Here is a 60,948-nt window from a genome sequence, read left to right on the forward strand (position 1 = left end):
CTATCAACAGCCTAATGAAACCCTGTCTCAAAATTTAAAAAAATAAAATAAAAATGAAAGGCTGGGATGTGGCTCAAAGGTAGAACAACCCTGGGTTCAATCCCTGGTACCAAAAAAAAAAGTTCTAGCAGGAGAGCAGGGGCCAGAGAATCAGGAGCTTCTGGTTCTCACCCTTGTCCTGCTGCTCACTAGCTGCTCCACATTGAACACATCAGGGCTCTTTAGTCTTGATTCCCTCTTCTACAACACTGGAATCCTCTGCTCTGGTTACCACCCAATTATTTTGAGAGTTCAATATGATGATAATTCTAAAAGTATTTATTCAAGTGGCATCCACTGGGCAAATATAAAGTTTGGTAGGTAAAAGTCTCATGTAGACCCTGTCTCATAGTCCTCTGTCTACAATCAGTACAATCAGAAGCAGTAGAATTTATCTTGTGGCAGTTTCAATCTCAGGTTTAGGAGTGTCAAAGGGGACTTTTCCCTGTTTCATATTATTTTTCATTTGAAATAAATGAAATTTATTTGGGCTCTTCTGTGTGTATGTATATGTGTGTGTGTGTGTGTGTGTGTGTGTGTGTGTGTTTAATTCAGTCACTGTCTAGTGTTCCACATAGTAATAATGCTAAATAAAATATTTCCATTTGATTACCATTCTGCACTACCAAACTAGAAAGATTAATAACCCCATCCAGCAACATGGATGGGGTTTAATATTAGTACAAAGGCAAATCATCCTATTAGACATATTAAGAATCAATTTTAGTTAAAAACCAAAGATTCCAAAAGGGTCTTACTCAAACCAATATTCAAAATATTGGTTTCCATCAATACAGACTGTAAAGTCAAAATGCAGGTTTTATGTACTTTTTTCTCCAAAGAGAATTTCATATTGACTTTCTCCAAGAGCAAGACAACTATGTTGCCAACAATTCTCTTTAAATTTTTTCAAGCTAACCATTTTCTCTTCAATGTTCTATGGCACAGAACTTGGAGAGACTCAAATCCTTTTTCCTAAAGAACTGTGGAGCTCTCCTGCAGTTACTCATTGTACATAGCGTGTCCAGATTTGACAGCCACTCTCCCAGTGGTAACACCAACTTGTTATTTCAAATCTTTGTGGTGTGCCACTCCCTGTGCCTAATGTCGACATTAGATAGGCTTCTTGCAGTTTACCTTAAGGAAAGTGGAGACAGCTTGAGTAGGCTGTCAGCTCGCCATGATCATCTTCACTGACCTCCTCACTCACAGGGATGAGCCCTAGGACCTTTGCCCAGTGTGACCCAAGTTGATTGACAAAACATAGATTGCCCTCCAAACAAAGACAACCTGAGTTTTTCTCCTGAATGTGGAATTGGGGCAAAGAGACTCTACTTGTCAAAAAGGAACTCTTGAAAGAAAGCGATATAATATATAGAAATGGAAGGGAGTCATACTCTTCCACCAGGGGGCCCAAGCAACAGACAAAGCAGGTCGGCAAGAAAAATGAACCTACCCGCCCCAGAAGCACGGAGAAGCTCATCTGACTAGTAATCCAGACCTTATCAAGGCCCATTGCCTTCCCTCCTTTTCTGTAATACCCCGTCATCACTGAAAATTCTCCAGCTGCCTGATGGTAATTTGAGTTAGTTTCTTATATCTAAAGATTATAACTAGAGCCTGTAATCCCAGCGGCTCAGGAGGCTGAGGCAGGAGGATCGCAAGTTCAAAGCCAGCCTCAGCAACTTACCCTAAACAACTCAGTGAGACCCTGTCTCTAAATAAATATTAAAAAAGGCTGGGGATAAGTACCTCTGGATTCAATCCCTGTATCAAAAAAAGAAAAAAAAAAAAAGATTATAGCTAGAGAATACCTAAGATACTCATATGCAACTTCAAAGCAATGTTAATGTTCAGCAGCAGAATCATTATCAGTGCTGGCAGTATGCACACGCTTAAAACACACATGCCACAGGCCATGTAGGTACAGAGTTAAAGGTTTGTTAACTGATAATGAGGCACAGTGCAAAATTTCTTAAAAGCACCAAGATTACAACTATATAAAAATATACTAAAGACTTGGAGAAGTGGAAACATGAGGTGGTAAATACCTGAACTTGAGCATGGCAATGGGAGGAAATAAAAGTGGGGTTATGGATGATCAATTGAACAAAGCATTGATGAGGAGGCAGAGAGTCAAATATGACTGAGTTTTATGTTTGGGTGATTGTGTTTTGATGCTATTAATACAGAAAAGGAGGGAAGGTAGGGGGAAAGATAGGAAAACGAAACGATAAGAAAGGAAAGTACTATTCTTAGAGCAAGTGTTCTGCTATTATGGGAGAATTAACACTGTTTTGTCAGACATGGAGTCACGTCCAAACACAAACCTACAGATCGTCTGTGTTCACTCTACCTGTGGGAAACATGAAGTTCCCAGAGGTGAAAGGCCCCCCACCAAGTCACATAACTAAGACTTGGCAGGCCCAGGACCTTAAAATCAAGTTCAGTGTACTTTATATACATTGTACTGGTGTAGAATAAAGAACACTGTTCATTTTTCCATAAGAAAAAACAAAAAATATTAAGGTGATATGATTTGAAAAATGTTTTCCACTGACATATATTGATAAATTGAGTTCTCATTTCATGGCCAAATTCTTTTCTGGGAAGCATTGTTATTAAAGGAGATTAAAAATAATCTATATATTATATTAATAATAATAACTGAAGGATTTGATAGGTGATTATGAAGGTTTACAAGTTGTTCAGGTAACTGACCAAATGGCATTTTGAAATGGTTTCCTTTCTAAGAAAGACAGATCAAGAGCTGGAGATGAGGGCAAGACATACACATGAAAGTTCCTTCTAGCAAGAGGCATCAGAGTGTAGTGGAGACAGGTGCAACTTTGCCTTTGCAGTTCACCAACTGTGTAGTCTTGGGTGGCATATAGTAGGTGCTTGATAAATGTAGGTATTTATTATTGGTCAACCAAAGTGCAGGACTATGTGCCATGACTACCAGTTTCAGGACAAAGCATTAGGGGTGACTTGGGGGACATTTGGGACAAGGAATCTACTTGGATACACTAAACTGTAACAGGCCCTCAAGTGTTGGGTGGGTGAGTAGGCAGAACACCTGAAATTTGAATAACAGGTCACACTGGTTTCCAATAGAGTTTCAGGGTTCCATTTAGGGGATAGGACTTCAGCCCAGGAAATAATTGGAAAATACTCAGCTTGAACCTAGAGAAGGTGGTGCTGATTGGTGGGAAGAGGAAGAAATGGGGTTGCCATGAAAAAAGTAATGCTCACATGCCTCTTAGGGCCAAAAGGCAACCTGGTTGCCTAGCAATACGAATGGACTGTTTAACTTAGAGACCTAGAGGTGACACTTGCTAAGAATGGTGCGGAGTCTCAAATTTTACACTTCTTATAAGTTTACAACTTTTAAAGTAAATGAAAATGGAAATTGACCTGAAGAATACCTAAGCAGAAAAAAAAAAAAAAAAAACAGTTAAGCCTCATAAATAACTTAATCTTGATTGATTTGTAAACAGGGGTTAAACTTAATTTGAGCTTATTTCTTATAAATACTAATATCAAAGAAAAACAGAATTTAAGTTCGATCATTCAGAAGCAGCCAACAAACTTATAATTCTCTAACTAGAGACTTTCCAGTGGCATAGACCAAATAAGGCAACTGTATCACTCTAACCCATTGAGAGTTTTCTTGGCTTTCCTTCTCTGTTCCCCCTATAAAAGCTTCCCCCTGGCATTTCCCTGGTGGAGCTTCCAAACCACTTCCAGTTGGGGTGCTGTTCAATACATGAACTCCTATTTGCTCAGCTAAACCCTTTAAACATTTTATTGTGTCTTAAGTTACCATGGTTGTGTGTGTGTGTGTGTGTGTGTGTGTGTGTGTGTGTGTGTGAACCCAGGGCCTTGCACATGTTAGGCAAGCACTCTACCACTGAGCTACATCTTCAGTTGTTTTAATTTACCTTTTTAAACACAAGTTATTCTTTCAAAAGACAAGAGACTCGTGGACCAGAGACCAAGAGCTTTATTATATCTGGTGAAATATCCAGAATTTTGTGTTGATTTGCCTTGCCTTCCCATGTTTACCAAATTCCATGATGGTAAAACAAGGAGCCATCCAGGATGACTCTTCATGCAGGGCACTGTGCTAGGACAGAGGAACCCTGAGATGGGGGAGCCACTGCTGTTACAGTGAACAGAAGCAAATCTGCTCTTTGGCTAAGAGGAGACATCACCTCCCAGGGTTGTTAGCTATAAACTTAACCCCGAATAATGACCTGGCAAAGAACAATCAGGGACTCACATTCCCAGTGTGCTTAGGAAAAACATGTGGGGACACTCAGTGCCCAGGGCAGATTGTTTCTCCCCATGCACTCTTAAATCAGGATGGGAAATCTAGTCAGGGTTGATTTTTAAAAAGAGGCTGAAAAGGAAAGAGACTCCAGATGCCCAAAAGTGAGGAACTAGAAGGGCAGGCAAGTCAGGGTCTGACTCTGAAGGCAAGAACAGACTGGAGACAGGGATGGGGGCATATGCAGGGCAGAAGCCATAAGAAAGGACAAGACCAAAAAAAAAAGGTGGGGTTGGATCTCATGAAAATCCAAGGGAGATCAGTAGAGGAAGGGGACCAAGAGGTGGGGTGGTGGGGCAGGGGGATGCTGGGGAGTGATTTATATATGGGGTCGAATTATGTTGCTATATTATGTGCATGTACAAATATTTAACAATTCCCATTGTTACGTACAACTATAATGCATCAATAAAAAAAAAAAAAAGTGGGAGAAAGAAAAGGACAAGACCTTCAAGGGAGAGAAGACAGAGGAGAGACATGCCAGAGGAAGCATATGAAATGTCCTAGCAAGAGGGGGCAGGACAAGAAGACTGAGCAATGAAGGTGAGCAGAAGGTACAGGCAGAGTAGACTCAGGCTGTATAAAATTAGTCGAAGCCTGCTCAGAGGTTAAGGGAAAGCTTCCCTGACACATCACCAGCCAGGTGAGGTGCCCTCCTATGCACTCCTTCAGCACCCCCTGCCTGCTCAGCTCCTACGGGACTGTGGTTCCTCCCAGAAAAGGATTGTGTGTGTGTGTGTGTGTGTGTGTGTGTGTGTGCGCGCGCGCGCGCGCGCATTTAATCTCGATACCCAGAATTTGCATCAGTACCTCTCATGGTTGGTCATCATTATTTGCACTTTGAATTAATGAGTAGTTAGTGGTGTAAGGCAGGTAGTTTCTGGAAGCATTATGTGGTCCATGGTACCTGATTCTGCAGGTAAGTCCTTTAAGATGAGGACTGGGAAACAAAGTCATTGCTTTTAGAAACTGAAAAGTCATAGGTCACAATTCCAGAAGACAATGTTGTGGAATTGAAGGTGTACAAACCAGAGCTCCAGAGCCTAGGGAAGGGGTGGTGGTAAACAGGCAAGGCAGTAAGCTCAGGTTCTTTCTGTACCCCCATGCCTTATCCATGATGGCAGCAAGGCATCTGCTTTGCCTCAAAGAAAAGCAGAATTTTTATAACTGAAATGGAAAGAGTCAGTTTCAGCTTTTTATTAAAAAAAAAAAAAAAATTTACGGGTGGTTTTGTGAATTAAAATATCAGGCCCGGGGAGGAGGAGGAGAACAGAGAACAGAGCTAACACCAAAGCAATTGAGTCTTGGAGAGAAAATCAGAGGAAGAGGTTTGCAGGCCCTTGACCCCAGGATACTTGGGAATGGAAAGGGGTTGGGGAAAGGTCAGAGATGGAGGCCGGAAGCCCTGATCTGGACATAACAGGGCCTGTTTAGGGCATCAACCTGGGGGACTGTATCAAGAGACCACCACATTGGTACCTCCCTGGCGATCCCCAAATGTGACAATCGCATTCCTCCTCAGAGTCTGCATTTATGTTCCCTCTGCCTGAAATGTTCTCCCCATGGCTCAGTCCCTCATTTCCTTCTGCTCTCTTCATAAATATCAAAGAGGCATCCTCTGATCACCCTGTCTAACTTAGGAGCCCCTCCCCCATCACTTGAATTTCCCTATTCTACTCATCTTCCTACACATACAATACATGACACATTGCCACCAGAGTTCCTGTCTGATTTCCTCTCTCTAACAAAAAATCTAAAGAGTAAGGAAGAAACATACAAGGTTCTGTAATACCACTTACACATAGCTCTCTGTTCTAAACAAAGCTGTGTGCTGGCTACAGGGAAACACTTCTGTGGAAGGTAGAAATTCTCTTTTCAGGACCTCAAAGAAGAAAAGAAAACTTAAACTTGGAGATATTATCACAGACAGTAATTTTGGGTTTAAAAGAAGTTGGGTCCTTTCATCCCTTGGGAAGCAGTGGCCAGGTCCAATGCAGAGAGTTTCACTCTGAGGGGCCCTCTGTTCACCCCCCTAAGACTGGGCAGATTGACAGCAGGGATTTCCCCCATTCAGATTTCTGAAACAAAAATGACCTCTAGCAAAGGGCTAAGAAACCATGGTGGTTAATGTTTTATTAAATGACCAACACTCTGTCTTCTAATAGGAATACCACATGGTAGTAAGCATGCATTCCTCCTCAGAAGAAAAAAGAGAAAAATGTTTTTTAAATTGCAGACAATTCTATATACCTTTGCCCTAGAGAGATTCTCTCTCTCTCTCTCTCTCTCTCTCTCTCTCTCTCTCTCTCTCTCTCTCTCTCTCTCTCTCTCTTTCTCTGTCTTATAAAAAGAATCAATTAATTAATAATGTAAAGGCCCATCAGGGGGATGAGGGACTCTCCCCGTCTCTGGCTAAAGCCCACATTTGCAGCACAGCCTAAGCCATTAGGAACATGTGGGTGGAGGAGCTGCTTTTGCTTCTTGGCTGTGAGCTCAGGGTCTTCTATCAAGAAGGGCTTGCGTGTGTGATACCTATGGCTTTTCTAGCAGAAGAAAACTCGCCTGTGATCCAAGGCTTTGAGTTCTTCTAAATTATCATAGGTGAACCCATCTTAGGTTACCAAGCCACCCCCTGACCAGACTCAGGACCTCAATGCCCCGAGGGATGGAGCCCTAATTCCTTACTTGGGTGGGACTAGATAGTACTCAAATGTTCTGCTGCTACCAATGGGGCTTGCCTCTTTGCCCCATGGCTTATTACAACCCCCTAGATTAAAATTAAATAACTGAGTCATCTGGAATCCAATCCTGCAAGGGGCGAGCTATGCCGAGGTGGAGGAAAGTCAGGAGAAAGACTGAAATGTGCCAGGTGTGACTGTGCACACCTGTTATCCCAGCAACTCACCAGGCTGAAGCAGGAGAATGACAGATTCAAGATCAGTCTCAGCAACTTGATGAGACTCTTACTTCAAAATAAATGAATAAATAAAAAGGACTGGGGACATAGTTCAATGGTAGAGGGCTCCTGGGTTTGATCCCTAGTGCTGAAAAACAAAAACAAAAAGTCAGACTAAAGGGGAAGTCAGGTGGGAAAAATGGCTGCCTGCAGGCAGTGAGACCTGCTCACAGTCACATACGCCTGCACACACACATATGAAACTTAACTTGACTGCTCCCGGTCCCCTCCTCCCTAACTGAAGATGTCCCCACTGTTTTAGTCAGCTTTTTCACTGCTGTGACTAAAAGGACCCAACCAGAACAACAGTACAGGGAGGAAAAGTTTATTTAAGGACTCACGGTTTCAGCGGTCTCAGTCCATAAAGGGCTGACTCCATTCCTCAGGGTGAGGCAGAACATCATGGTGGAAGAATGTGGCAAAGGGAAACAGCTCACATGACAATCAGGAGGCACAGAGTGAGACTCCACTTGCCAGATACAAATATATACCCCCAAAACATGCCCCTATTCCCACCTCCTCCAGCCACACCCTAATACTTCAGTTACCACTCAGTTAATCCCATCAGGTGATTAATTCACTGATTGGGTTAAGAGTCTCACAACCCAATTATTTCTCCTCTGCACCTTCTTGCATTGTCTCACACATGAGCTTTTGGGGGACACCTCACATCCAAACTGTAACACCCACCCACCACCCACATACCAGGTTCTCAGAGTTGGAAACTCTAGTGTTATCCTCTGTGTTGGGAAGTATCCAAGATTCTGTGAGAAAAAAGCAGGAACTCCTGAGAGGTAAGAGCCAAGACTTTCCCACGACCAGGTCACCCAACAGGCTTGGGGACCCAGAGGTAGGATAGACGGGATTAGAAAAACCCATTGAAGTAAGACCTGGTTCTACTTCTCTAGAGGTTGGGACAGCCCCAAACAGGAGCAAGTCACCCTTGAGAAGGACATAGACCTTTACCAGGGGTGGTATGAAAGGTGAGAATTTTTTTGAAGTGTATCGGATTCTTCCCTCTTTTTTCTCAATACATTCATTTATTCATACATACAACAAATAGTTATTTAAGCCCTGCTCTGTGTCAGGCATTGTTTAAGCACCAGGAGATGCAGCATAATGTGGATTTTATCTTCCATAGGGAAAGTAGACAATAATAACAATGGCAGCAAATATTCACACAGGATTTTCCACGTGCTGGGTCCTCAACACTTTCTATGTATTAATTCACTTTATCATAACTTATCCAGTAGGTACTATTATTATCCTCATTTTACAAACAAGGGAACTGAGGCACAGGCGGGCTAACTAACTTGCTCTCAAGTATGCACAGCTAATGTGGCAGAGCAGAGATTTGAAGGAAGTTTAATTTTGGAGTCTATGCATTTAACTGATGTAGCTAAGTATAGGTGCACGTTATGGGGATGGGTGTGGGTGTGGGTGCTGAGGTGCAGATAGAGATTAGAGATACCTAAGGATATAGCTATCCACCGCCCTAGAAGATAAGAGACTGAAGTGAATAAGGTCACAGGGGACTTGAAGTTTTATTGGAGGAAGCCAGTTGAGAGATAGATAGAGAGAGATAAGTGCAATAAAGAAGCAGGGTAAAGAAGAGAAAGCAAAGGAGGAAAGGAGATTTTCAAGATAGAGTGGCCAGGACAGGTGACACTGGAGTCATCCAGGGCAGATAAGCAAAGTCTGCTCAAGCATGTGATCATGAGTGAGCAGGTTCCAGGATTCAGCAGCTAACTCCAGAGAAGGCCTAGGCTGGGAACAGTGGCTTCTCAGCAGTCATTATCCTAAGGGCAGCTCAAATGGCAGCAGAGGCTACTGTGCATGCAGAGGACTTGTAGACCACTGCCCCCCAGCTCTGTGAGCCCCTGCCCCACCCCCGCCAAACACACACATGCAGCAGATGTATCTGGAAAGGACAAGGGAAGCAGGAGCAGAAACCCAAAGGACTGAGCCTTTGATGAAAATAGACTCAACATTTACCTCCAAATCCCGTTTAAATCACTGAGTCTGAAGAAATTTATTTGACTGAACTAAAACATAAGGCCTCCCCAGGCATCCAGTGACCCTCTCTGACAGCATGCTTCCTCATAAAGGAGGACGGGTGGACAACGGGCAAATGACTCTGCTCTCCATACTACATTCATGATCTGCTGCCCCAACTGTCAAACTACATGTGGCCAGGAAAGGACACAGGATGTAGCAAAAGGAATCCAGGTAGGCCTTGTGCTTTTCTCTAAGGCAGAAAGTCACACTGGCACAGGGGCTTAAGCACATCAGGGGGTAGAAACTAAATATACCTGATGTGCTTCTCAGGGAAGAACAAAAGCATTATTCATTTTTTTCATTATAATTTTTCTAAAGCTAAAAGCATGATTTAGGAGAAGCCATTTGTGACATTGCTGCATTCAATTACCCAGCACAAATTTGGATAGGCCTGGCAGTTATTTCCAGGCTTCCTAACGTGGGTCATACATATGCATTAATCAGAAAGGACAATGCAATCAAGTGGCTTCACATCATCTGTCATTCCTGTGAAGGGCGTTTATTAGCAACTGCCTGTTCTGGCAGATTGGGTTTTTATATACGGAAATTAAGCAGACACAATCCCTACCCTCTTGAAATGTAAACTTGATAATGTTGATTTGAACAGTCACTCACGTACAGGACAGAACAAAGCTTCCTCTGCCATTGGTCTCTATCCTCACACTCACTCTGGGATCCAGCCCCAGGTGAGCTCTTTCTCATGGACACTGAACATGGAATTCTGTACATACTATGCTCCTTACCTGGACAGATTAAAGTACAAGCATGGAACATGCTATGGGGGTTCCATTCTTTCAAGAACTTAAAAGTTGGAAGTTGTTTTTCTTATACAACAGGGAGAGGCCCACAATGTTGGACACATAGCCAATTCCCATTTCTCCATCACTTCTTTTCTACAAAAACACCTCTGTATTAATCGGGGGTTTCCACTGCTGTGACCAAAATACTTGACAACAAACAACTTGGAAGAGCTGGGCAAGGTGGTGCATGCCTGTAATCCCAGCATCTCAAGAGGCTGAGGCAGGAGGATCGTGAGTTCAAAATCAGCCTCAGCAACTTAATGAGGCCCTAAGCAAATCAGTGAGACCCTGTGTCTAAATAAAATAGAAAAAGGGCTGGGGATGCAGCTCAGTGGTTAAGTACCCCAGGGTTAAATCCCTGGCACCAAAAAAGAAAAGAAAAAAAGAAAAAATTTGGAAGAGGAAAGGTTTATTTTGGCTCATGGTTTCAGAAGTCTCCACCATGGTCAGCTGGCTACATTGCTTTGGGTCTGAGGTGAGTCAGAAAACCATGGCAGAAGGGTATAGCAGAGGAAAGCTGCTCAGTTCATTGCAATCAGGAAACAGAGACAGAAAACAAGGAGCTAGGGACAAGATATAGTCCCCAAGGGCACACCCCCATAACCTACTTCCTGCAACCATGCCCCATTTGCCAATAATTTCTACTACCTCTCAGTAGTCCATTTAAATTATTAATCCATTAAATGGATTAATTGACCAGTGAGGTTAGACTCCTTGAATTCAATCATTACCTAAAAGCCTCACTTCTGAACATTGCTGCATTGGGGACAAAGCCTTCAATGCATGAGATTTTGGAGGACTTTCTAGAATTCAAAACATTAAAAAAAAATGTATGGTTTTGTAATGTACTTAGCATTTTTTAAAAGGCATTTCTCAGTATTACCTGCACGTAGAGGAGGGATATAACACAATTTTGACCAATGAGATGTAAGTGAAATCACCAAACGAGTCTTCTGAGAAAGGAATTTTTAAAAGGGCTACCTCAGTTGTTGTTTAACTTTGCCATTTGGATCTTCTGGCTTAGAATGCAGATGAGATGCTGGATGTGCAGCAGCCATATTGTGACCATGAGTAGTCAATTAGAAAAACTGAAGCTATATTTTAGGAATGGCTGACCAGAAAGATAGAAAGACAGACGGTTCATTTGCATCAGTTCTGAAATATTAAGTAAGGAAAACAAACAGCTATTTGGAAGGAAAAAGAAAGAAAAGGAGGTTAAAGTGATGATGCAAAGAAAAAAACAGATTAAGATAAGGAAGGGTGGTGCATGCCTGTAATCCCAGTGGCTCAGGAGACTGAGGCAGGAGTTCAAAGCCAGCCTCAGCAATGATGAGGCACTAAGCAACTCAGTAAGACCCTGTGTGTAAAAATAAAATAAAAAATAGGGTTGGGATGTGGCTTAGTGGTAGAGTGCCCCTGAGTTCAATCCTTGTAACCACCACCCTCCCACACCAAAACAAAGCAGATTAAGGTGGCTAGACATGCAGGAGAGATGAGAGGTGCTGGCAGATCACACTAAGTGTTCACGTAAGACCTCACTTCTACTGTGCATTAGTCCACTTGGGCTACTAAAACACAATGCCGCAGGTTGGATGCCTTAAAAACAGAAATTTATTTTCCATGGTTCCAGAGGCTTGAAGTCGAAGATCAAGGCACCAGTCAGTTTCTGGTGAGGTCTGCTTTCCTAACTTGTAGCTGCCTCCTTCTTACTGGGCCTCACCTGAGCTTCCCTCTGTTCCATCTGCATTCCAAGCCAGAAAACCGAAATGGCCAAGTTAAACAACTGGGAAGAGAAAAGGTCTCTGGAATCGCTCATTATTAAAAGGACTCTAGTGCTATAGGATTAGGGCCCCATTATCATAGCCTTAACTAACCTCCTAAAGGGCCTATCTCCAAATATCATTACAGTAAGGGTTAGGGCTTCAACATATGAATTTGGGGAAACACAATCCAGCCACAAGAGGTGGTTTATGGATGGAAACCTGCAGGAGGAGGCAGTGTGAGCCAAAATGAAGCCGGAGGGAAGAGCATTCCGGGCACAGGAACAGCAAGTGCTAAGGTCCTGAGGCAGGAGCATGTTTGACAAGTTTGAGGGACAGCAAAGAGGCCAGTGTAGCAGGAGTAAATGAGCAAGGAAGAGAATGGTAGGAGGCAGGACAGAGAGGAAATGGAGGACAGATCACATACAGTCATATAAGCCACAGAAAAGATTGTGGCTTTTTGTTTTTCCAATGTTGGGAATTGAACCCAGGGCCTAGGCGAGTGGTCTACCACTGAGCTGTATCCCCTCCCAGGGCTTTGGCTTTACATTGGGAAGAAAAAAAAAAAAAAAAAAAAATGAGAAGTTACTCAAGAGTTTCGAGCAGAGAACATGATCTTATTCCTGTTCTAAACAGCTTACTCTGGGACTGGGGGTATAGTTCATGCATGAGGCATTTATCTAGCATGCACAAGGTCCTGGGCTTGATTCCTGGCACTGAAAGAATAGATAGATAGATAATAGATGATTGATAGATAGATAGATAGATAGATAGATAGATAGATAGATAGATAGATAGATAGATAGCTGTAGTGTGGAGAATTGGGTGCAAACAAAGAAGCAAAGCACCAATTAAAGGCTGTTAAAATAGTCAGGAGAGACTGGAGTGCCTTGGCGAAGCTGGGAAGTGGTCAGATCTGGGTTTTAGAGGCAGAACTGATGGAATCTGCTGTTAATGCAAGAGGAGGAGAAGAGTCTGGGACACCCACTAGGTCTTGCCTTGAGACATTGGAAGAATGAAATTGCATTGGTGGGAAGATCAGTTTTTGAGGGGGAAAATCAAGAGTTTCCTTTTACATAAGCTAAATTTGAGATGCCTTTAAAAAAAAAAACCTAAGTGCAAATGCTGAGTGAACTGTTGGGTATATGAGTATGCAAGTCAGGTAAGAGTCTAGGCTTATAAGAAAATATAAGGACCATCAGGTAAACATGGCATTAGAAACTGTATGACAGGACTCAGTCATTGCCTAGATACGAGTCTATCAAGGAGAGTTGAGATGTGAGTTCTGAGCCCTGGAGAACGCCATACTATAAAGCTGGACAAAATGCAAAGGCTCCAGTAACAGAGACTGAGAAGCAGCATGAGGCTGGAGAAAAACTGAGAAAGTGGATGAACAAGAGCCCCAAAAGAGAAGTGTTTCAAGGAGAGAGTGATCACAGGCCTGAGAAGGTCAACAAAGGCAAAAGACTGGAACCCTGCCGACCTTGAGCTCCCTCTAGGGAGCAATAAACAGGTGCATTGTCATCTATAGCTGCACATTTAGCAGCTTAAAGCAATGAACACTTATTACCTCAAGGATCTTGTGGGTCTGGAATCTGGCTGCTGCAACTCAGCTCAGAGTCTCTGGCTCAGGGTCTCACTTAGCTCCATTCAAGGGTCCTCGAGGGCTGGAGTCACCTCAGGGTTTGATGAAGGAGAATCCCCTTCCAAGTTTGTTCAGGTGGCTTCTGGTGGGGACTCAGATCACTGTTGGCTGTTGGCCTGAGACATCTACGCGGAACAGGAAAGAGTGCACACAGGAGAGATGGTGGCCAAGATAGAAGCTGCCATCTTTTGTAACCTATTCTGAGGCCTGACATCACATCACTTTTTCTTAAGACTTTATTTTGTGGAGCTGTTTTAGATTCACAGCAAAATTGAGCAGAAAATAGGGGCATTCTCATCTCCCCCCTCCCCCTATGCACAATCAATATCCCACACTGGAGCGGTGCATTTGTTACAATTGGTGAGAAATAGAAAGTTGGGGGTCCGTTTTCAGAGCATAATATTTAGCCACCTCAGGGTTTGGAATTTAAAATCCAATCATATCCATTTTAACTATGGATTTTCCTTTTACCACCCCTTTTTTTTTTTTCTTTTCTTTTCCTTTTTTTTTTTTTTTTTTTTCTTTTTTTTAACCAGGGATTGAAGCCAGGACCACTTAACCACTGAGCCACACCCCCAGCCCTTTGTTGTATTTTATTTTGAGAAAGAGTCTCACTGAATTGCTTAGGGCCTCACTAAATTGCTGAGGCTGGCTTTGAACTCATTATCTTCCTGTCTCAGCCTCCCAAGCTGCTGAGATTACAGGCACGTGCCACAGTGCCCGCATTGCCCAAATCTTAAAATTAGCCAATCACGGTAAATTATAACTCCAAGCTCCTCCTATCAGAGCAAGGGGCAGCGCTGTGTAAGGCATAAAAACGGGCAGACTGCCTGCCCAAGTGTGCTTGCTTGGCAGACGGTTCAGTAGCATGCCCTTCTGCAGAAGTGCTTTGCCTTGCCGAGTAACTTTTGAGCTTGTGCCTGATTTCTTGTGGCGCCTCGATATTTCTAACACAACATGGACACATCATTACAAACCAGAACCACAGTTTATATCAGGGTTCACTCTGTGTTATATGCTTTATGGGTTTTGACATGTATAATGATATGTATCCACACTTACAATACATAATTTCTATTTTTATTTAAAAACCACTTTATTCTAATTAACAGCTGGTTTAAGGAAACTACACAACTATTTGCCCAGCCCCAAATTCTCTATCAATCTGGTGAACCTTTTTTTTTTTGTGTGTGGTGCTGGGAATTGAACCCAGAGCCTTATGCCTTTGAGGCAAGCACTGTACCAACTGAGCTATCTCCCCAGCCCTAAATGTCTAGATAGTTAGAAAACTTTGGCATTGCCATTCAAAAACATTGGAGCTATTAAGAGAGGTTTGACTTCTGGGTTTACATTTCATACTTTCACTATCAATCACATTTTTATGCTAAAATTACTTGGTCATTAGAGTTGATTTTCTTCTTTGATTTGAACTTCTAGATTAGACTAATCCATTCATAATTTTGCACCATTCCAGTACCTCATTGAAACCCTCACAGAGCTTAACTCCACCCTGGTTCTGGATACACTCCAAAAATTGTTTTCACTCATAAAAGCAAGGGCCACTGTGCTGGCTGGGTTCTCTGGGGTGCCTGGTAAGTGATGTCAGCTTCACTTCCTCTACTGAAGCCCCAGTGATGTCACGGCCCAGCGTGTGCCCCACAGCGGAGCCCATGGCCACACCAGCTACAGGGGTTGCCATCTGAGCCATCAGACCTGGCTGCCAGGGTGCAGCAGCAGGTGAGCCAACTACAGATGGTGGAGCTGAGCCACTGGTGTTGGCCTGGGTGCAGCTGCCATCTGAGGGACCCACTAGCCTGGGGGCCATGCAGGACGTGTGACTCTGGCATTCTAAGTGCATGGTGGCTCAGCATCTGGAAATGCCTATAGTGCATTATTTCTGATCTCACTAGCCTAAAATGTACCCTGTTCCATTTATTCATTCCTCTCCCCAATCCTCAACCCCTGGCAACCACTGACCTTCTCACTCTCTCAGTGGGCCCTTTTGCAAATGTCATACAGTTGGAATCATACAGGACACAACCTTTTCATACCAGTTTCCTCTACTTAGTAATATATCATTAAGGCTGCTGCAGGTCCTTGTGTGACTCTCCTTAGTGCTGAATAATATTCCATTGGATTTGCCATAGTTTTCCATTCACCTGCTGAAGGAAAACTCGGTTGTTCCTGAGTTTGGGCAATTATGAATAAAGGTTTTTGTGTGAACATAAGTTTTCAACTCCCTTGGTAAATACCAAGAAGCATTACTGCTGGATTTTATGGTAAAATATATTTTGTTTTATAAAAAACTACCGATCTTCCAAGTTGCTTTCCCACCAGCCACAGGCAAGAGTTCCTGTTCCTCCACAGCCTCACCAACATTTGGAGTTGTCAGTGTTTGTGAGTTGAGCCATTCCAAGAGACACATGATGGCATGTTGTTTTAATTTGCATTTCTTTAATGACATATGATGCTTAGCTTCTTTTCAAATGTCATCTCGTCACTTCTGCTACCCAGTTCACATTTTCAAGGGTTATAATTTGGATATGGGTGTTTCCAAAAAAATCTATGTTAAACAATGCAGGAATATTAGAAATGAAATGATTGTGAGAACCAAAACTATATCAGTGGAGTAATCCATTTGATGGATCAATAATTTGAATGGATTACTTCCTCCAAGTGGAGCATGACTGGGCAAAGCAGTCACAGGGATGTGCCCTTAAGAATATATATCTTGTCCCTGGCTGCTCATGCTTTCTCTGTGTCCTGGCTGCCATGAGCTGAATGCTTTCCTCTGCCATGTCCTTCCACCATGATGCTCTGCCTTATCTCAGGCCCAGAGCCTCTGAAACCATGAGTCAAAACAAATTTTTCCTCCTCTGAGTTGTTCTTGTCTTGTATTTTGGTCACAAAGACAAAAGGCTGACTAATACACAAGGGGAGGGGATTAAATGAGAACACAAATAGCAAGATGTGGGGACTGTCATGAGCCATCTCAGTGGCTGTCCACCATAGTGCGGTTCAGGAGAGAATGGAAGAGAGGAAACGGAGGTAAATATAGACAACTCTTTTGAGGAGTTTGCTATAAAGACAAAGAAAGAAATGAGAAATCATTTATTTGTAAATAACAAAGTTAAGGGGATTTTTTTTTTTTAAGAGCACTATTTGGCACCCCATGTGGGGATCAGATACAAGAGTATTCATCTTCCAGGGCTTCCAGGGTCCTCACCTGTACACCCTCTGACTGCTGAGATGGGCCACACGGGCTTATTTAGGCAGATGAAGCAATGTGCTTCAGTGAGGGCAGACATCCTCTCTTGTCTTGCAAATAAGCCTACAGCTGCTTGGAACATGCAAACTGCCTGGCAGAGACCTGCGCATGGCAACTAGCCCAGTAACTCCAATTAAAATGCTAACCCCCAACTGGAGGAATCACTTACACCATAAATAATGTCTCCAGTTGGCTTTATATCCTGACTCTACACTGCAACAACATACTAAAATATGCACCAAACACAGACACAAGAGTAGATGGATGAGCTCATTAATTCATGAAAGCAAATTCCCCAATCTGCATCTGAGATTGTTAGTCCATTGAGAATATGTGAGTCTCAGATCCTCCTGGAGATAAGGGTCAGACAACTGTAAGATTTGAGGAGGGTGAAGAATAACAGGTTTTCTTCCCCTTCCACATTTAGTACTAACTCAGACATAAAACACAATGGACACTGAAATGTCAGCTTTATTCCTGTTCAGATTGTGTCTTTAGAGCTGAGCTGTTCCCATTCCCCATCCCAGAGTGGACCTTGGAGATCCCCTGCCTCACACTGGCCCTGGGCAGTGAGGGGGGAAAAGCGGGGGTGGGGCAAATCCTCACAGCTTCCAGCCTTTGGATAGATTTGCTCTTCTTAGAGAAAGATGAGACAGTGGAGGTCACCTGCCATAAGATGAGTGAGGACCAAAACTTTAAATTGAGTAAAATGCAAGATCATGTTATTGTAAAGTTAACAAGAAACTAGTTTCCATTTAGTTTGGACTATCTAAAAAGCACAACAATCTAAAGTAGCAACATTTATAATGTGCCCAGTTGGCTGCACACTGAACCAGAGAGCTCTTAATGACTTTCGAAGAGGTCATGTACCTCCTATTTCCCTCACCCCGCCACCATCAGAGTGGAATCTTAGCCAGTTTCCATTAAGAACAGGACTGCCTCCGTTTGCAGGCTGTTGGCATTCATATTAGAACAGGATTTTATTGAAATTCCTTCCTCCTCTGGAAAAGGAGGAAAGGATGGGCAAGAGGCCAGGGTATTATCTGGCAGAAGTTCCTCCACCAACAAACATGAGGCTGGAGGAAAAGAGTTTCCCCTGCACCAGCAGCAAAGCTGGCCAGAGAAGTGCCAAACACCACCCGATAGCTTAGATTATAGATTACACATAGATTATCCCCTGTGTGAAAGGCAGGATAAACCTGCACCAAGTAAAGAAATTCAAGGGATCGGATAGGGCTCCATGGTAGAGCACTTGCCTGTCATGTGCAAGGCCCTAGGTTTGATCCCCCAGAAGGAAAAAAAAAAAAAAAAAAAAAACCCAGAAAGTTTTACTGACCATTTACGGTGCATCATGATCCAGGCCCAGTTCTGGGAATATGGAGATAAATTCGTACTCTAGGTGACCCAAGGAAGCTACAGACTGAGATAAGGCCCCATTATGAACCCTAAAAAGTCTTCAAGTATGAATATTTAACTAATTTGGGAGCTAAATGTCAAATTTTATTCCCTGGAGTCATCTCCTCTTATTCAAATATATTCCAGGCACTATGCTATCTTCTTGGGATTCAGTAGAGAAGGAAATAGAATTCTCATGGAGCTCACTTCATACCCTCTTGACAACTCTGCTTTTGGAGAACACTCTAAGGCCAATTCTCCTTCATCAGAGAAAATCCTAGATGAATAAAGTCCTTTCTATTCTACTACCTTAAATTTTTTTTAAACTCTTGGCTGCTTTGATTCTTTGTTCTCCTAAATGTGATATACTACCAGCTTTCTGCATGCAATACCAGGCTCAGCTTAGGTACCCTCTCTTCCAGGAAACTTCCCCACATCCTTTGCAGGCTGGGCTTGGTGGCTGATGCTATTCCCTTGGCACAGTGATCAAGCTTCTGTCAACATCTCACTTTATATTCCTCACTTTAGGGCAGGGGCAGTTTCTCACCAAACTTCACAGTACCAACACCAATCACAGTACCTGACACACAAGAGGCACTCAAATATTTATTGTCCTGAGCAATCCTTCCAGCCAAAATGATCTCAAGTGCTGCAGTCCTTAGAAAGTCTCAAATCTCAAAATTCCGGGGACAGAGTAAGAATATGTAAGAGTAGTTAGTGATGGGGATGCTGTCCAGTGGTGCCTTGGTGGCGTGCAGACCACCCTGAGGAAGGAGATGGACACTTGGTTTCTAGGATTGCTGTCTCTGACTTCCTGCCTCCCGCTCCAAACCTCTCTACCCAGCTTTCCTTCCAGTGAATTTCTGCTTTGGCATAAAAGGTAAGCCCTTTGGGTGATGTGGGCATGAGGCCTTGATCATGCAGATTTATGCCTTTCAGGTTTACAAATGTCTAGAGAAAGAGTCCCTGCCTACAGGGAAAGCATGACTATGTGTTCACCTTTATATTCCCACTGCCTACTACAGGGAAAGGCACGAAGACAATCATTAATTCAGCAGTTATCTATGGAGAACTTAAGTGCCAGCAAGTGCCTTCAGCAGTAAACATGGGGAACAAGTTCCTCTCAACAGGGCTTATAGGAGATGTCAATCTTAACTACAGACACAGCTGGCGCCTTCCTTCCCACTCCTTCCCTCCCCACTCTGTCCCTCCCCACTCCTGTCATTGTATTAGTTTCCTAGGATACCTTAACAGACTATCTGGTGACCTGAAAGCACAGAAATGTATTACCTCAGCTTGGGCATCTATAAATCCAAAATCAAGGTGTCAGCCCAACAAGGGTCCCTCTGAAATCTGTTGGGGAGAATCCACCCTTTTCTCTTCCTGGTTTCCAGCTTCTGGTGGTGACTGCCAATACTGAGTCATTCCTGAGCCTGCCACGACATCTCTCGGATCTTTGCCTCTGTCCTCACATGTTCCCCTGTGTGTTTGTCTTCACATACATTTTTCTCTTTTTATAAGGACCCAGTCCTGTCGTATTAGGAAGTTCCACCCCAAGGACCTCATCCTAACTTGATTGCATCTGCAAAGACTATTTCCAAATAAGACCACACTCACGGGAGCTGGAGGTTAGGACTCCAACATATTTTTTGGAGAGGGGGCACACAATTCAATCCACGACACCCATATTCTGTTACCTAGGCAGCCAGACAATGGAACTGTTTAATTTTCTGCATTCAAAACACACCGCAGCTCCTCCAATCCAGACAGGTGCTTTGGGAGCCAGATAGTAAGACCTTGGTCATCCTTATAAGCCATTGGTGGGATTTCTAGGCACTTGGAGTCCCTCACTTGCCTCGTCCCCTGTCATGAGTGCTCCCCCCACCTCATATCACAGTTCCTTAACAGACGCCAAACTTCTGTTACATGAAAAGATGAGAATCTTAGGCACAAAGGGGTGTGGCTGAAGACTTTAAAAAGCACGAGGGGAGGAGCAGGCAGATACTATTGAGTGCCAGAGCTTCCTCTAACTTTCAACCAGGTAAGCGGGCATCACAGCCAGTGAGGTGTTTGGGGGCAGATGTCCCCGAAACCGCAGACTCCACAGTCTCAGGGATGCAGGGCAGAGAGACCAGGAGCCCCGGGTCCAGGGAGGCCGGGAAAGGGAGGCCAGGCCGCATCCCCGCCGCCTGGGTCTCCGCGTCCGGGCGGCCGGCAGGGGGCGCGCGAGGGCCTCCCGGCGGGGCTGGCTAGGCGGGGTGCCGGGGCGGGAGGGACGCTTTGGCAACTTTTTGGTTGGCTGCCGCCCGGGTGCTAATGATCGAGGGCCCTTTTAAACTTGGTCTAGCAGGCGCCCTCTCTTTTAGGTCGCTGCACGATGCGCGGTGAGTAGGTTCCGATCGGCCTGGCGTGGGAGCCCGCCACGTGGCTGCGGGCCTCGCCGGTGGCCCTTCCCTGAGCCCAGGACAGGGGTTCGGCTGCAGCTCGGCGCCGCGGGCGGGGGCCCCGCGGGTGCAGAAGTCCAAAAGCTGGGACCCGGGACCGAGGAGCAGATCCCGGGACTGCCTCCGGGTTCTTGGCTCCCCCGGGACTCCCGCCTGTTGGGTGGTTCAGGAGACCGGGTCTTAGCCCATTTAGGAAATGGATGAGATCAGAGGTCTGAGCGCTTTAAGTTTCCGAGCAGAGCAGTATAATTCCAGTGCTAGCAACAAGCGGAGGTAATTTCGCCCACACTGCCACTTCCCCGCCACAAATGCTTTTCAGTTGCCACTTTGCGCGGCGGTTGGGTTTTTAAAAAAGATTTGGGCGAATCTTCTGGGAGCTGCAGTGAGTCAAGCAGAGCGCTGAGAGGCTTGATGGGGGAGCCCGCAGGTTTCTCCCCCAGATCCACCTTTCTTAGAGAGGTTGGTGCATTATACTACATTGGGCCGCTTGCAACATGTGCTGGGGACCAGACCTGGCTTGCACAAGGTGTTAAGACACCTAACTTCTGTCCCCAAGATGTAGAAACATGCGAAACTGCCTTAGAGAAAGTCTGTTTGGAGGAAGAATTTCCAAGCCTTGGGGCCTGGACTATTCTAAATGTTCGTTATGGGTACAAATTGCTGTACAAAAGGGTGTTTTCTGAATTTGGCAAAAACTAGGAAGATCTAAATTTAGACTTGAGTGAATGAAGTATTTTTTGTGACAGTTATAGGTACCCTTTAGTAATCTTATACTGAAAGCTCAGCGGTGTGTTTGACATGTGTTCCTCAGTTGGTGAGAGTCTTATCACCCTTTTAACATAAGAAAGCTGAATGGGACATGGATTTTGCTGGTTTGAAAGAGAAAAGAAAGGTAGTGATGTAACCTGTGTTCTAGGCACCTTGTGTTCAGCCACATATCTGGACCCAAAGCACTCAAACAGCTTTTCCTGTGCTACATCCTTAATCTGTCAAATAGCCCAGTAACACAGGAACGTCTAATGGGCGAACTTTTCTTTTTTTTTTAACTACTGCTTTAGGTGTTGGGATTCCTATTGAACCAAATGGGTTAACTATTCGGTTTGAAACAGGCTGAGAACCTGGCATGTCAAGGCAGCAGCCCTGAGCCAGTGTCTATTTAAGGATTATGGAAACTGAACAAGTGCCCAGGACTAGAAACTGTTGTCAACCCTGGGCTCTCAGCCTCAGGGTAAACAAGTTTCATGCTTCCTTTAATTTTAAATCTGTGAAAGGTTTGTTTCAGTTTTTTAGGAAAATACTGTATCCAAGTAATGTTTCTTTTCTAAACTTGATACTATTCCATGCTAATGTAGCAAAGAGATAAAGTTGGAAAGATGACAACTGCTAAAGTAAAATTGATTCCTACAGTATAAGGAATTTAAGTACTTTCATTTTTCTCCTAGCTGGAAATTACAAACGATTCCCAAGTGGTCTGGAATTTGGAGACCATAGTTTTTATTTATTTATTTATTTATTTATTTTTATCTATTCATCAAAGGCAGCTAGTAGATAGTCACAATAAAAGCCACTCTTTATAAAAAAAAAAAAAAAAAAAAAAAAAAAAAAAAAAACAAAGCTGTGTCCTGATAGTCTTAACATTAACTTTGTTGTCACTTCTTTTTGCCAGGCTCAGTGGTGCTCAAGATGCTGAGGAACATAAGGTATGAACCAAATGGAAACAATCTGGCTTGAGTTCGTAGTGGAATAGAATTCTTGGCCAAGGATGAGAACTCTAACCTGATTGGATATGCTTCTGCTCTGATGGGTTAAAGGATTTACCTGAGGCCAACTTGGTATGCAGGAATTTGTGGTCACACCACCCCTTTTAAAATTCTGCTATACACAGAAGAGGGGGAAGCCTCTAATAAATGGATTAATGCTAAGTCAAGAGGATAGGATTTTTAGTTTTAAAAATTTTGTGGTTTGTGTTTGTGTGTGTGTGTGTGTGTGTGTGTCAAAATGTTTGAGTCAACAATAGGTACATTAGGAATTCTGTTTCTTATTTCTAAGTTTTTGTAAACATAGTCTAGACACCACTGTATTATTTTATTGTTTAGTAATTGCTGACCTAATAACCTACTGTATTTTTTTTACAGGTCTGATGCGGGAAAGGATCAGTAAAGCTGTTGAAGTAATAAGGTGTATGTGTTAATATGGAATAGAGGTTTTGATGTCTTTGTCTCTTTCTTGGTGGTTGCAAGGGTAAATTTTGAGACAGTCCCAATTACATATAGGAACATATCTGGGAATTGTGTACCTGTGCCCTGTAGCTGAGTTGGACCCTTAGAGAATTTCTGTAGAACTCAATTCCATATTTAGGTTTTCTGTCAACTAGGCCAGTCTGAAACTTGACATAGAATTAACACTGAAGATCGTCCTTAATCTTGGTTCATATACTCTACTACAAGACTAGTTCATTAAGATCAGTTAGAGCCAGACGAGGTGATGCACACCTGTAATCCCAATAGCTCAGGAGGATCACAAATTCAAAGCCAGCCTCAGCAAAAGGGCTGGGGATGTGGCTCAGTGGTTAAGTGTCCCTGGGTTCAATCCACAGTACCAAAAAGAAAAAAAGATCAGTAAGAACAATTCCACCCCTGCCCCCTGCATCGAACCCAGGGCCTTGTGCTTGCAAAGCAAGTACTCTACCAACTGAGCTATCTCCCCAGCCCCCCCCCACCTTTTTTTAAAATAGTTTTTAGTTGTGGGGCTTTGTTTCTATGTGGTACTGAGACTCAAACCTAGTGCCTCACATGTCTAGGCAAGCACTCTTACACTGAGCTACAATCCTAGCCTGAACAGTTCTAACTTGACTAGTTATTTTACAAATATGTTAAGAAATTTGTTGACTGCTTTAATTTACAAAAGTCATTATAAAGTTATACTTCCATTCCAGATATCATGTCCTTTTGTGGTATACTCAATTAGTAGAGGCATAAATATGGCAGTGCTGGACTTAAATTCTAAGATTTACCTCTTAACTGAGTAAAATATCTGTGCCTCATAGTAAAATTTGAAACTGTCCCCATTGTTGGTTTACTAAAGAAAACTTTAAAACACTTTCAAATCTTTGGCTTTGCATGTTTTGTATACTTACATCTTTTTTCACAGTAGATCATTTCAGTGATTAGATCTGACCCTTTTGACAGAAAACAGATCAATTGATTCCAAGAACAGAAAAGGGTTGATTGCAAATGGATAGGAGGGAATTTTCTAAGTGATTTTTACATCTTGATTATGGTGGTGATTGCATGATTATGCATTTGTCAAATGTCACACTGTTTAAACAGGGTGAATTTTACTGAACATAAATTTGTACTACAATAAACATGACTTTAAACATCCTTACTGGTATCCTAATAATGTTTCCAAAGAAATCTGTGGAAAAATGGTTTGGGATTACCATTTAAAATTATTTCATTGAGATGTTAAGAGCAACAAAAATGCATGAAGATCATTTTTAGGGTATAGGTAACTCATGTACATGATATACCTGAGGAAAGTAGAAGTAAAAAGATTTAACACCCCTATCCAAAATATGAATTTACTTTTATGGATGATTGAGGCAATAGCACATACTCTTCTACCGACTCAACAGCTGCACTTTGAATCTCAACTATGCTATGGCACTTTGACAAATTTGAAAATCCACTGTAGTCACAAGGTAGCAGAAAATGGGGTGTGAAGATTGTTATGGACCCCAAAACTCTTAATTCTACTTTGGGGTCCTTGAACCGTGATTCCCATATTGACTGGTTTCCATTCCAAGAGTGTTTTCTCAAAGCTGAAGGTGTGTGATCTGCTTGGTGGGCTCCTCCAAAAGATTGACTTAAGCTAGGTATAGTGGTGCACACCTGTAGTCCCAGCGACTTGGGAGGCTGAAGCAGGAAGATCACAAGTTCAAAGCCAGCTTGGGCAATTTAGTAAGACCCTGTTTCAAAATAATGTGGCTTAGGGTTGGAGTACCCGGGGTTCTCATTCCCTGTACTACAAAAAGGGGGGGGGGTGTTATTTGAAAAAAAAAAAAAATTGAGCTTTTTTTCCCCCTTAGGGTGATTTTGAAAAGGAAATTGGGTTCAAGTATTGGTTGAGTCATTGTTCTTTCCTGTTGGTCACAGTTTTAATCCCTGAACCTGTTGAGTTCTGTCCTGGTGACCAAAGCCCAATTGTGTCATCCTGTATGAGCAAACAGTCCCTTAGGGTTCCAGGTTTAATGCATTCTTTGTTGTGAACCCCACCTCCACCAAATCCATATCCCTGTATCTTAACATGGTTAAGAGAATTAGTATTGAAACTGGTCTTGAAAGTTAGGGTCGAGACCTTGTTCCCCTGGTATAGATAATAGATTTCCTTTCTTAACATCTGCTCCTCCTCTTTTCCCTACATGACGAAAGGACAGGAAGAGAGCTGTCCAGTGGGTGATTGCTTGTGTTGGAAAACGTGATTCTTCCACTCCCCTGGACGTTGTTAGCAACCAGATGACAGGGAGTGCTATCTACCCATTTCCTTTTCCTTAATAATTGGCTATCTGTCCTTTTCCCTGGTCTCAGTATCACCAAAGAGGATGTGCTAAGGACCTGCAGTTGTGCTTCAGTTCTGTAGGATCAACTTTCCCTCCTTGGCACAGCACATGCCCTGTAGCTTTAACAGCTAAAGCAGGAACAAAGAAATGCCAACATGACTATTAAACCACCAGTCCTTTGTGCCCAACGGCCCTAACAAGAAGAAGCAAATCTGAAGTTGAATGTTTCCACAGGATTTATTCATTCCAAGTGAGAGACTTAGGCTTGAAGAGAATCTTTAAGTATGATAAAATTGAGATTGGAATACAATTTTTATGCTAATGGTTATGATTTCACTGAAAATAGAAAATCTTTAAGAACTCCAATCACTAACTTATCCAGATTAAGTGACACAACTCACCCAGTATGCCACTGAATGCCATTGATGTGTCATTCAGATAGATTGAGACACATTATTTTGATTTCAGGAACAGACATAACCCATTTTGTCTAAGATAAAAGCACTTGAGTCCAAGTAGATTCTGTTTCTTAAAAGTAAGCAAGCCTTATAGTTCAAGTGAATATTCCAGACTAAAATATGTGTATTTTTGAGGGTCTTCAAATCTTAAATAATTATATGCTTGGTAAATATTTGCTGGCCTCCTGTGTTCAGTCCTGTGGTAGCGATGACTCCCATCTTTCTGGAGTTTGCACAGTGACATCCATTGCATGATTTAAGATGGAGCTGACTGGCATGTGCTTCCATTGACTTCTTCTAAAAGAGGTAATTTTACCTTGTAGCTGGGTCAATATCTGAAAGAGTCCATTGGTAGTACAGTGAAGAAACTATTATATTTTATTAGAGCCCCCCACATACTACATTCCCAAAATGATTCAGGATCATTTATAAGCATCTCAAACAATACAATAATAAGAAGAGCAAATAAAAGCAAGAAAAAGCAGGAATATAAAAGCAAGCCATTGGCTTTTATGCTTTCTGCTCCAGCCAGTTTGGCTCCGTGAGCTTCCTAAAAGCAGAGAAAAGAGACAACTGGCAAATTAGTCATTGAACATCACTTTGAAATGCATGAGGGGAGTGGTCCTTTGCATTTGAGGCTTCCTGAACCCAAGTGAGAACATGTTCTTTTTACCTCATGATCTCAAGTGCGGTGAAGAAACTAGAACAGGAAGGGCATCTGGATAAATAAACAAGGATCTAGTAAAAGTGAAGATAGATGCATTTGGCTCTGGAGCAGGAAAGTGAGTTGATTAGCCGTCCCCTGTGAAGTCTGGGCCCACTCAGCTGATTGACCAGCCAGAGTTAGGTACAATGAGAAGAAAGCCATGTCCAGGTTGTATGATAGGATAAATAGAGCTGTGTTTGAAAGGCTTATTTTTATTTTGAACTCACAAAGATTGCCTTTCCAAAATTTACCTTGTATTTATAAACTTAAAAATTCTGCTTTCAAGATTTCATTTTAGAATTGTAATTTATCACACTCCGGAATTGGGCAACTGTGACTAGAAGGCCCCCTAGTGGAGTTTATTTATACTACAAAGGGACAATTGAACCCTCCACCCTTGCCATGTGAACTTCCATACCAGTCTGTTTCAGAGATGAGATAAACTGTGGAATCAGTTTGATGTATGTCACCTTGATTTGTTTCTGGGCTCAGAATGTTGTAGTTGATGGAATGAAGCCTAATGCCATTAACATTGGACAAGTGCTCTGGCCTGTTTACCATATTCTCTCAGGTAGCATATAACCCATGTGTCACTTATAGGTCTCTCCTAGCGGAGAAACATGTGGGACTTAGGGAATCATAATCTACAGCTGCTCTCCAATACAGCAGCCACCAGTTGTATGTGGCTATCAAGTGCTTCACATGTGACTAGTCCAAACTGACGTGCTGTATGTAGGTGTGAAAAGATCAGATGTGAAGAATATATACAAACTTCAATGTTATAATGATTACAGGTTCCACAGTAATTGATTGGGTCAAATTAAATACACTTTAAATTATATAAATATGATTAACATTATATTTCTATTGGACAGCATGGGTGCAAAACATGAATCAAAATAATCACGGAAACATGCAAATAGTGGCCCACAATGTTATAGAACAATGTTGCTGTATGCTACAGAACCCTGAGTAAAATTAGCACTCACAATGCAGAACTCACAGGGAAGCAGCTTTTTTTCTTTCTTTCTTTCTTTTTTTTTCTTTCCCCAAGGACAGAAGTTGCCGGGGTAGGGAGCTCATGATACTCAGAAGACTTGACATGAAGTCTACTCTCATGCTGGAGATTTTAAACAAAGACTTCAGAATGTATTTATTAAACACTCTTTATATTCTACACATGCTCCACACAAACGTTTGTGTGTTCATTGGTGTAATTAAGAGCCGGAGGGTTTGGTAGACTACATCTCATCAAATACAACTTTCTAGTGAAGAATCCAGATGAGGAAAGACCTGGTATCCTGACCCATTCTTCAGTTGGTGTGTGTACATAGTAATGTAGTCCTTCCAGCTTTTTTATGGAAGGGAAGAGATTGAGGGAGATGGCACCATAAATATCACCAGACCTTGTATAAAGCACTCTTTTTTGAAACTACCTTATGTTAGGCAAAATGTTCCACAGAATTCTCTTCTTCCCCTGTTTCACTTAACTGTTTGCTCTAAAAAAGCAGATCTGTGTAAAATTCTCTTTTTTAGTTTTCTTGCTACTAATAATGACATTTTATCCTACAAAATTTGTCATTTTGTAGACACCAGAGATGCTACAAAATATCCTACAATGCACAGGACTGCTCTAGTAACAAAGTATGTTGGCCCAAAGTGTCCATAGTGCAAAGTTGAGAATTGCTGTCTTAAAAAATGTCATTTCTGGGACTGGGCTTGTAGCTCAGTGGTAGAGCACTTGCCTAGCACATGTCAGTCCTCAGCACTACATAAAAATAAGTAAAACAAAAGTATTGTGTCTATCTACAACTAAAAAAAAAACCCATTTGCTAAGGTATTCCTGAGTATGCTATTGGCTGGTTCCAAAATGTGACTTTCCCACACAGGAAGTTTCTCTAGACCATGAGCCCTAAGGGGACTTTATTGTTAGCACCATTGTTTTTTCATTTCCAGGTAAAATTTACATCTCACAGCACTTATAAAATAATAATTGATTATTAGTCTAAGCCAACATATAAAACTAGTTTTAGTGTGAAGTGTTTAAAGTGACCAGCAACTCCCCATTTGCTCATCACAAACAAGTGTGTCTTAGCTTGTCCACTGAGGTGAAGCTTGTCTATACTCGCCAAAGGACCACTGCATCTCTGCTCTGGCCTCAGAGTCCATAAGCCACACCAAGGTTGTTCTCATGATCTGTTTCTCCAACAAATAGTTTCAGTCCTCACTAGGAGTACTTAGCTAAACCAAAGAACAGTCAATCACCCACTAGCAGAAGAACAAAAAAACTCACACTGAAGAATTGAACCAGACATCACTGACCATTCCCCACCTCTCTAATTTTAACATTGACCAGAACATTCTCATTCATTTTGGATCCTGAAGAACAATAAAACACTGAGTTATTATAGTGCAAAATTAAAACAAGCCTCTTCAAGTTGCCTGGGGGAAATTCTCTCTGATTTTGAGTCACCCCCCTTTCCTGCTCTGATGCTATCACCAGGGCCAAGACACACTTCAGCAGTTGGTGCTTGTTGGCAAGAGATGATGACACAGTTGCCCTGGGGTGTAGCAACGGCACAGGTGGACACAGTAGCCATGAGGGAAGTCAGTGGAAACACTCAGTGCAGATGGGGTTAGAGTTGCTCTGGGAAGTACTGCCTACCTCTCAACTTAAAGGTGTCCAAGTGCCCTTCTTCGTTGTCTTATTCACCTGGGCATTTTTAATCTTACACTTTCTTGCATAAAAAAAATACAACACATGCCCTGTGGTTACAAACAGCATGGAGATGAAGACTAGCATGCCAAACTGCTGCGGCCGTGGGGCCAGCATGACGAGGATGAAGTGGATGAGGTCCATGAGATAGTTCAGGGAGCACTGCACACCATTGACAGCCCCTCGCTCTGCTTCTGGAATGTTCTCCTGGAGGAGCTGGGTCACAGTGAGGTCAAAGGACCAGAGGCCTGCAGAACAGCAGTGTAGGGGGAGAATAAACATGAATAGATGTCAGAGGACCTCTGTGAGATTCTGGCTCTGGCTGACGAGCATTGTTGCCTTGGGTAAAAACAACTTTCTCTTGCTCAGTTTCCTCATCTGTGAAATGGGACTATTTAAGGTACTAAAGGCTCATTGGAGAATTCCAGGGACTTGTACTACAAAACGTGAAGCACTGTGGCTGAACACCTATGCATGGTAGTTACTGTCATAATACGTGGTGTTTTAATTCTCTTTTTGAATCACCATCACTACCATCATCAGATGCACTAGAACTTCATTTTGGATGTATTTATTTGTGCTCCCTCCTCACTGCGAAACATGTTTAGGACAGAGAGCAAAATCTTGAGCTTCAAATCTACTTCCAGTTCCAGACTTTCCTTCACTCCTGGCTTAGCAGAGAAATAATTGGGCTCCACTCTCCACCCTGCCCCCCCACTCTCAAACACTTAGAGGACACATTTGAATTTGTTTCAGAAGCAGCCTCAGGATCTGCTCTGTAGCCACCAGTGAGAGCAGAAGCCAGTGACACTGATGACAGTGCTGTCCTTCATTGGCAACACTTCCCCTAGGGGTTCTGGTGCCTATCCCAATAGGCCCTGCACCTAACTTCTGCCTGTTCAGTTAGTTTTCCAGTCAGTCTCCCCCAGGATTCAGCCCTGGTTCTGCAGAGACCTTCTGATTGTCTCTGACCCAATCCCTGAACTTAGCTCTGAACTCAGGACTTATTTGGAAATAATGTGCTATGTCCTCCAGCGTCTGCCTTTGCAGAGCACTGGTTGGACACTCTGTCCTCCTGGGCTGCCCTAGCCACCCTGTTGTGGCCACCACTCAAAGATCCTGACAGGTCCCCAATCCTCCTGGGCTATCCTGAATGCCTCAATTTCTCTCCAGGCTTTCCTGCCAAGAACCCTACCCTGCACTGGACTCTGACCCAGAGCTCACCTGTGGTATCTCCGCACCTGGCCCTCCGCCAGCAGCACTTACAAAGTTAGAAACTATCTGTAAAATGCTGCAGTGGTACTATGTGAAATGAGGGCTAATTATGCACTGAGAATTATTTCTAAATTGAGGGCATAAAGAGTTACAGTTGTTAGATTTTAAAAAGCAAAGTGACTTTTAAGCAATGTGCCAAATCTTATTGTAGGCCTAGTTCTGCAAGTTACTTTCTATCAGAGTTGAAACATGTATCTACTGAGCACATATCTAGGATGAAGTATGGTGATACACGTTGGATACTGTGTCAGGCCACAGGCGACTGCTCCCAGTAAGAGGACCAGTCCCCATAGGCCCAGGTCCAACTGCATTAACAAAGGCACATTATATCCTTTTGGGCCTCTGGTGCTTTTAATGTCTGAAGTTTCAATATCATACCACTAACCCCAAGGTGAGGTGTGATCCTAATAGAAATGAATGTAAAGGGTACTAGCTGGCATTGGGTGTGCATTAGTCAGGAAGCATCCACATCACCCAGTACCACAATTCCCTGTGTCTCACTGCCCACCCACACCTCAGCCTCACACAGCAACACTCGGGAAGGCACCAGGATTATAGCTACATACCATGATGATGACAACCCAAGATGACAGTTAATGTTCATTTCCAGCAGGTAGCTCCCACGGTTGTGAAAGTTTTGTGCTAAACACATTGCCTACAGGAATTCTTTGGCACTTGCTCAAGACCTCCCTCATGGGGAGATACCATTAGTATTACTATCCTATCTTGAGATCAGGAAACAGTGACATTGGGAACTTAGTTGTTTTGCCAACATTGTCAGGCAACCTGGCTCCATGTCCTGAGTATTCCTCATGAGTGCCAAGAGGGTTCTGCATCTGCAATCCTCATCCAGGATACAGCAAATAGAATTGCTATTGGCATAAGGGAAAAGGCCAAGGTTCTCTCACACAGAACGTGTGTCCAGATGGCAGACTCCTGTGAAGCAGTTTCATGTTTTCCAAATGTGATCATTTCCTTTGTATCAGAAAAGCCCAGTGATCCTGGTAGACAGGATCCTTTTGAAGTAAACAATCATAATATAATATGAATGACACAAATCTTAAGTGGCCAATCTACTCTCAGTTGTTTGTGCAATGAAAGGGTAGATGTGCAATTCAGACACGCTCATAGAAGACAATCCACCCATCGGGTACCTTGCTTAAAATATTTTAGAGGTCAGGCAATCTCTAGATAAAAGAATGGGCTTCTAAATCAGTTATTTGGAATTAGGAACATAATGTTTTTCTCCTATAAATACATTATATCAGAAATGAGATTCTAAGTCTAGTTTATGGTCTCACAGTCTCTTGAATTGGGCCTTCAGAATTCTCATTTCTGCTCTCCCACACTTTTATAACCAAGAAGTGCTACTGAACATGGTAGTGTAAGCAGGTAATCCCAGCAATTCAGGAAGCTGAGGCAGGAGGATCACTAAGTTCTAGGCCAGCTTTAGCAACTTAGCAAGGCCCTAAGCAACTTAGTAAGACCCTGTCTCAAAAGAAAAAATGAAAAGGTCTGGGGATGTTGCTCAGTGGTTAACATCCCTGGGTTAATCACCAGTACAAAAATAAAACAAAACAAAGAATCAAGAGGTTCTAAGTCTCCATGATACATACTCCCAATCACATGATCCCATCCACTGTGTCCTCAGAGGTGAGCAGGTGATGCTCTGAGGCCCAACAGGGCAGAGACCTTACTTTGGCACAGTACTCACAGTGGTGAGTGTAGCATGGGAAGGTGGTTGAATGAATGGGGGAAACAGGCTTGGTTTTTGACCCACACTGTCCATCACCTGTCACCACACTTTCCCCTGGGTCTGAGCTGTGCATCCAGGGAGGGGCCTTGAAGGTGATAACTTTAAATTTGGAGCAAAGTGGGCTTGGGCAAGAAGTGGTGCTTTCCAGGTGGAAAACCAATTACGGGGAATTCCAAGTTGAAGAACAAGGCCCAGATCCATCCCAGCTGGGAATCTGCAGGTCTGACTGATCACAAGAGCCAGTGTGCTATTAACCACTGATGGCAATAACATGCTAGAATTGTTAGGCATCAAATGACAAATTTTTTAAAAATTGTTTTAATAAACACTCTAGCCAAGGCAGATATGTTCTCACTGCTAGCTATGAACGGCATATGGTATGAATCACATATGGCAGCAACAGAGCTCAGAGATCAAGTACTTGTGGCAGACAAACCTGTAGGCCCTTAAGCTTAGGCACCCCACCTTTGGGAAAGGATCACACTGCCCTCCCCAGGCAGCTAAGGAAAGCTCTTGTCCCAAGAAGTCTTTCCTCTCTCTTCATCACCTCTGCAGAGAAAGGATCCAGGTCCAAACACTAGATTCATGTGGACACCATCTATTATGGCATTTACATGCTCAACACCCAGGGAATAATTACAGTATTTTCGCTTCCCCAAATCTCTATCTCCAAGTTTTTACCTCTCAGTTTTGTCTCAGTATCACCGTCCTCCTGCCTGGAGCAGACAGCCCTCTCTGGACATGGCTTGCTTGCCCTTCTGAGAGCTTCAGTTGTGCCTCCCTATAGGATGACTTCCCCAGCCCTCAAGACCAGTTTTGGTGTCCCTCCTTGTTGCTCTCAATCTGTCTGTCCTTCCCTAACAGCTCCTCTCCTCTGTCTCATTGACTTTCAGTGACTACCTACTGTTTCTCACCCAGGCTGTAAGTACCATGAGATTAAAACACTGCCCGATTAAATCACTCTTGTGTTTCCGCACTCTGGCACAGTCCTGGTCACAAGAACTCATGAATGATGAAGACTTACAGCAGCATAGTGGTGGGACCATCAAACACTTCTAAAATTATCTAGCAACATCACAGTCTGCAGAAACCCACACCATGCATGACCCCACTACTCACCGATTCTTGCCAGGATCACGCCAGAGAAGAGCAAGACAATGGAGACATAAGACTCCGGCTGCTCAGGGTCCTGCTGCCCATCAAACAGAACCGTGCTGTTGGTCCAGTGGATGGAAGAACGGTCTGGGAGGATGGGTTGGTTCAGGTTTCTTTCAAAGGGGTAAACATGTACCTGGCCATCTTTTAGCAACTCATGATTTGAAGAAGAGTTCTTGCTTAATGGAAATGAGAGAACGGCCATATCAAAGGGACTTCCAGGAGCAAAGACAGAAAACACGCAGAGTGTTAGACAACCTATGTGGAGCCAGCTGGATATGACTCCCGTGGTGACCAAGCCATAATGCCTCCGGAGCCAGGTGAAGAGAATCGTGCCCATCAGGCCAGATAAAGCCGAAAGGGCAGTGAGGATGCTGAGCAGGGACCCTCCAATCCCTTGGGTGTAGGCGTAGCCCGTAGTGATGCAGTCAAAGCCCAGCACAGTCATGTAGAGGAAGGCCAAGCCCAGGCCGGGCAGGAAGATGGTCTGCCGGCAGTAGGTCTCCCAGCCCTCCCGGCACGTGTGCAGCAGCCTCCGCGTGTTTCGAAGGCAAAGAAGAAACCTTTCAGTTGTGACCTGTTTTCCTTCAAGGTGAGACCTGCTGTCCTTTGGTTCTTTTGAAGTTCCGGGTTTGTTAATAAATTCATCAGTGGTTTCCCAAGAGTCCATTTCACCTAAAATAAAATCCAGATAAGCTTAAAGTCAATACCCAAGTCCCCTCAGCCCATCCCAACCTCATCTTCTTTCCATTGGACAGTCCCTATGCACTCTGATAGTCTCCTGTCCCCAACCATCTGTGTATCTGCATGAAGACCTCTCTCCAGCACTGGAACAGGAGTGGCAGGCTGTGCGGGCCCTGGGGCCAACTCTCAACCTGTGAGTGACACCCCAACTCCCTTGCCTTGCTGGGACAACTTGGAGGAACATATCATGCACCTCTCAGGTCCCCAGGTGGACTGAACCCAAGTCCCTCAATATCCCCCCCCACACCGACAGTAATCTCCTGGAGCCCCCTTTCTCCTTCCTGTCTACCTTCCCATCCCCTCAGCACGCTTCCTGAAAGATGACTTTCCACCCCAAATCTTTGTCTCAAGAGGCACTCGAGAGAAGCCCATAAGACACACTAACAAGTTAGGAAGGCAGGCATTGACAGGGAAGGCGGGTACAGGGGAGGGTGGGAAAGCAAATTTCACTTGCTTGACTCTTGGTAATGAGCTCCAGAAAAAGTGATAGTACTTCCTTGGGTTACTTTTCTGAAGAAACAGGTATTTATGGGGGAAGAAAGATTAAAATACCTTTCAGTCCCCCGGGATATATCAGACAATGATTATAAACAAATTAAAAGATATTCAACCATTGTATACCTGAATACAAAACTATTCAGACTGACCAGTCCTGCAAAGGGTTGGAGGAGTCCAGGAGGGCTCTGAGGGAAGGAGAGAGGGACAGGTGGCCCAAGTCCATCCTAGACCAAAACCTGAGGGAAATTGAGGCTTTCCTCACAGAAAAGAATTTAATGCCTGCGCAGTTAAAAAAAAAAAAAAAAAAAAAAAAAAAAGACCAAAGACCAAATAATAAGAACAATGAAAAAATTTTGACTTAAGTTCTCCTATATGCCAGGGAGTATAATGATGTTTTGCATATACTTGCACAACATCCTATCAAATCAGTTTTATTATCGTCCTTACTTTACAGATAGCAAGACTAAGAATATGAATAAATGAACCTTGCAAAGTCACACAGGTAACACAGACAGGTAAAAAGGATATAGTTCTATTTATTTACCTATCTGTCTACCTACTTACATATCTATCCATTCATCATTTAAATATGTACATCTGTTTCTTTCTTCAAATACATACATTTTACTCATGCAATAGGATCTGATGAATCTTAGGTACAAAACAACTTGAGAGAAAAGAGAATTGGTGGTAAGTCCAGAAAGAGGAACTGAGGTCAGAAGCAATTCCTGCACTGCTTTGTACCAGGCAGGTGGACAACACTGCCAACAGGTAGGAATGGCTCTCACTTTGGAAAGATGAGGTCATATCTATTGGAAGGTCCTCCTTCCTTTCATTTTCACCATACTGTTGGGGAATTTCTAATAAAAAAAAACAAAAACAAAAAAACTGTTGGGAGCAGGACTGGCCAGTTCATCATACTATCCTAACCAAAGATTAACCCATACTTCTTGATATACTTGCCTCTCATATTTAGCACCTTTAGGGAAAATGTGCATGAGTGAGATGGGAAGTAGTAATTTGTCCCCCAGGACCTTGGGGTAGGTTGTACAGTTTGTGTGCTGCATGGTCCCATGGGAGTGCTACTGACATTGGAGTCTCTCTGAATGGAACCCTGGAGTTATGCAATACACAACATGTTAAACTGTATAAAGCAGCCCTGCCTATCCCAACCAATAAGATCAGCCAAGTGAACTGTACAACCAATGGCACAGCTGGAGACTCCTCATTTATCCCTGTTTCTAGGCCCATTTGCTAAGTAAATGTCAAAATTATGATCAGACACAAGTTCTGGAAAGAAGAAATGAAACACTAACATAAAAGAGAGGGGGGAAAAAAAGAACAAGAGCTCTCTCTGAGTTTGCATTACCTTGAATGTTCACAGCTTCCTGTTGCCTTTCTAGGAAGTGCCCCCATGTTTGTTGATGGGGTTTTACAGCCAATTGGGGAACTAGTTGATAAACCCTAGACAGAAATAAAAACTCTACAAGAAGTGAAACCAAGTTCCATCCAAGAATGAAACCACAACCGATCACATGAGATGCCCATGTCATCACCTGGCCCACAGACAGGGGGGCAAATATATTGATGATCTGGTCCAGCCGCCGGACTGCTGCATTCATCCCTGTAAGTGAGAGGAAGGAAATATGTCAGGTGAGTGGATGACTCCTTCTTTCAGGTCCATTGAGCCCACACACTTGCTGGAGTTGCCAGCCCTGCCCTGGGTGGACAATATTAACAGCAGGAAAAGATCCCTTTGGCTGAACTATAATTAGTAATAGGAATCTTAACCTGAAAAATATGTTAAGATCGGTTCTACTGGAACTTGAGCAAGTAATAGATTAATAGAATCAGGACTAGAGAGCCTAGATTACTCGGAGCTAGTTATTCTCATTCCCACCTCAGCACACTTTCCCATCATACCCCACTATCTTAACAACAATAATATTCATGGCCACTGACACAGCTAACAAGGTGACAGGGAGTAGAAGTCATCAAAGGAGGACAGAGGGAAGAATGAGTTGAATATACTCTGTGCCATGAAAATAGTTCCACACCTTCCACCTGTATTCATCCCATTGCATCATCACCCCAACTCTAAGAGCTAACAGTATTTCTCTTCTGCAAATTAGGAAACCAAGACACACAGAGGTGAATATATTTGCTCAAGGACACAGAGGAAGAAAATGAAGGAGCTGAGACTCAAACCCAGGGGAGTCCGAAGCAAAGCTTATTCTCATCACTATTCTGTCATCACTGAAGAATATATTGACAAGTTCGTTTTCATAATTGCAATGAACTTGAACCAGAATCTGTGCTTTTCTTAGATTTCCTTACAATTAGTTAACAGAGAACAGGAAGATGTTCTTTACCCGGAGACAGAGGACACCTCAACACCGTGTCACCCAGTTCGACTCGCCTGGCTGTTTTATTTTGGGTGTTGTTATTTAAGCCACAGTACATCCAAAGAAGTGCAGTTTAAAAGAAAACATGATTATAAGGAGCCTCTACTCTTTGTGAGGGCTGTGTTTGAATTGGCTCCTCCCTGATAGCTTCCTTTATCTTGGCCATCAGTACTCATGCACATTTTCTAGCAGGGAGTTTCAACTGCACAAATACAGGGTAGGCTGAGGTCTTCAGCTTGAAGTCAGCAATTAGAACATATTGCAATGTGAAGGAGCCAAGTTTTGGAAATGGGGGAAAAACAAAGAAGGCATCCGATGATCCTGTTGAATTCCTTCACTGGGAAAAGCGTTTCCTACCTCTACTATCAGTGATAACCAACGATCACACTGGTGGATACTGTTTGTCTTGTTGTCTGTTTATCACAAGATGGAATTAAGAAATCTTTTTATTCACTTATTTTCCAGGTCTAAAATTGTCAAAGAACTTGGAAATGAATTTGCAAATGGAAGACTTCTCTCCTGAAGGCAGTCTATTTCTTTCTTTCTTTTTTTTTATAATTTATTTTTTTTTTTATTTTTACAACTGCATTTTAATTCATTGTACACAAATGGGGTACAATTTTTCATTTCTGTGGTTGTACACAATGTAGAGCCTACCATTCGTGTAGCCATACACGTACATAGGGTAATGATGTCTGTCTCATTCCACCATCTTTCATACCCCCACCCCCTTCTCCCTCTTATTTTCCTTCACATAATCTAAAATTCCTCCATTCTTCTCTTACCCGCCAGCCTAATATGTATCATCCTCCACTTATCAGGGAAAACATTTGGCCTTTCGTTTTTTGGGTTTGGCTTATTTTACTTAGCATGGTATTCTCCAATTCTATTTTTCTGCAAATGCCATAATATTCTTCTCTATGGCTGAATAATATTCCATTGTGTATGTATACCACAGTTTCTTTATCCATTCATCTGTTGAAGGGCATCTAGGTTGGTTCCACGATCTAGCTATTGTGATTGAGCTGCTATGAATATTGATGTGGCTGCATTACTGTAGTATGCTAATTTTAAGTCCTTTGGGTATAAACCAAGGAGTGGGATAACTGGGTCAAAGGGTGGGTCCATTCCAAGTTTTCTGAGGAATCTCCATACCGCTTTCCAGAGTGACCGCACCAATTTGCAACTTCACCAGCTATGTAAAAGTGTGCCTTTTCCCCCACATCCACGCCAACATCTATTATTACTTGTGCTCTTGATAATAGCCATTCTAATTGGAGTAAGATGTTCTATTTCTTTCAATAATAACAATATCAACCATTTCTTAGGAGCTTTCTATGTGCAGATACAGGACAAAGTGCTTTTCAAATCCTGTGTCTCCTAGAATCCTCCCTGGGTGTGTGAACTCTGTGTGTGTGTGTGTGTGTGTGCATCTCCCACATCCTACAGATGAAGAAAGTCGAGTCTGGAGAAGTGAGGTAACTTGCTCCAGGGGAGGCAGCTGGCAAGAGGCATACCTGGTTTTAGCTGAATTGGAACCCATATCTGTGGGTTGTAATACCATTCTCTTACAGGTTACCATGCTGCCTCTCTCAGAACCCTGAATGGCTCGCCAGCTCTATTTCTCAGAAGATCAGAAGATGGCAAGGCCTGGGGTGGGACTGCTCACCAGCCAGCTGGCCTCTATTGCCACCTGTGAGACTCACAATCCAGTCCCTCTGAATGGTGATGGTCAGCGCTGTGCCGGCCAGGTTCGCCACGGCTGCCAGGGTGATCAGCACTGTGTAGCAGGCCACCTGTCGGGGGAAGGGGACTTCAGAGCTCAAGAATACTTTACCAGCCATAGTTTGACACAAAAGTTACTTATCTGACAGCTTAAGGATCATCTAAATGAGCCCAAACACCACTGGGAGAAGGAGGCTCAAAGCGAGTTTAGAGCCAAATGCTGTGCTACTGCTAAGCATTTTCTTCCTCTCTCCCCATTAGCAGATCTGATGCTAATTTGTACCTTGCAGACAGACTCTGTTGTTCTATTGCTTCCTGTCTGTGGGATTTGGGCTTGGATTCACAAATTAGGGGCGAGAAGAACACTGGTGGAAAAATGGTCCAGATCCCAAGCCAGCAAGCAGGGACATGCAGAGACAACTCCCTGATGGACATCCCTGTCTGTGCCAGTGACATTCACTCTCATGGCTTAGGAGGGAGCGGGGAGACACTCACAGTGAACCAGCCATGCCAGATTTGTTCCATCTCCCTTCGGTAGGAGAACAAGAGCATGAGGAGCACACAGCAGGCGGTGACAGAGGTGTTCTGAATGAAGAGCGAGGCATGAGCAACTGGGAAGGGAAATGCCCCAAGGGGGGCCAAGATTTACTCTTGGCTTCAGTAGGCAGGTCACAGCTATGTTACCACATAATGCAGAGCAACTATATCTGACCAAATCCCTGGGCCAACCAGGCTTGTCATTTCCATTATCAATTGCGGGCTTGGGTAGCCTGCAAAGAGCAGGCTCTGAGCTCAGGACAAGCAAAGCCTTAGCCGCCAAAAGAGAAAAAAAGCCAGACTTTGCAAGTGAATGAAACATACTTTGAGAAAAAGGTGATATGAAAAACCATATTCCAGATGAATTAAGGAACTTGAATTTTTCTACTACTACATTTGACTCTCTTGGATTTCATTTATGGTTGAAGCTATCAAATGGTTCTAAGGAGAAACACTACAGATTTAAAATAAACCAGGTTTAAATACATTAGTATGGTTTCTGCAAACTCATTTCCAAGTCTCCAAGTAATAATGAAAATAATCATGTTGACTCATTTCCAAAAGAACAGGACAACTTAGGAGACCCTACATTTTTTACTGGGCAAAGGTATTTATAGCCAAAAGTTAAAAGAAGATCTATGTTTGAAGAAATAAGTCTCCATGTTAATTCATAGCTTAGATGGATTATCTGGTATAAGAGATATCTTTTACACATAGAAATTGCTTTTACTAAAAATAGCACAAGCATTATTATGCATAGTTAATACAAGAATATTACAAAGAAAGCATGTTTTTTCAGTAATTTATTATTAAAAATGTGTACTTGCTAACAATCTAAAAATCACATTAAAGTATTTTAAATGTAGCACCAAAGAATATGAGTTATATAATCCCCTTTTTTTAGAGTTTTCAGGTTATGTTCCACTATTATTCAGCTCAGATCTGTAATTTTGTTTCGCTAAATTAACCCAAAAAATCTAATAAAGTCATGATGTACCACATAATCATATGTGAAATAAATAAGAGCATTACCTTTATTTCTTGGTTTCCTGTCGATCCAGTCACCAATTAAGACCCCAAATATTAGTACAGATCCAGCCACCACTAAGCCAAACACTGCTGTTAGAAGAAGATTATGTCCATATAATTCTATCAGGAACACAGACATGGCAAAGTGCCACATTCGGTCTCCCTGCAAGGCAGTAGGGCAAAGCATACTGTAACCACCGACTAAAAGACAGAATTAAATTTAAAATCCAGAAAGGTACATTTCTCCCAAAGGACATGATATGTGCAAACTTTGAAAACAGAATATTCAAATTGAACTTTTGTGCAGAACTAGAACTATTCAATATACTTATAACTTTAAAAAGCCAGATAGAATATTTTCAAAAATTTCAAAAGCATCAAAGAGCCAATAAGTTAGAGAAAATATCAAACACACACTTGGGAGAAGATAAGAACCCTAAGAGGTGAACCCAGGATACCCCGAGCACATCTGCTGATCAGGAGCAACAACTGTGATGTAGAACTGCGGCTTTGCTGGCCTCAGAAACCAGATGAAAGAAGTCCATTCTAGTGAAGATGGGGACTAGATGAGTCCCCACTTTAAGCCAACAGCCCACATAAACAGCTACATCCTTAGGGTAAGGAGGGCAAACTGGAAGTGAATCACACCAGCCTGGGCTTGTTGTCCAGTTGTATCTTATCTGCATGGTCCAGAAAAATCTCATGCCTTGAACTTGGGTTCAATCCCTGTGCTAACCAGCATTATCATTTTCATCAGCAGTTGCTGGCTTAAGTCAGAGACAAATGACCAATGACCCCTATGTGCCCCAGGGAAGGCAGTTAAAGCCCCCCAAAGGCAGATTATTATCTTAGCCTTCAATCATTAGTTAAAGGCAATCAGCATATGGAAATAGAGCAAAATCTACAATAAATAGCAGTCCGCAAAGCAGACCTAAAACTTCATGTATTTAAATTATTAGACATAGGCTGTAAATTAATAATGCTCTCTATATCTAAAGAAATCCAAGTTTGACAATGTGAGCAGGGAATTGGAAAATACAAAGAGTGACAAAAAAATGACAAGTTTGGAAAAACACTAAATAAAAATTCTCGGACTACAAAATACAACAATAGAAACCAAAATCAAAAATTCAGGGCTGGGGTTGTGGCTCAGTTGTAGAGTGCCTGCCTAGCATGTATGTGGGGCACTGGGTTTGATTCTCAGCACTGTATATAAATAGAGAAAATAAAGGTCCATCGACAACTAAAATTTTTTAAAAAATTTAATTTCTCAGTTCCATAGTAGATTAGATGTAAAAGAAAAATCAGTTAATTTTAGGTATGTCTGAAGAAACAATTTACAGTAAAACAGAGAAAGACAAAATAAGGGGAAGGATGATAAGAAGATGAAAAAGGAGAAAAAGAAACATAACAGGTCAAACCAATAGAAAACACAAAATAACATGGTAGATTTAACTTAAACATATCCTGAAGTACAAATGAACTGTTTCAGTTAAAGCATAAAGATTGATAAATTGGATTTTAAAACATAATTATATGCTGTTTAAAGAAAAATACTGAAACAAATGAATAAGAAAGAGCAGACGTAAAAAGATGAATAATGATACATCATGCAAATTCCAATCAAAAGGAATCCACGTCACTAAGTTAATATCAAGGAAAATACTTTATAGCAAAAAACATTACTTGAAATAAAGAGGATCACTTTATAATAATAAAAGTTCAATTTTCCAGAAAGATAGAAAAATTCTGATTTTATGGGCACCAATAACAAGGACTCAAAGATATGACACAAAAAAGTATAAAATTAAAGTGAGAAGTAGATAATCCTATGGGAGATTTTAAGTCACCACCTTCCTCTTCAAAATTGATGGAAAAGCAAAAATATACGTATATAAATATATTAAATACATGTTCGTTTGCATATGTTTGTGTGTGTTTATTCAACCTAAGGGTCACATCAAAACACTGTACCCACCAACTTTAGAATGTGTATTGTTTTAAGCACATGAAATATTTGTAGAAATGAGCCATATAATGGATTATGGAGAAAATCTTAATTTAAGTGTATTGAGAGAGGATATTCTCTGAACTCAGACAAGTAAATCCAAAAATCAATAAAAACAAAAATCAGAAACTCCTTATTTATTTGTAAGTTAATGAATATATTTTTAAATAATCCATAGATCATAAACCAGCAATCACAAAGGACATTATAAAATATATTTAATGAAGTGTATCAAAACTTGCCACATGAAGATTATGCATTGCTAGAGAAATTTGTAATCTTAAATTCATATATTAGAAATGAAAGGGTGAATTTAATAAGCCAAGTATCTTTATTAAGAAGTTTAAAAAGGAACAGCAAATGAAATCCAAAGAATGTAGGGAAAAGGCAATAATAAAAGATCAGAAATTAATGAACTGGAAAAATGAAAACACACCAAAAAGGCTTGTAAAGTTTGGAGCTGGCTCTTTGGAAGGACTAATAAGGTAAGTTGTGGTTTATTGTGTAATGAATACTATACAGAAATGGAAAGTACCAAGCCAGGTCTTACAAAAACAAGGTATTAAAAAAGCATAATCTTGAGCAAAAAAGTAAGACAGGATAGAATATATATGGTAGGATTTACTTTTATGTAAAGTTCAAAGAGTAAGCTAAATATATCATTTGGAGATGTCTACATCAGTGGTAAAACTAAAGAAAAACCAGGAAGTGAATGCCGTAAAGTGAGGCTCATGGCTACTTCCTGTTGGTGAGGAAGTGGGTGTGACTGGGAAAGACCCATGAGGGATGTCCTGGGTGCTGGCTATCCTAGATCTTCACTGGGATGGTTTAAATGATATTCATTTTATAATTACTTATTATAACCATCTTTTATAAACATTATTCATTTTCCTCTATTTGTCCTATATTTGGTAATTCAAAACATCTTTAAACAAAAATAGGCTCACGTTTTGCATTCATTATTTTGAGAGTCTGATGTCCTAAACCTTTCAGTTTTCTTAACCATTCAAAAATATTAATTTCATTTTGATTCATCTTACCCATATTGATAAGGCACAGCTTACATAAATCAAAAATCTTGGGCCCATGAGGTAGATCAAAACTGCTCCTAAAACATACATACACAAATCATAAATGTTAGTAAATAGTAAAATACATCTAAAGATTTATTTAAAGCAAATTTTGATAGTAAAATGTCATTTAGCATGAATTTGCTTTCAGAAAGTAGTCAGTGATAAATAGAAATGTCGGCAACAGAAAAGCACGTGGTTTGCTCAACAAGCTAGGGAATTCTCAGAGTTGGGTTTGTTTTTCTTTAACTATGAAGCTCTCGTCACTCATTGTCACCAAGTGACCACTGAGGAAATATTCAACTAGGTCCCTTTTCTCAAGTCTAGAGATAGAGAAGGGAGCAAGCCATTACACGCTTTACATGCATTAAAGTGGAAAAACACACGAGTGTCAGCTGTCCCAACCTGGGAATGCAGGATTAGGACTTTCAGTGGAAGTGACCCCTGGGCAAAGTCAGAGGGCCAAGAGGGAGATGAGCTAGTGATGAGTTGGGGAGGACCCAACTCTCTAGATCAGGAGACCTATGGTATGAAGATTGAAAAAAAGAAAAAGCAAATCATCAAATAAGAAAATCTGGAGGGGGGGGTGTGAGGTAAAACAAGTAGAGGGTGATAAGAAGAAATAGAGGGGAAGAAGGAAGTCCACAGGAAGATGCTTCCTTACCCAAAAAAAGAAAATAAATAAATAAAACCAGAAAAGAGGGAGATCCCTAAAGCCACTGTCTCCCCAAGGATTTCCAGCTATCGTGGGGGGGCTCCTCCTCATTCTTCCTGTTTCTCAGACCAGAAAACTTGTATTCTTCTCTCTTTTACATTCAATATCCCAGTCATGGGCTGGAGATATAGCTCAATTGGTAGAGTGTTTGCCTCGCAAGCACAAGGCCCTGGGTTCAATTCCCAGTACCGGCAAAAAAAAAAAAAAAAAAAAAAAATACCCCAGTCATTGTGTTCCCTAACTCTTAAACTATGTATACAATTCCTAAATCTGATTACTTTCTCCACCTCCATTTCACCATCTCTCACCTGGATTATTACAAAAGTCCCTTAACCAATCTCCAACTTCTACTTTGTCCCACTTTCAGCCTATCTTGACTATAGCAGCAAGAATGGTCCTACAGAAAACCTAAATCAGGTTATTAGCTCCTCTGCTTAAACCTCTAACAGTGGCCATCTTACTCAGCAAAATCCAAAGTCCTTAAAATGGCTCCAACAGGATCTTTCCCCCTCCATTTATTTCTCTTAACTCATCTTTTACTACTCATTTTCCAGCCACATGAGCCTCATTCTCATCTCCGAATCTTTGCACTGGCTGTCCCCTCTGTGTGCATTACTCCTCCCCCAGGCGTGCACATGACCGCCCCATCAACCATCAAAAGTTATCTCTTCGTTGGCATCTTCTCTTTCTACCCAATGTAAACATAGCATAGAGGAGCTGGGCACAGTGGTGCATGCCTATAGTCCCAGCTACTGGGAGGCTGGGGGAGGACGATGGCTTGAGTCCAGGAGCTTGAGACCAGCTGGGCAATGTAGCAAGATCCCTATCTCGACATTTAAAAAAAAAAAAAAAAATAGAAATAAGATTTGCATACTCTAGACCAACTAGTACTAAACAATGAAATCCAATGGAATGTACCAGGAACATAACCTTGCTGTCAATAGGATGGCCACTATCTGGCTATTGAGGACAGGAAATGTGACTAGTAGGACTTAGGAACTGAATTTTGAATTTTAACTAATTTAAATAGCCATACCAGACTTGTGACTATGAGTTATAAGGGCAGCAACTGTACACTCACTCTTTTTGCTGATTTTCCCCTTATTATTTGTCAATGACATACTATATCACTGACATACTATATAATTTAGTTATATATATGTCACAGACATATAATTTAGTTATAATTTGTTTCTTATTCATAATTTGCTCTTCCTGCTAAAAGGTAAGCTCCATGAGGGAGAAAATTTTTGTCTTATTCACTACCATCTTCCCAGCACTGAGGACAGTTCCCCAGCACATGATGGACACTTGGAAAATACTTGTTAAATGAAGAAATAGAGGGATAGTAGAAGAACCTAAAGTTCTCCTCAGGCCATGGTCCAGATCTGCTCTCTACTATTTTGCCAACCTGATGTCCTTGCGTTCTCTGTGTCCTTTTCACTGACCTGTTCATCCATTCATATACTTTGTTCTCAATGGCATACTCGCCACCTTCACCTCGACCTCTAATCTCTAGTCTCTTCATATTGGCTCATCAGAGATTCTCACAACCACCCTTGCTCTGCTGAGTTTCTGTTCAGGTTAGACTTTCCTGAGACAATAAATGGCCAAGAAGGCACATCACAACCCTCAAGTGCTGTCAGCTTATGCTTCTCTGTACTAAGGCCTCCAGAAAACAGCAGAGGCACTTCAAAGCTGCTCTCAGCTGTCATCATAGTATAATAAGCTAGACCTCAACCATTGACCCCACATGCCAAATCATCAGACAATTGCCCTGAATGGGGACGAGGGACTTATGAACAAAGACCTTTTGAGTATAGTCCATCATCTCCTGCTATGTTTTCCCAGGATACACAACTATGACCCTCAGTGATGTTTAGGTGACTATTACTTACTGGTCCACGTACCTTGAGTATGTCTCACCTTTTGTAAAAGAAAGCCTACTCTTGAACCAACAGATGGGGAAAGGAACAGAAAGACTATAGAATAAAGCCTTGTTATACCTATTATTTGTTATGATCAAGACATGGGTTTCCACTTTAAAAACCTGGATGTCAAGAGTATTCTATTGCAGTGGTCTCACACAGGCTGCAAAGGAAGTAGAAATTAGAATGTTACGGAAGGCTTCTGGTTTTCTCTTTCTTAATTAAGTCTGATGATTCAGGTTTAATTTAAGGTTTTTGTGACAGCTAAGCAGTTTTCATCTTGCATAAATGAGGGGACGTGTAACCCACATGTTAGAACTTGCATTTAGAGGACCCTCGACATATGGCTGATCATATGACAGGCAGGAGTATCTATTCCATTCTACTGCACAGAACACTCTTTAAAAGTAAACTGTATATTGAAATGTATTACTAAAATTGAAAGTGAAGCGAAAGATAGTTTTCATGGATGGCACAAAGTTCACCTTTCATTAAGCTAAAGAGATCATGTACGCAAAGATAAGAAATCTAAAGTGTCCTTTTGGGCACCATTTATCCTCAAACTTCAACATGATACAGTGCAGAATGAGTTTTAGTTTAAGTTTCATTTAACATCACCTCTGTATTTAATGAAACAGGACAATCTCCTTTTTAGAGAAAAGAGCATCAGTTTAGCAAATGACCAGTCACTACCATTTCCCCCTTTTTCTCCTTGACAGCTTGCTGATTTTGTTCAGGTGACAATGTACCCATAGCCCAGGGGATGAATCACAGTGGATATCAATCATTCAAGGTGATTCTACTTTCAGCCTCCCAGGTAGCTAGAATTGGCCACAGGAATTGTTCTACTCATGAGACTGGGCAGGAGTCTCCTGGAGGCTTCTGGGAAAGTTGTGCTTTCTTGTAAGAAAGCCTGCTTTGCTCTTCCCACCCACATGACCGTGATGCCTAGAGCACAGCAGTTGTCTTACAATCATGAATTGACAGCATCGAAAGTCAACCTACCCAGGCTGCCAAGACAGATGGGCAGAACAAGCTGGGTTCTGATGGCATCTCTGAATGGCTGGTCCAACCCTGAAATGGACAGCTACTGAAATTCTTGTTTACTAAAGAGTGAATGTTCTTAAAGTTTATACCCTTAACAGCTGAGTTTTATTAGTATCCAGAAGCATTTCCAATGAATACATAGACCTTTAATTACAGGTTCAGTGACTGCCTATATACCCAGAATCTCAAATTTAACATTTTTTATATTTACCATATTGCTTTATCTATGTGTATATTTATAATTTCAGTGTATTTGGAAAATAAGTTATAGACATCATGAAACTACTCTATCAGCATACATCTCCTAAAAATAAGGAAATTTTCCTTCATAACTATCTCTCCCCCAAATATTAATAATTCTTTGATACCATCTGAGAACTGGTCCATATTTAGCTTTCTCTATTATTTCCCAAATGTGTTTTTGTGGTTGGAGAAATTTGCCATTTAAATGGGACAAGTGGGAGTTGGGGAATTTTCACTTTTTCTTCTTCTTTTAATCAAAAAGGAAGATTTGCTTATGACAACCAAGCTTCACTTTCCAGCTCAGGATAGCTTCTGAGCACTGTTGAACCCCTGGAAAGACTAGAATAAAGCTTTGGAGTTAACTGTAACTGGGAGCCTCATCCACATATCTTCCAAGAATGTTTTAAAAAATTTCATTTGGAAAATTATTTGGGATGGAGTTCCTGGCATACTAATGCTCTTCTCAATCAGATCATGAGGCAAAGGACTGTGAACATCTAATGTGGAGCTAGGGACCCGCTCAGTGAGGCAGGACTCTTGACTTGCCATCTAGCTTGATCCCTTCCCCTACAAATAGCCCTATGCATCCACTCCATGATTTATAAGGGACAGTGAGAAAATGAACAGGAGATGATAGTTGTGGTAATTATAATACTAACTGTGTGTATGTAATAGTCAACACTTTTTATAGGTATAATAAAGAAAAATTAGGATGCATCCAAACTCTTGAAGAGAGAGATGAGAAAACAAAGCTAATTGCCTTGTGACGTTTAAATTGGTAAAATCAGTTGAGATTTTTCTAGACCATTGCTATATTAAAAGGACCAGTGTTTTTATCTTTGCTTATTTTTTTTCTTAACCTCCCATTTTACTTAATTAAAGCCACTGTGCTTGGAGGAACTGTGCAATTTCAGAGCACTATGAATACAGCAGTATTGCTGCCCCACCCCCCACCACCCCAGATGTGATGCGCCCTATTTTCTTAAGGAGAGCCTGTGGTCAGGTCTAATCTAAGACTTACCTAAAGAACTCGTCTCTCCCATCCTGTGCCTGGTGCTTGCTGTTTTAGTCTCCTTCTCCTCATTTCCAGGATTTTCAATGTCATTCAATTCTCCCACCATAATAACTACATGCTGGGAAAGAAAGGTTTCAAATAATGAAGAATACATTCAATCGACTACCATATCTGTGGTTTAAAACAGGAAGAAGTCAATGTACTTAATTGACTTACTTCCAATTGGATTCCTCTAAGCCTACTTATATTGCACTTATTTCAACTACATAAAATTAATTGTGTAATTCATTCTAAGGGCTTTATTTCACACGAATAAAGTGATAGCAATTGCCATCGATAAATAGAGGCCTATTATTAATGCTCAAAACCAATTAATTATTTTGGGGGAAACATTCAGCCAGCTATTATCAGAGATTCACCAGATTAATCAGACACACAAAAAAGGGCAAAGATATGTTTTGATTAAATTATCTGTTGCCATTCAACCCAGGAACAATGGTGTTAGTAATTCATCCTTTTTTAATATGTTATTTTTTCAACTTTAATTTTTCAACAGGGTAAATCTATTATGTTTGGTAGCTTATAACTAATGCAAGCTATAATTAAACCTTCCTTAAATGTTCACTAACATATATCCTCATGAAGCAAATGTTTGTTTCTGTTAATGACTATTTTACTCCTAAAAAGAGTGAAAACGAGGAATTTCCAAAACTATAGTAGTTTGCTCACCGAACAGACAGCAGGAGGGTCTAGATCTCTCGCTGGACTCCCAGAGGCCGAACAGAAAGATGAATTACAAAGCAGCAGAGCCAAGGGCTTCTGAACCACACACGGGGGTTGCTACGCACACCGCTTTGTGCGGAAAGTGCTGGAGGTGCAAATGTGTCCTGTGGGTTTCGAAAGAGAGGCCAGCAGTTTCTGCTACCCGTGACCGCCCAGCACAATATGCTCTGGCAGGGGCCCTTCTGGGTTGGTAGGTCAGTGCACTGGGAGAAGGGGACACGGAGTGCAGTCAGTCCTGAGGGCCTGCTGAGGACAAGACACCTTCAAAAGATCCTTGCCACATTAAAACCTGGACACATGCAGAAACATTCAGTAAGACTTATCAGGGAAAAAGTTCTATTTGTACTTTGAACTGTGTCATAAATTGCTTAGAGGCAACCAGGAGCTGACCCTCCACAGAGTGAAGTGGGTGACATGTCCCCCCCATGTTCAGAGACTGCCCCCCTAAGCCTTGACTCTCCAGGCCTTTCCAGAGCAAGGCTGCCCAGCACTTCTCCCTTTCCTTCCCTCCCCCTCTGAAGTTTTGACTCTTAAGGGCAGTGCCTTGTCTCTGGGTCAACTGTGCCAGCCAGTCCCTGAACAGAGGAGTCCTACTAAAGGTCAATGTTAAGAGCAAGTTTGGGGCTGGTCCTCCTGGGTTGATTGACCTTCCTTCCAAGAGGATTCCATTTTTTAATGGGATTTTCAGGAACCAGAATTTTCATGAAATACATTATTTCTAGAGGAGAATGGGTTTGGGGATGTCTCCAGGTCCTTGGATCATAATGTAATGAACACCATTTAACAGTGGCTGTGGCTCAACAAAAATCTCTTCTTTGTCCGAAGCATTCAGTATTGGAGCACTTCAGTGATGACCTAAGATATTTCCCTCAAGCTCAGAACGTTTAGTCCATACATCTTGTTTGCAGTCAATGGCAGAGAGTTAGTTGAGAAACTTAAGATAACAAGGCTTTCAGTTTATAAATGTTCTACAGACAAATCCAAGAAGATTTAATGAAAGCATTCAATTTGACACATTCTAGATAAATTATTTAAATTTTCCTGCAAATGCTTTAGACTAAAATAAATGGCTTTGTTTGCAGGAATGGGTACCACACATTTGTCAAAACTCCTCATCCTTTTGGAAGTGCCGTAGTCCTGGTAACCAGGGAGCTCAGCAGAGCCGAGAGCCCTGTAGGCTGGCAGAGCATGCCAGAAGCTCCACGAAGGTGGGGCTCACATCTGCTAAGTCACCTTCCTGTCTCGGGGCCCAGGCACAGAGTGGGCACCGAGCAGGCACTCGGGGAAAGAGACCCACTTACTATATTTACTAGTGTAGAAATAGAGGAGCTAAGAAAAGAAAAGGAAAAAGAGACACGTTTCAGCTTCATCTTTGAAGCACCCATGTGCTACACGACATGGTGGAAAAAGGGAGAAAGCAGAATTTTCTCTCAAAAGGAAAATATTAACAAGGTATATGGAAATATTAGTGCAATTTTTGAAATTACAGGTGGTTTCTCTAGGAAGGAGTCAGCAGGGGTTAAAAAAAAATCAGTTTAGCACACTAGGCAAAAATGTGATTGCCTGCAGGGGCAGGAGAAGCATTGTAGAGCAGCTGATCAAATGGCTCCCAAGTAGAGCAAAATTTTCCCAATTAGAGCAATATGCATACACACTTTTTTTAATGTCTGTGTGTGTGTGTGTGTGTGTGTGTGTGTGTGTGTGTGTGTGTGTACATTATACATACACATTTACTGAACATTTCAGTCCATGGACCATGTGTACAATGGCAGTTCCATAGATTATACTAGAGCTGAAAAACTCTTATTGACTAGTAATGTCATACCAACCTTAGTATGTGAAAGTATGCTCTATGCCGTTTCCACAATGACAGATGGGTCATCTAATGAGGCATATCTTAGGACATGTCCCCCTCATAAGCAATGCATGACTGTGTGTGTTTATACATACACAATATAAACTATATATGTACACATAAAAGTACTTCATCAAATGGCTCCCAAGTTATATATAGTTTTTAACCAAATTCCTAAAACTGAGGGATCTCTGAAATAAAAGGATTTATTGAGCTGTACAAATGCTAGCAAGAAAAGGACTCAGTTCTGGAACAAGTGACCCGGGGATCAGCAGTAGGGTTGGGCAGCAGTTGGAAATATGTCTGCCTGACCTAAGAACCAACAGTATTTTCATAATGAATACGTGGAGGAGGAAAGTATAAATTGTCTGTATTGAGATTACAATGGCTATAGATAAGAGGGGTGGGATAATTCGAAGAAGGGGAAAGTTCATAAGGAGAAGTGTTTGTGGCTTAAAGATTGCTTGGGGTTAATAAATCAGAAAGTCCATTGGTAAGCTCGACATGGTGGGCCTGCTAGGTTTACTGCCTGGGGTTAGAAATCAAGGGTGCAACCTACATTTGGGAAAACAGAACCATATTTTGGTGGTTTGTCCCATAGTTGTTAACTGGTTAAATTCCCTTATCTCTTCTCTCTTCTTCAGTCCTTATGATTAAATTTAGGATATCTCAGAATTTTTTTCTTTTATCAATAGATATACTTACAGAAATGAATATATAAATGCATATACATGTATACATAGATACCTAAGCATATGTGTACATGCTTAAAGGTTCTTGTGATCTTACTCAAACATTCAGTGATGAATCAGAAATGCTTTGGTCATGAATAGAGGAATAGTAAAATAAATTCCTGAAATTTGGACAGAGGTGGGAGGTAGGGAGAAAAGTGTTATTTAGCATAAGATGATCAGCCTTTTGAAAAGTACCTGCTTACATAAGTCATAAAAATAATTTCAAAATTTACCACTTTATTCTTTCCATACCTTTAAGGAATAATACAGACTTCCAAAGTAAGTATTAGCAAAGGAATTATTATCTGACTTCAGGCAGGCAAGCCCTTATCTCATTTAAAAGACATTTGCTGTTTTGATTTACTGTGCTTGTTTTAAATAAAATAAACTGGTAACTGAGAAATCGTTGCTAGGCTTGTCATGACAGTAGATGGGGTTTCACTCTCCAAAGGAGAATATTTTCCCCCTCGCTACACATTGCCTGACAGAATTACGTGCTTGACTTAGTAACTGGGGGCAATTGAAACCTTAACTGAAAAGGCTCAGAGGAACCCAGGGAGGAAGCAAAGGTGAAGCAGATCAGACAGAAGGATTCTCAGAAGTCCTGCATTTTCTGGTTTGGACCAGACCTTATTTTCCAACCTGTACCTTCCTCCAACAGACATTGCTGGTCAGTGTTTGAACAAAAATTACCCACCCACAAGCCCAGGTACAGAATCTGCAAACTGCCTGGGTTCAAATTCAGGCGTCTCCACAAGGCCACAGTCAGGTTTCTTGGTTTCATGAGTTTTTCATCTCTACAATGGGGATAATAACAGTACTCACCTCATGGAGTCCTGATGAAGATTACATGAGACAGATACGCATGAAGCCACTTAGGAGACCCTCTGAGGTAGAAGTAGTGCTCAGAAGAGCTTAGCCATTGATACTTTTAGTAATATTTACACATTCAAGTATTATCATCTTCATTACTATTATGTTCAAGGTATAAAATGGCAATCAATGTGAAGGAGAGGGCAGTGAATATTTTTTGAAAAGATAAGCCCCAAACACTCTCTTTCCTCTCCTTTCCATATGTCAGACTGTGACCCTGAGAGTCATGAGATGAATCGAGACATTCCACTGAATTAATACAACACGCTACAAATAAAAAATTTTTTAAAAAAAGACAACAGGCTGAGTCCTTCAGCATCTGATCCATAGAGATAAGAACAAGGTCATTGATTGGACTGACAAGGAGCAAAATGAAATATATAATTTTGCTCTTTGAAATTAATTCCTGAGCAATTAATTCATAGATTCTCCTTGTAAAATTCAAACATTGCAGGTAAGGGAAAACATTCCTTTGACCACCATCTCTACTCCTAAGTCCCTGCACTATTTTCGGGGAGGAAATCCATCCTTCCATACCTTGTCTGCAGAAAATCTGCTCTACCCATTTTGAGTCACATAAATGGACTCTATGCACTGCTTTGCAGCTGCTTTTTTCATTCAATAGTCCCTGGAGGTGTTTCCATGTTATTATATGTAAATAGTTCTATTTCATTCATTCTTTTTCATTGGTACCTGCTTCTAATAACCATAATGAATTGCTTCAATAGATCTGGTGAGCATTCATCACTAATCTTCAAAAAGCCCAATACTCTGTGGGAGAAATGTCACCAGTCTGAGATACTATTGGTCATTGTCCTTGGGCTCTAGCAATTCTAACTAGAAATGAGACTTTGAGCTAATCATTAAGCTACTCCAATCTTAATTTCTTTATCTATTAAATGAGAGAATCAGACTGTATGGTTTCTAAATTCCCACACGACTATGAAAATCGGTGTTTTGGGTTTCAAGACAGGGAAAGTTATCTTTTCCAAATGTCAGAATGAGGGAAGTTGTGTGTGTGAGCGGGCAAAAGCTGGTGATTTCTGAGAAGCTTCTTTTTACTAATCGGAATATTGCTACCCACAGAGTTAGGTCCTCAGACAGTCATTACCTCATTCTTTTAATGTATGCATCATATTCAATAATACGTGGGCTTTATTTGACAGCACAAGAGTCAAGATATTTTTAAGTAGTCCCACATACTCAAATTCCTTTGAGAGAACGTGGTTGGAAGCAACTGCAGCTGGATTATTTATTAGGGATGATGTTAGGGGAGGGTAGATTTGGGGAAGAAAGTAAGTTCTAAAAGGGAGGGACTGGAGTGCACATTCATTTTCCCAATGTTGATTGAGCACCTGGCACATCCAGTGATGGGGATATTAAAATAAACCAAAACCATTACTGTGCTTCCCAAATCCTACCCATCACTTGTCTTCCACCCACAGGGTGCCTCCATCATGGAATGGTTCTCCTGCTTCTCAACCATCACCAAGGTATTTATGTACTGTTGTAGCATTCTGATGAAACCTTGGAAAGCTGCTTGTTGGTATGTCTTTTTAATGAGTTTCCTCACTAAACCCACTATTAATGTTTAATCAGTTAGGGGGGAAAGGGGCTAACAATCATTTTGTTACTTTTATCATCATTTTTGGAACACACACAAAAAAATTATCATTACTGATACCAAAGGAGAAAAGTTCTTTTACCAACAAATAGGGAACTGGGGCACATTAGGTATGGGTGAGCAGTGATCTGATTGAATGGAGGGGATAGCAGAAGGGGTTGAACGTGAGTCTTGCTGTGCTTGTGTATGAGAGGGAAAGGGGACCCAGTGACCTCCTCCCTTCTCCTCTCTTTACCCTCTGAACTGCAGTCTCCTGACCTGCAGCATGACCTGCCTTCACCCACACCTTGGTGCTAGACCCTCAGGGAAGTTAAATCCTATGCCTTTACCCCACACCTCACATTTATTGGATTTGTTCACAACCCCAACCCCAGGTCCATCCTCCTAGATGTGTTCCCAGATGGAAAGGCTTTGAAACTTACTTCCTACTTCACCCTCAGGATCAGCCTTTCTCTGCAAAGTGAGACACACAGCACAGACCCTTCCTGCCCTGCATGGTTCTCTAATTGACTGAGGAAGTCAATCCTTAACCACCAGCCCTTGGGCTCCCTGCCTGCCTGTATCAGATTTAGGGTAAAGCCAGCACTGGAAAAGCCCTATTCATTTTTAATAAATGCCAGAGATAAATCCATAGAGGGCTAAGAGATTCTTCCCTTCCCTCACCTCCTGCCACCATCTCCCACCTCTCCACACTAAACACACAGTCTAGGGCTTGCAGAAATCAAAGTTAGTCGTCTTTAGCAAAATGTGTAACCCTCCCCACAGATCAGCCTCTGTTCAAGTTTAGTTCTGTTTGAGGTTCTTACATGTATTGCTGTCCTACAGAAAATCTTCAGAGATTTTGCAAAAATTACAGAAATCTGAAAGCTAAGCACATAGTCATGAGAAAAGGTCCCCATGCTGAAACTGCTGGGTCATTCCTGTGGGAGCCCCAGGCCCCTGAATTCCACCAGCTTGCAGGCTAACTCATGTCAAAAGCCATCCTAACACCTTTATCCCTGCTTGTGAGATGCTTTGAATTTTTGTCTCAATCACTATGTGACTTTCAGGCATTCTTAATTATTTTTTTTTGTCATCACATATACATTAATTTGCCCCAACAGTGAAGTGAAGACCCTTGAAAAAATTTTAGAAGCATCATTTTCATACTGTAAATCATCACACTTTCAGCATGAATTTCAATGTGACATTCATTGCTTCGTAGCTAGTTGTCATAACTGAATTTTCTACCCTTTAGATCTCTTGTATACACTGCCATTTTTCTAACCAATAACATGCAAAAACTGATGCACAGACAGCACCAAACACCAGCAAGGCGGGGAAGCTGTTTTTATTATGATGATCTCCTTATGTTGTTCACACTGTGAGATCCAGCTAGATGAGCTCTGTGGTTAATGTATTTGAAATGAAAAGATTCCAAGTTCTTCAAAATTTGCATTCTCAAAGGCTGTCTTCTTGAATTTCTATATTTTAAAAGCAATCTTCTGAAAATTAAGATCGTATTTAAATCGGCTTTGCAAATTCCAGCAAGAAACTGTGTCCACATCACATGAGGATCTATTCTGTCGATTTCCCTTGCTTCCGCCTAGCCAAAAAGATAAGCCATTTTTTAAAATTGCAAAATTACTCTAAAAAGTAATGTTTAAGTATTCAATATACAGCTAACTAGGCTTCTTAGGAGTTATGGTACAGAAAGAGAAAGGGACAAAAAAAAAAAAAAAACAAAGCCAAAAACTGGAAAAAGGAAAACAAAACATTGAATCAGATTCTAAAACAAAAGAACAAAGCCGATTTCACTGGACAGACTTTAATTCTGGTTTAACCTTGAGTTAGTACACTACAGAGCTGTTCTGAGAGAACAGGGCACACCAAGTTGCTTGAAGTGCTTTCATATGACAACCAACAACTACAAAGCCCAGAAACACAAGTGGATTTTGGATCCAAATTACCTACAGATTCCCATCTTGCTGAAGTGTCTGTTAGTTTTACCTTTTATACAATTCTCTTTGGTTATTGCATGGATTGAATAAAACAATACAAAAAAGAAGTTCCACTGAGCATTTTCTAGCAGAGAGAAGAAAGGCCTTCCCATCATTCCCTTCTCCTAGTCTATGTCTCTCTGCCATCTGTATTTTTTTCTCTTCCTAAAGGGTGGGAGTGGTCTTCTCTAATGGGCTTGGAATTCAGAGTATAAAATCATCCCTTATTGGCTTTGAACATAGGGCAAATGACTTCACTTCTCTAAGTTATACATCTTCAACAAATGTTTCTTGAGCCACTTATGTGCCAAGCAGTTTTCTAAGGGATGGGGATTCAAGGGTGACTAAGACAAGCTGCCATTGAACACACTCATGTTCTTTTGGAAGGAGAAACCATGAGTATAGGAAAAAGAAGCATTAAACATAGTGTCAGGTGGCACCAAAAGAAAAAGACAGCAAGGCAGAGAGCAGAGGGTATAGAAGGGAGGTGTTTGGGGCAAGAAAAAGCTCTCCAGGTGATGAGGTTAGATCAAAGGCTAAAGGAAGTAAAGGAGTGAATCACATCTGGGGGAGGGACATCAATTGCAGACTTCAGGGTGGGAACAAGCTTGGCTTGTTCTTAGAATGGCAAAGGAACTGCTATGGCTGGGGTTAGGTGGATGTGAGGCAGGGAGCCTCAAGGAGCCCGGGCACATGTGCCTTAAGGGCCACTGTGGGACTTGAAAGTTTACTCAGTGACGTGAAGCAATTGAAGAATTTTAGCAGAGGCATGATGTCATCTGATTTCATTTTATAAAAACAGGTCAGGCTGAGTGCGGTGGCGCAAGCCTGTAATCCCATCATCTTGGGAGGCTGAGGCAGGAGAATCACAAGTTCAAAGCCAGCTTCCGCAAAAGCAAGGTGCTAAGCAATTCAGTGAGACTCTTTTTAAATAAAATACAAACTAGGGCTGGGGATGTGGCTCAGTGGTTGAGTGCCCCTGAGTTCAATTCCCGTACCCTGCCAAAAAAAAAACCCCAAAAAACAAAAAACAGATCAGGTTGATTTTGTGGAGAGTGGAAATGCATGGAAGCAGAGGGACCAGAGCTCCTTTCTGCTTCCATATTACAGTAAAGGCTACAGCAAGGCATCACAGTAGTTCACTCATCTGTGAGAGTCGTGGTAGCAGTAATTGCAAGGTACTATCATGAGAATTAAATGATAGGATAGGATACGTGCAAGTGGCTTAATACAGTGTCGGGTACAGAGTAAGGGCTCCACGTGAGTCCACCTGCTCATGGTTTTGAGGTGATTTTTCTACCCAACCGTAGCTGCTTTTCTAAGCACTGGCACTTCCACTTCTTGGGGATCCAATACTCCCCGCTCCCCTCCACACGATTCCTCAGAGTTCCAGAGCAGCCTTGCATACAGGAAGGTTGTGTTTTGCTAAAAATGTTCAAAATGTTTTTTCAAGACTGTTTTAGTCATTGTGGTTGTAAATTGGCCATTTATGACTGAGAGGCATCATGGTGGAGAATACTGATAGCCACACTGCCTCCAGGGATATCCAACCATGGGGGCCATTTCTGGATGTCACATGACAGGAGCAGTTCTGGTACTTAGTGGGTGAGATCTGGGGCTGCTGAATGAGACAACCTTGCACTACAAATGATTCTGACACCCAAACTTCCCATGCCACCCTTAGGAAAACACGTATGTGCCTGGAAAGTCTCCTTGCAAGTTGTACCTGGCCCAGTCCAGGATGTTGTGCAGCCTGGGGACCCTGAAAAAAGAGCATTGAGTTGAGGATCAGGTCTCAGCCTCAAACATAACAAGCACAAATCCTGAGAACTGACATAATGTCATTTATTGTAGCCAAGTCTTAGCTTCCTTATGCATAGAATGGGGGCGTTTTCCTTCACTATCTCCCTGGAAGGTTAAGGAAATTCAATAAGATGTGCAAATGCACTTACGAAAGTATAAATCATCATAAGAATTAACATACAAGTCTGCATATACAAATTGATAATGAGATAGAAAATACAGTATCTGCCCTAGAGAATTTATAATTCAATCATCAGTAATAAAGAGCTACAATTTCTTATTAGAGAAGAAAGTAGAAAATGTTCTTTCAAAATTATAGGCCTGGTTTTCACAAACCAAACATCTTATATTTAATTAAATTTTGCAAATACGGATTCTTTTTCCCTCAGGAAGGATATTTTCCCAAGCATATTCATATTCTACTGAAATACATTGTCAAAATTACTCAAAATACTATTTAGACTTCCAAAAACAAAATTATAAGCGACATTGTTTATGACATTTACTCTCTTTTAAAAATGACAAAGGAAACAGCCCAATGGCACAAATTAATGTTTTTTCTGTTTTTTTTTTTTTTTTTAATTATGATTGTCTCCTTTATGGCAAAATAATCTTATTGAGAGAAATCTAATCTGCTAGAATAAGCTTGAACTGATTTTTTACAAAATTTCATTTTTGTAGTCACAAAATATTTACTTTCACATATTCATTTTTTATCCACTCACTAATAGATATTAACTATTACTACCATGGACCAGTTTTGCACAAACTTTCACATTTATTCTAAAGGACATCCCTAGCCTACATAAGCAACAAAGTGGGAATAAGAAACATAGGAGCAACACAAGGTAAAGGCTAGATTTTGTGTAAGTTTTTGAAGGAGAGAGTGTTCCTTAGTTAATGAAATAAATTATTAAAGTGAAATAACAAAGTAAAGAATGATGCTAAAATGTGCTGAGGTTAAAAATGTGGCTAGTTAAATACGTTAGGTAAGATTAATTACTGTGGGCTGGGAGTGGTGACATACACCTGTAATCCCAGCAACTTGGGAGTCTGAGGTAGGAGGATCACAAGTTCTAGGCCTCAGCAACTTAGTGAGGTCCTATCTCAAAACAAAAAGGAAGAAGGGCTGGGGGGCATAACTCAGTGGTAGAGCATCACTAGCTTCAATCTCCAGGACCAAAGGGAGGGGGGAAAACGACTTAACTATTATAGACAGATACTGACTGTTATTTATCCTGTTTTTACTCTCCTTTCTTGGGCACAAATACCAGTTAGTTCAGTAACAGAAAGAGGTCCTTCTATTAAATGCAGTTGGATTCCTCCTCCGATTCCATAATAAGAATCCTAATTTGTCTAACCCAGTTACTACCCATGGACGATGATTGGTCTAAAGGTAGTGAAGAGACCCAGTGTTAGCCAATGATATATAAATAGACATCTGCTACATAGGCCTCTAAGACAGCTTTTGATACATTGTACTAAAAAGGCAGCTCTGCTTGGGATACATATTGTAATTCCTAGAGCAACAACTAAAATAATAAGACAAAGAGGTATCGCTAAAAGTTCAGCAGATACATTCAAATGAAATACTAAGAAAAATGTTCAAAAAGCAGTAAGGTGCAGGCACGGTGCAGCATGGCACACCTGTAACCCCAGCAACTTGGGAGATTGAAGCAGAAGAATCTCAATTAGAGGTTCGCCTCAGCAACTTAATGAGGCCCCTTCTCAAAATAAACATTTGATTTAAAGAAGGACTGGGGATGTAGCTCAGTGGTAAAGTGCCCCTGGCTTCAATCAATCCCCAGTACCCACTCCCCCAAAAAGCAATAAGGTCAAAACAGGAAAACAGAACAAATATTTCAAAAACTTGAGGGTACAGATGATAAAATGATGAAATGATAGTCCTAGACCCAAGCATAGAGACAATTACATTAAATATTAGTGATCAAAATAAATCATTGAAAAGGTAAAGACAATCAGAGTAGATAAGAAGCTAGACTCAACTATATAGTCTCCATAAAGATGTACTTTAAATAAGAAGACACAAACAGGTTTGAAAGTATATGGAATAAAAAAGATATACAGTGAAGTTTTAAAAATTCTTCAGCAATCCTGAAGAAGACAGAAAAATTAAATAAAACAGGGAAACTAGCAGAAAAAAATACAATAAAAGATTTAAGCTCCAATTTTTTCATAATTGCATTAAATGTAAATGTTGTAAACACACTAATTAGAAGACAAAATTGTCAGAATAGATTAAAAAAATGACCTAACCATATGCCATCTACATAAACTTATTTCAAATATGAATCAAAAGAGCATTGCCATAGACTGAATGTTTGTGTGTTGCCAAAACTCATATGTTGAATACTTAACTCCCAAAGAGATGCAATTTGAAAACTCAATAAGCCCAACAAGGCTGGAAAGTCTATATTAAATCAGATTAAATAGACAAGAATACAAAAAGCACTACCAGAGATAGAAGGGAACAAGTCCTAAGGCTAAAAGGGGCAATTGATCTGAAAGATATAGCAATTACAAATGTGTATGTACCTAATGGAAGAATCTTAAAATACATGAAGAAAAATTTGACAGAATTAAAGATAGAAAGACCTCATTCTACTATTATAGTAAGAGATTTTAATATACTTTTAAAAAAGAAATTGATAGAGCAACTAGACAAAAAACAAGTCAGGAAAGACAAAAGACTTGAATAATACTACAAACTATCTTGATATAATCAAAATTTATATAATATTACACCCAACAACTTCAAAATAGATATTCTCTTCAAGTACATATTCACCAAAATAGACCATATGCTGAACTATAATACAAATCTTAATAATTTTAAAGGAAAATAGCATACAGAATATATTATCTGACCAAAGTAGAAATAAATTAGAAATAAAAAGTTCAAATATTTGAAAATAAATATTTCTAAATAAATCATGTGCAAAGAAGGAATTGGGAGGGAATTTAGAAATTATTTTGAAAAGAATGAC

General features: G+C 41.4%; 1 protein-coding gene across 1 annotated transcript; it reads right to left on the bottom strand.

Moving 5' to 3' along the window:
• Positions 1 to 25,069: 25,069 nt before the first annotated feature.
• LOC306667995 (ferroportin-like) lies at positions 25,070 to 48,351 on the bottom strand. Its single transcript, XM_079150934.1, has 9 exons — positions 48,296 to 48,351; positions 43,312 to 43,379; positions 40,267 to 40,426; positions 39,193 to 39,308; positions 38,642 to 38,768; positions 35,937 to 36,191; positions 33,290 to 34,000; positions 29,089 to 29,387; positions 25,070 to 26,052 (listed from the first exon to the last, which is right to left on the bottom strand). The coding sequence occupies exons 1-8, from the start codon at positions 48,315 to 48,317 to the stop codon at positions 29,092 to 29,094; spliced, it is 1,755 nt and encodes a 584-aa protein (XP_079007060.1). The 5' UTR covers positions 48,318 to 48,351; the 3' UTR covers positions 25,070 to 26,052; positions 29,089 to 29,091.
• Between the last annotated feature and the right edge of the window lie 12,597 nt (positions 48,352 to 60,948).

Source organism: Sciurus vulgaris, assembly GCF_902686455.1.
Source record: "Sciurus vulgaris genome assembly, chromosome: 8".
Classification (NCBI taxonomy): Eukaryota; Metazoa; Chordata; class Mammalia; order Rodentia; family Sciuridae; genus Sciurus; species Sciurus vulgaris.

Excerpts from the sequence above, each read along its gene's own strand:
- LOC306667995 (XM_079150934.1), bottom strand. The coding sequence starts at position 48,317 with ATGGGAGAGACGAGTTCTTTAG. Across the intron at positions 39,309-40,266 it reads CAGGAAACCAAGAAATAAAG|TTGCTCATGCCTCGCTCTTC; the intron begins GTAATGCTCTTA and ends TTCCCTTCCCAG. Across the intron at positions 34,001-35,936 it reads GGAAGCTGTGAACATTCAAG|GTGAAATGGACTCTTGGGAA; the intron begins GTAATGCAAACT and ends ATTTTATTTTAG.